Source organism: Trachypithecus francoisi, unplaced genomic scaffold (genome assembly GCF_009764315.1).
Source record: "Trachypithecus francoisi isolate TF-2019V2 unplaced genomic scaffold, Tfra_2.0 Contig01451, whole genome shotgun sequence".
In the NCBI taxonomy this organism is placed as follows: domain Eukaryota; kingdom Metazoa; phylum Chordata; class Mammalia; order Primates; family Cercopithecidae; genus Trachypithecus; species Trachypithecus francoisi.
Genome location: NW_022681432.1, coordinates 3,545,628 through 3,617,716, shown reverse-complemented (window position 1 = coordinate 3,617,716; position 72,089 = coordinate 3,545,628). Strand labels below are relative to the sequence as shown.

The following is a 72,089-nucleotide window of genomic DNA, read 5'->3' as shown; positions in this document are numbered from 1 at the left end:
TAACAGCAAACATTCTGGAAAGAAAGTAATCCCATTTACAATAGCTATACAAAAAAGTAATACCTAGGAAATTACTAAAAGAAAAGTGAAAGATTTCTATAATGAAAACTATAAAACATTGATGAAAGAAATTGAAGAGGACACAACAGAACTGATAGCCCATGCTAATGAATTAGAGGAATCAATATTTTTAAGGTGTCTATACCATGTAAAGCAATCTATAGATTCAATTCAATCCCTATCAAAATACAATGACAGTCTTCACAGAAACAGAAAAAAAAATGTAAAATCTATATGGAACCATAAAATAACCAGAATATCCAAAGCTATTCTGAGCAAAAAGATCAAAACTGGAGAAATCACATTACCTGACTTCAAATTATGCTACAAACCTGTAGTAACCAAAATAGCATGATACTGGCATAAGAACATACACATAGACAAATGAAACAGAATAGAGAACCCAGAAAAAAATCCATACACCTACAGTGAACTCATGATTGACAATATTGTCAAGAGCATACATGGGAAAAGGACAGCCTCTTCAACAAATGGTGCTAGGAAAACTGGAAATTCATATGGAGAAGAATGAAACTAGACCCCTATCTATCACCATAAAATTTTTTTTTTTTTTTAAATGTATTGAAGATGGCCGAATAGGAACAGCTCCAGTCTCCAACTCCCAGCACGAGCGAAACAGAAGACCGGTGATTTCTGCATTTTCAACTGAGGTACTGGGGTCATCTCTCTAGGGAGTGCCGGACAATCGGTGCTGGTCAGCTGCTGCAGCCTGAGCAGCAAGAGCTGAAGAGGGCGAGGCATCGCCTCACCTGGAAGCGCAAGGGGGAAGGAAATCCCTTTTCCTAGCCAGGGGAACTGAGACACACAACACCTGGAAAATCGGGTAACTCCCACCCCAATACTGCGCTTTAAGGAAACAGGCACACCAGGAGAATATATCCCACACCTGGCCGGGAGGGTCCCACGCCCACGGAGCCTCCCTCACTGCTAACACAGCCCTCTGCGGCGATCTATCCGCAAGGCAGCAGCAAGGCTGGGGGAGGGGCGCCCGCCATTGCTGAGGCTTAAGTAGGTAAACAAAGCCGCTGGGAAGCTCGAACTGGGTGGAGCTCACAGCAGCTCAAGGAAGCCTGCCTGTCTCTGTAGACTCTACCTCTGCGGACAGCGCACAGCTGCAGTCCAACAGGGGAAAGAGCCGGGGCCGGTGCAGACGCGAACGACTCTGTCTGACAGCTTGGGGAGAGCCGTGGATCTCCTAACGCGGAGGTTGAGATCTGAGAACGGACAGACTGCCTGCTCAGGTGGGTCCCTGACCCCTGAGTAGCCTAGCTGGGAGACATCCCCCACTAGGGGCAGTCTGACACCCACACCTCACAGGGTGGCGTCACCCCTGAGAGCAAATTCCAAACAAAGAATCAGACAGGTATACTCGCTGTTCAGCAATATTCTATCTTCGGCAAACTCTGCTGCTGATACCCAGGCAAACAGGGTCTGGAGTGGACCTCAAGCAATCTCCAACAGACCAACAGACAGTCCTTCTGACTGTCAGATGGAAAACTATCAAACAGGAAGGAAACCTATACCAAAACACCATCAGTACGTCACCATCATCAAAGTCCAGAGACAGATAAATCCACAAAGATGGGGAAGAAGCAGGGCAGAAAAGCTGGAAATTCAAAAAATAAGAGTGCATCTCCCCCTGCAAAGGAGCGCAGCCCATCACCAGCAACGGATCAAAGCTGGTCAGAGAATGACTTTGACGAGATGAGAGAAGAAGGCTTCAGTCCACCAAACCTCTCAGAGCTAAAGGAGGAATTACGTACCCAGCGCAAAGAAACTAAAAGTCGTGAAAAAAAAGTGGAAGAATTGACAGCTAGACTAATTAATGCAGAGAAGATCATAAACGAAATGACAGAGATGAAAACCATGACACGAGAAATACGTGACAAATGCACAAGCTTCAGTAACCGACTCGATCAACTGGAAGAAAGAGTATCAGCGATTGAGGATCAAATGAATGAAATGAAGCGAGAAGAGAAACCAAAAGAAAAAAGAAGAAAAAGAAATGAACAAAGCCTGCAAGAAGTATGGGATTATGTAAAAAGACCAAATCTACGTCTGATTGGGGTGCCTGAAAGTGAGGGGGAAAATGGAACCAAGTTGGAAAACACTCTTCAGGATATCATCCAGGAGAACTTCCCCAACCTAGTAGGGCAGGCCAACATTCAAATTCAGGAAATACAGAGAACGCCACAAAGATACTCCTCCAGAAGAGCAACTCCAAGACACATAATTGCCAGATTCACTGAAGCTGAAATGAAGGAAAAAATCTTAAGGGCAGCCAGAGAGAAAGGTCGGGTTACCCACAAAGGGAAGCCCATCAGAATAACAGCAGACCTCTCGGCAGAAACTCTACAAGCCAGAAGAGAGTGGGGGCCAATAATCAACGTTCTTAAAGAAAAGAATTTTCAACCGAGAATTTCATATCCAGCCAAACTAAGCTTCATCAGTGAAGGAGAAATAAAATCCTTTACAGAGAAGCAAATGCTTAGAGATTTTGTCACCACCAGGCCTGCCTTACAAGAGACCCTGAAGGAAGCATTAAACATGGAAAGGAACAACCGGTACCAGCCATTGCAAAAACATGCCAAAATGTAAAGACCATCGAGGCTAGGAAGAAACTGCATCAACTAACGAGCAAAATAACCAGTTACTATCATAATGACAGGATCAAGTTCACACATAACAATATTAACCTTAAATGTCAATGGACTAAATGCTCCAATTAAAAGACACAGACTGGCAAACTGGATAAAGAGTCAAGACCCATCAGTCTGCTGTATTCAGGAGACCCATCTCACATGCAGAGAAATACATAGGCTCAAAATAAAGGGATGGAGGAAGATCTACCAAGCAATGGAGAACAAAAAAAAGCAGGGTTGCAATCCTAGTCTCTGAGAAAACAGACTTTAAACCATCAAAGATCAAAAGAGACAAAGAAGGCCATTACATAATGGTAAAGGGATCAATTCAACAGGAAGAGCTAACTCACCTAAATATATATGCACCCAATACAGGAGCACCCAGATTCATAAAGCAAGTCCTTAGGGACCTACAAAGAGACTTAGACTCCCATACAATAATCATGGGAGATTCAACACTCCACTGTCAACATTAGACAGATCAACGAGACAGAAAGTTAACAAGGATATCCAGGAATTGAACTCATCTCTGCACCAAGCGGACCTAATAGACATCTATAGAACTCTCCACCCCAAATCAACAGAATATACATTCTTCTCAGCACCACATCGCACTTATTCCAAAATTGACCACATAATTGGAAGTAAAGCACTCCTCAGCAAATGTACAAGAACAGAAATTATAACAAACTGTCTCTCAGACCACAGTGCAATCAAACTAGAACTCAGGACTAAGAAACTCAATCAAAACCGCTCAACTACATGGAAACTGAACAACCTGCTCCTGAATGACTACTGGGTACATAACGAAATGAAAGCAGAAATAAAGATGTTCTTTGAAACCAATGAGAACAAAGATACAACATACCAGAATCTCTGGGACACATTTAAAGCAGTGTGTAGAGGGAAATTTATAGCACTAAATGCCAAAAGAAAGCAGGAGAGATCTAAAATTGACACTCTAACATCACAATTAAAAGAACTAGAGAGGCAAGAGCAAACACATTCAAAAGCTAGCAGAAGGTAAGAATAACTAAGATCAGAGGAACTGAAGGAGATAGAGACACAAAAAACCTCCAAAAAATCAATGAATCCAGGAGTTGGTTTTTTGAAAAGATCAACAAAATTGACAGACCGCTAGCTAGACTAATAAGAAGAAAAGAGAGAGGAATCAAATAGACGCAATAAAAAATGATAAAGGGGATATCACCACCGACCCCACAGAAATACAAACAACCATCAGAGAATACTATAAATGCCTCTACGCAAATCAACTAGAAAATCTAGAAGAAATGGATAATTTCCTGGACACTTACACTCTCCCAAGACTAAACCAGGAAGAAGTTGAATCCCTGAATAGACCAATAGCAGGCTCTGAAATTGAGGCAACAATTAATAGCCTACCACGAAAAAAGTCCAGGACCAGATGGATTCACAGCTGAATTCTACCAGAGGTACAAGGAGGAGCTGGTACCATTCGTTCTGAAACTATTCCCATCAATAGAAAAAGAGGGAATCCTCCCTAACTCTTTTTATGAGGCCAACATCATCCTGATACCAAAGCCTGGCAGAGACACAACTAAAAAGAGAATTTTAGACCAATATCCCTGATGAACATCGATGCAAAAATCCTCAATAAAATACTGGCAAACCGGATTCAGCAGCACATCAAAAACCTTATCCACCATGATCAAGTGGGCTTCATCCCTGGGATGCAAGGCTGGTTCAACATTCACAAATCAATAAACGTAATCCAGCATATAAACAGAACCAAAGACAAGAACCACATAATTATCTCAATAGATGCAGAAAAGGCTTTTGACAAAATTCAACAGCCCTTTATGTTAAAAACGCTCAATAAATTTGGTATTGATGGAACGTACCTCAAAATAATAAGAGCTATTTATGACAAACCCACAGCTAATATCATACTGAATGGGCAAAAACTGGAAAAATTCCCTTTGAAAACTGGCACAAGACAGGGATGCCCTCTCTCACCACTCCTATTCAACATAGTGTTGGAAGTTCTGGCTAGGGCAATCAGGCAAGAGAAAGAAATCAAGGGTATCCAGTTAGGAAAAGAAGAAGTCAAATTGTCCCTGTTTGCAGATGACATGATTGTATATTTAGAAAACCCCATTGTCTCAGCCCAAAATCTCCTTAAGCTGATAAGCAACTTCAGCAAAGTCTCAGGATACAAAATTAATGTGCCAAAATCACAAGCATTCTTATACACCAGTAACAGACAAGCAGAGAGCCAAATCAGGAATGAACTTCCATTCACAATTGCTTCAAAGAGAATAAAATACCTAGGAATCCAGCTTACAAGGGATGTAAAGGACCTCTTCAAGGAGAACTACAAACCACTGCTCAGTGAAATCAAAGAGGACAAAACAAATGGAAGAACATACCATGCTCATGGATAGGAAGAATCAATATCGTGAAAATGGCCATACTGCCCAAGGTGATTTATAGATTCAATGCCATCCCCATCAAGCTACCAATGACTTTCTTCACAGAATTGGAAAAAACGGCTTTAAAGTTCATATGGAACCAAAAAAGAGCCCGCATTGCCAAGACAATCCTAAGTCAAAAGGACAAAGCTGGAGGTGTCACGCTACCTGACTTCAAACTATTCTACAAGGCTACAGTAACCAAAACAGCATGGTATTGGTACCACAACAGAGATATAGACCAATGGAACAGAACAGAGTCCTCACAAATAATACCACACATCTACAGCCATCTGATCTTTGACAAACCTGAGAGAAACAAGAAATGGGGAAAGGATTCCCTATTTAATAAATGGTGCTGGGAAAATTGGCTAGCCATAAGTAGAAAGCTGAAACTGGATCCTTCCCTTACCCCTTTTACGAAAATTAATTCAAGATGGATTAGAGACTTAAATGTTGGACCTAATACCATAAAAACCCTAGAAGAAAATCTAGGTAGTACCATTCAGGACATAGGCATGGGCAAGGATCATGTCTAAAACACCAAAAGCAACGGCAGCAAAAGCAAAAATTGACACATGGGATCTAATTAAACTAAAGAGCTTTTGCACAGCTAAAGAAACTACCATCAGAGTGAACAGGCAACCTACAGAATGGGAAAAAATGTTTGCAACCTACTCATCTGACAAAGGGCTAATATCCAGAATCTACAAAGAACTCAAACAAATATACAAGAAAAAAACAAACAACCTCATCAAAAAGTGGGCAAACGATATGAACAGACATTTCTCAAAAGAAGACATCCATACAGCCAACAGACACATGAAAAAATGCTCATGAACACTCGCCATCAGAGAAATGCAAATCAAAACCACAATGAGATACCATCTCACACCAGTTAGAATGGCAATCATTAAGAAGTCAGGAAACAACAGGTGTTGGAGAGGATGTGGAGAAATAGGAACACTTTTACACTGTTGGTGGGATTGTAACTAGTTCAACCATTATGGAAAACAGTATGGCGATTCCTCAAGGATCTAGAACTAGATGTACCATATGACCCAGCCATCCCACTACTGGGTATATACCCAAAGGATTATAAATTACTCTACTACAAAGACACATGCACACGTATGTTTATTGCGGCACTATTCACAATAGCAAAGACTTGGAATCAACCCAAATGTCCATCTGTGACAGACTGGATTAAGAAAATGTGGCACATATACACCATGGAATACTATGCAGCCATCAAAAAGGATGAGTTTGCGTCCTTTGTAGGGACATGGATGCAGCTGGAAACCATCATTCTTAGCAAACTATCACAAGAAGAGAAAACCAAACACCGCATGTTCTCACTCATAGGTGGGAACTGAACAATGAGATCACTTGGACTCGGGAAGGGGAACATCACACACTGGGGCCTATCATGGGCGGGGGGAGGAGGGAGGGATTGCCTGGGGAGTTATACATGATATAAACGTCATGCACATGTACCCTAGAACTTAAAGTATAATTAAAAAAAAAAATTATGGTGAGTACTACTAAATATCTGTTCATTATAGTTAAAACAAAAATTATCACTCTTAAGGAACTTAAAATCTACCAGAAATGCTTATAAAATTAAAAAAAAATTTTATAATGAACAAAATATGTAAATGTTTAAGCTCTAAATTACACAATGGGAGTAGAAACAGATCTTAAGTCTTCATTTCTTTTTCTATTTGAATCAACTGGATTTCTTATTCAAAGAGTAATCCATGCTCATTTTAGAAAAGAAAATGGACATATATATTCGCAGACCAGGTGTAATCTCAGCTGATTTTTGAAGGAAGATGAGACTTTATCAAGTTGGTTCTGGGTTAGAGAACAGAGAGACAATTATTGGTCTTATTTATGGTTTACATTAAATTTGTTATAACTGAGCAATACAACATTTAAGTCGTTTCATAATAATATGCAGATTATATGCTACAACCCTAGCATATAGGAAAATAGACCTCACATTCATGGCTTGTGCCTTCTGGTTGTTTACAAACTGATAGTACTCATTTGAGTTAAAGTTATGTGAGGGATAGCTTACAGAAAATATAGTATTGGAAGCCAAAATATACATACATAGGTGTTCCACACACACACACACACACACACACACACACGGTCTATTAAAGTTATCATTTTATTTGACCCAGACCTTCAACTATGGCTTCGATAAAGAAGACATAACTAAAAATAAGCTGATTCTGAAATTATAAACTTAGAAGCAACGTAATATTCTACAGCTGGTATTGTACCTGATAGCATACATCTTTTTAATTTCACTCCTTTTTCCATGGTAAGCTTCTTGAGGGAGCGAACCATATAGGATTGATATCGTTACTCTCTACATAGTATTTGCATAATGCCTTACATGTAAAGTCCATCAAACAAATATTTCATAAATAATTTTATGCTAAAAATAGAAAATATGCTTCCAGAGAAATATAAAGCAGAAAAGATCATCTTTATTGTTTAATTTGCTTGAATAATGCAATAAAAATATGTGAAACCACAAAAAAAAAATGTATTAAAAACAAATCTAAGACCAGAAACTATGAAATTACTAGAAGAAAACTTTGGCAAAAATCTCCAGGACACTGTACTTGACAAAGATTTCTTGAGCAATACTTCACAAGCACAGGAAACCAAAGTAAAAATGGACAAATGGGATCACATCAAGTTAAAAAGCTTCTGCACAGTAAAGGAAACAATCAACAAAGTGAAGAGACAACACACAGAATGGGAGAAAAATACCTAAAACTACCTGTCTGACAAAGGATTAATCATCAGAATATATAAGGAGCTCAAACAACTCTACAGGAAAAAAATCTAACAATATGATTTAGTAATGGGCAAAACACCTGAATAGACATTTCTCAAAATACGACACACAAATTGCCAACAGGTATATGGAAAGGTTCTCCACAACATTAATCTTCAGACAATTGCAAATCAAAACTAAAATGAGATATCATCTCACCCCAGTTAAAATGGTTTTTATCCAAAAGACAGGAAATAACAAATTCTGGTGAAGATGTAGAGAAAAGGGAATCTTCATAAACTGCTGGTGGGAATACAAATTAGTACACACACTATGGAGAACAGTTGGCGGTTCCTCAGTAAACTAAAAATAGAGCTACCATAAAATCCAGCAATAAAGGTATCAGTATTTATCAAAAATAAAGGAAATCAGTAAATTGAAGAGATATCTGCACTCCCATGTTTATTGTAGCACTATTCACAATAGCCAAGATTTAGAAACAACCTGAGTGTCCACCAACAGGTGAATAAATAAAGAAAATATGGTATGTATACACAATGGAGAACTACTCAGTCATAAATAACAATGAGATTCTGTCATTTGCAACAACAGGGATGGGATTGGAGGTCATTATGTTAAGACAAATAAGCCAGGCACTGAAAGACAAACATCATGTATTCTCACTTATTTGCAGGAGCTAAAATTTAAAACAACTGAACTCATGGAGATAAAGAGTAAAGAGATGATTACCAGAGGCTGGAAAGGGTAGTGTATTTTTTACAATCAAAGCTCAATAAGCCAAAACACCAATGTGGTAAATAAGTATTGGGCTGTTCTTTTGATACTAAAGAAAACAAAACCCAGTAAAGGAGTAGTCAGAACATTTATCATCATAATTGAGTGATATTGTTCTATTAATTAAAATTTTAAGAAATTTTTTTAAATTAGCATCAAAGAGAGTAATAAACTTAGAAAGAAATTAAGGAAATAGAAATTTTCTCTACTGAGAAGTATATAACATTCTTGAAAGAAATCTGAACAGTTGTAATGAGTGAAAAATCATAACAGAGTCATGGATCAGAAACATAATATGAAGTACTAATGCATGCCATGACATGAATGAACCTTAAAAACATCGTACTAATGGAAAGAAGCCACTCTCAAATGGCCCATATTATATGACTCATTTATATTAAAACGCAGAAAAGATAAATCCATAGAGATAGAAACATTAATGGTTGCTTAGTGACAGGATAGGGGATGCCGTGTGCTAATGCGTATGGGGTTCCTTTTTGAGGTGATTAAATGTTCAAAAATTAGATTGTGGTGCTGCTTGAACAACTCTGTGAATATATTAGAAACCACTCAATTCACACTTTTAATGTGTGAATTTTATATTATGTAATATATGTCTTAATCAAATTATTTAAAAGTGATCCCTGCTAACTCTACCCACTCAACACAGATTACAATTATTTTTTTAAAAACTTGAATATTTTCCTGAGAGTCATTTTGACCAAGCCACTCAATCTTACTGGCTCTCATTTTCCTCAGGCAAAATAGCATTTGTGTTGGTTTAAATGCCTTGATATTTAAAGTTTCTATTGTTATTAAACTTTTGTTTCTTTTTAACAAAAGCACTAAAGTCCACAAGTAATAAAGAAGGTTGGAAGACATTACCAAGGCACTTTTACTAATAGAAATGTATTGTGCTTACAAAGATTTTAAAAGAAGTTCACCAAAGTGCTTTACTTCTATTAATTCCAAAGACCTTCTAAAATCCATGAGAGATGTGAATGCAATTAATTATCAAGCCACAATAATAATTGAAATGATACATGTTATATTTATGGCACCTTTCTTCCAAAGTGCCCCAATATCTTCACAAAGATGATCATTAATAAACTTTAATCACAACAGCACTCTTGTGATAAGCAGGCAGTCTGACATAGAGTTAATATGAAAAGTGAATGGCACTTTGGAGGGAGAACAATATGATTGTAATCTGACTCCGTGAGTGAGGTTAGCCTGGAGAGTTTTTGAAATGGAACTTGATTGTTCATAGTATCTTCCTATAGTCACATCCTGCTGGTTTCCTTAGTACCACTTCAACCCTTAATATTATATTCCCAAGAGGCTCCTAAAGAGAGCTGATTTTAAATTCTTAGTATCCTTTAGGATTTCTTTAATTTGTACTCAATTTTCTAAATAGCTTAGTAGTATACTATCCTCCAGAAATAGTATCTCAGCTTGAAGATAAGTGTTGTAACACAGAAAAGAGGCAACTATCTCTGCTGTATACTTTCAGGGTGAGAAACCCAAGAGAATTGTTTGTTTTCTTACAGTTTCATAGCAAGAATGTTGACAAAATGGAGAACTACAAACCACTGCTCAAGGAAATAAGACAGGACACAAATAAACGAAAAAACATTCCATGCTCATGGATAGGAAGAATCAATATTGTGAAAATGGCCATACTGCCCAAAGTAATTTATAGATTCAATGCTATCCCCATCAAGCTACTATCCACTTTATTCACAGAATTAGAAAAAAACTACTTTAAATGTCATAAGAAACCAAAAAAGAGCCTTCATAGCCAAGACAATCCTAAGCAAAAAGAACAAGGCTGGAGGCATCACACTATCTGACTTCAAACTACACTAAAAGGCTACAATAACAAAAACAACATGGTACTGGTACTAAAACAGATATATAGACCAATGGAACAGAACAGAGGCCTCAGAAATAACACCTCACATCTACAACCATCTGATCTTCGACAAACCTGACAAAAACAAGCAAAGGGGAATGCATTCCCTATTTAATAAATGGTACTGGGAAAACTGGCTAGCCATATGTAGAAAACTGAAATTGAACTCCTTCCTTACACCTTATACAAAAATTAACTCAAGATGGATTAAAGACTTAAATGTAAGACCTAAAACCGTAAAAATCCTAGAACAAAACCTAGGCAATACCATTCAGGACATAGGCATGGGCAAAGACTTCATGACTAAAACACCAAAAGCAAGGGGAACAAAAGCCAAAATTGACAAATGTGATCTAATTAAACTAAAGAGCTTCTGCACAGCAAAAGAAACTATCATCAGAGTGAACAGGCAACCTACAGTATGGGAGAAAATTTTTGCAATCTATTCATCTGACAAAGGGCTAATATCCAGAATCTACAAAGAACTTAAACATATTTACAAGAAAAATAAAATCTCATCAAAAAGTGGGCAAAGGATATGACCATGCACTTCTCAAAAGAAGACATTTATGCAGCCAACAAACATATGAAAAAATGCTCATCATCACTGGTCATTGGAGAAATGCAAATCAAAACCACAATGAGATACTATCTCATGCCAGTTAGAATGGTGATCATTAAAAAGTCAGGAAACAACAGATGCTAGAGAGGATGTGGAGAAATAGGAATGCTTTTATACTGTTGCTGGGATTGTAAATTAGTTCAACCATTGTGGAAGTCAGTGTGGCGAATCCTCAAGGATCTAGAACCAGAAATATCATTTGACCCAGCAATCCCATTACTGGGTATATACCCAAAGGATTATAAATCATTCTACTATAAAGACACATGCACATGTATATTTATTGCAGCATTATTCACAATAGCTAAGACTTGGAACCAACCCAAATTTCCATCAATGATAGAATGGATAAAGAAAATGTAGCACATATACACCATGGAATACTATGCAGCCATAAAAAAGGATTAGTTCATGTCCTTTGCAGGAGCATGGGTGAAGCTGGAAACCATCATTCTCAGCAAACTAACACAACAACAACAAAAAAACAAACATTGCGTGTTCTCACTCTTATGTGGGAGGTGTACAATGAGAACACATGGACACAGGGAGGGGAACATCTCACACTGGGACCCATTGAGGGGTGGGGGGGCTAGAGGAGGGATAGCATTAGGAGAAATACCTAATGTAGATGATGGGTTGGTGGGTGAAGCAAAGCACCATGGCAAGTGTATACCTGTGTAACAAACCTGCACATTCTGCACATGTACCCCAGAACTTAAAGTATAATAATAATAATAATGATAATAGAAAGTTGACAAAATGACCACGGATTCTATTCTAAGTTCTGATCCACGAGTGTTGGTGATAGAGCTTCAGCAACACCTTGGAGGCTAAAACTCCATGGATTCCACTTCTCCATGCTGCCTTGATTTTCAAATATTAACTAACTGAACAAAGAGTTAAGGTTAAATGATTCCCCAGGGCTTCTCCACCATATTCTCTCAAGTCAGGTTGGCTTACACAGGTCTGATATAGTATAACAATGGGCTTTTAATGGTTGTAATGAAGGTGATAGTTTACTGCCTGTCTTCTTTCAGCCAGTAATACATGTTATTTATTTCTCAAATAACTCCTGATAATTGTGGTCTGTGCAAAATTTTACTTGAAATGGAACGTAAATGAGACATAGACTAGCAGAGTTTCATTAACTTTCCAACTATTAGTTCATATGTATAAGAAGTTTATGTGCCAGGAAAGGTACAAAGAGCCTTGGATAGATTTTTTTTTTTTTTCATTTCCTGTCACCAGATTCCTGTGAAGTAGGAATTAGTAACCACATTATACAAATAAAGAAACTGTTATACAAGAGGATAAGCCACTGGCTATACTATACCTTCTTATCTGTTCACAAGCAGAAAATGGCAGAGCTTGAATTTGAATCCAGGTCTGTCCGTGCTCTAAGCTTATACTCTAAATTGTTATGTCAGGTTGCCTTTCTTTTAAGAAGATTACCATTCATACAACAGTTGCTAAATTTTGTTGCAATAAATAAAATAAAAGCAGGTTATTTTATTTTAAAAAATTGTTTCTTCAAAAGCACTGTCAGAAAAAAGTAGAGTATGTAAAGGTAAAATCACAGGTTAAATTATCCTTTAGGGAGTGGTGGATTTAAAAAAAATTTAAAATTAAACCTTGCATTCTCAGACCTCCCAGTAAGTCAAATACACTTGAAATAATTATGCTGTATGGTAAAGTAGAAAATACAATAAATAATACATTTCTGAGTTGGAATTCTGATTTTGTCGTTTACTAGCTATGGAATCCTAGGCAAGCAATTGAAATATGGATAAAATGCCTATCTGTCCAGATCATCATGACGATTAAATGAATTTAGTTATATAAAGTGACCAAAGGTACCAGCACATGGTCAGCCCTCAACAAATGGTAAGTGTTATTGTTATTACTATTATTAAGAACAACACTGAAGGGGTAAAGAAGTGCAAAAGAGTAGGTGGATGAAGGAGGGATGTGTAGAGGATAATGATGGTATGATTCAATGTTACTCTAAGCATGCTTCTTTAAAGAACAAGCACACAAAAATGAGTCAGTTATCAATAAAGAATGACTATTAATGATGATGATGGAGTTCTTGTGTTATGACCAGTTGATAGAGGGATACTTCCTATACTGTGTTATTGCTTTTCATTTTCAAGCAGAGAGCTGTAAGATGGAGGGAGCTAAAAGAAGATGGTTCCTTAAACTGGTTCAGAACAGCCTGGAAGCATCTTAAATCCAGACAAATCTTAAGTATTGTGGTTGAAAAGATAGGAAGTGCTAGGCTGGGCCCAGTGGCTTACGCCTGCAATCCCAGCATTTTGGGAGGCCGAGGTGGACGGATAACCTGATGTCAGGAGTTCAAAACCAGTATTGGATATTGGACCAGTATCCAATCTCTAATAAAAATACAAAAATTGGGGGGGCGGAGCAAGATGGCCAAATAGGAACAGCTCCGGTCTCCAACTCCCAGCGCGAGCGACACAGAAGACCGGTGATTTCTGCATTTTCAACTGAGGTACTGGGGTCATCTCACTAGGGAGTGCCAGACAATCGGTGCTGGTCAGCTGCTGCAGCCAGACCAGCGAGAGCTGAAGCAGGGCGAGGCATCGCCTCACCTGGAAAGCGCAAGGGGGAAGGAAATCCCATTTCCTAGCCAGGGGAACTGAGACACACAACACCTGGAAAATCGGGTAACTCCCACCCCAATACTGCGCTTTAAGAAAACGGGCACACCAGGAGAATATATCCCACACCTGGCCAGGAGGGTCCCACACCCACGGAGCCTCCCTCATTGCTAACACAGAGGTTTGCGATCTAATCGCAAGGCAGCAGCGAGGCTGGGGGAGGGGCGCCCGCCATTGCTGAGGCTTAAGTAGGTAAACAAAGCTGCTGGGAAGCTCGAACTGGGTGGAGCTCACAACAGCTCAAGGAAACATGCCTGTCTCTGTAGACTCCACCTCTGGGGACAGGGCACAGACAAAAAACAACAACAAAAAAGGAGCAGAACCTCTGTAGATGCAAACGACTCTGTCTGACAGCTTTGAAGAGAGCAGTGGATCTCCCAACACGGAGGTCGAGATCTGAGAAGGGACAGACTGCCTACTCAAGCGGGTCCCTGACCACTGAGTAGCCTAACTGGGAGACATCCCCCACCAGGGGCAGTCTGACACCCCACACCTCACAGGGTGGAGTACACCCTTGAGAGGAGGCTTTCAAAGTAAGAATCAGACAGGTACAGTCGCTGTTCAGCAATATTCTATCTTCGGCAAACTCTGCTGCTGATACCCAGGCAAAGGGGTCTGGAGTGGACCTCAAGCAATCTCCAACAGACCTACAGCTGAGGGTCCTGACTGTCAGAAAGAAAGCTATCAAACAGGAAGGACACCTATACCAAAACCCCATCAGTACGTCACCATCATCAAAGACCAAAGACAAATAATACCACAAAGATGGGGAAAAAGCAGGGGGCAGAAAAGCTGGAAATTCAAAAAATAAGAGCACATCTCCCCCTACAAAGGAATGCAGCCCATCGCCAGCAACGGATCAAAGCTGGTCAGAGAATGACTTTGACGAGATGAGAGAAGAAGGCTTCAGTCCATCAAACTTCTCAGAGCTAAAGGAGGAATTACGTACCCAGCGCAAAGAAACTAAAAATCTTGAAAAAGAGTGGAAGAATTGACAGCTAGACTAATTAATGCAGAGATCATAAACGAATGACAGAGATGAAAACCATGACATGAGAAATACGTGACAAATGCACAAGCTTCAGTAACCGACTCGATCAACTGGAAGAAAGAGTATCAGCGATTGAGGATCAAATGAATGAAATGAAGCGAGAAGAGAAACCAAAAGAAAAAAAAGAAAAAGAAATGAACACAAGCCTGCAAGAAGTATGGGATTATGTAAAAAGACCAAATCTACGTCTGATTGGGGTGCCTGAAAGTGAGGGGGAAAATGGAACCAAGTTGGAAAACACTCTTCAGGATATCATCCAGGAGAACTTCCCCAACCTAGTAGGGCAGGCCAACATTCAAATTCAGGAAATACAGAGGACGCCACAAGATACACCTCCAGAAGAGCAACTACAAGACACATAATTGCCAGATTCACCAAAGTTGAATGAAGGAAAAATCGTAAGGGTAGCCAGAGAGAAAGGTCGGGGTACCACAAAGGGAAGCCCATCAGACTAACAGCAGATCTCTCGGCAGAAACTCTACAAGCCAGAAGAGAGTGGGGGCCAATATTCAATGTTCTTAAGAAAGAATTTTCAACCGAGAATTTCATATCCAGCCAAACTAGTTTCATCAGTGAAGGAGAAATAAAATCCTTTACAGAGAAGCAAATGCTTAGAGATTTTGTCACCACCAGGCCTGTCTTACAAGAGACCCTGAAGGAAGCATTAACATGGAAAGGAACAACCGGTACCAGCCATTGCAAAAACATGGCAAAATGTAAAGACCATCGAGGTTAGGAAGAAACTACATCAACTAACGAGCAAATACCCAGTTAATATTATAATGGCAGGATCAAGCTCACACATACAATATTAACCTTAAATGTAAATGGACTAAATGCTCCAATAAAAGACACAGACTGGCAAACTGGATAAAGAGTCAAGACCCATCAGCTGCTGTATTCAGGAGACCCATCTCACATGCAGAGACATACATAGGCTCAAACTAAAGGGATGGAGGAAGATCTACAAGCAATGGAGAACAAAAAAAAGCAGGGGTTGCAATCCTAGTCTCTGAGAAAACAGACTTTAAACCATCAAAGATCAAAAGAGAAAGAAGGCCATTACATAATGGTAAAGGGATCAATTCAACAGGAAGAGCTAACTATCCTAAATATATATGCACCCAATACAGGAGCACCCAGATTCATAAAGAAGTCCTTAGAGACTTACAAAGAGACTTAGATTCCCACACAATAATCATGGGAGACTTCAACACTCCACTCCACATTAGACAGATCAACGAGACAGAAAGTTAACAAGGATATCAAAATTGAACTCATCTCTGCACCAAGTGACCTAATAGACATCTATAGAACTCTCCCCCCAAATGAACAGAATATACATTCTTCTCAGCACCACATCGCACTTATTCCAAAATTGACCACATGATTGGAAGTAAAGCACTCCTCAGCAATATAAAAGAACAGAATTATAACAAACTGTCTCTCAGACCACAGTGCAATCAACTAGAAATCAGGACTAAGAAACTCAATCAAAACCGCTCAACTACATGGAAACTGAACAATCACCTCCTGAATGACTACTGGGTACATAACGAAATGAAGGCAGAAATAAAGATGTTCTTTGAAACCAATGATAACAAAGATACAACATACCAGAATCTCTGGGACACATTTAAAGCAGTGTGTAGAGGGAAATTTATAGCACTAAATGCGACAAGAGAAAGCAGGAAAGATCTAAAATTGACACTCTAACATCACAATTAAAAGAACTAGAGAGGCAAGAGCAAACACATTCAAAAGCTAGCACAAGGCAAGAAATAACTAAGATCAGAGCAGAACTGAAGGAGATAGAGACACAAAAATCCCTCCAATGAATCAATGAATCCAGGAGTTGTTTTTGAAAAGATCAACAAAATTGACAGACCGCGAGCAAGACTAAAAAGAAGAAAAGAGAGAGGAATCAAATAGACACAAAAAAAATGATTAAGGGGATATCACCACCGACCCCACAGACATACAGACTACCATCAGAGAATACTATAAAACCTCTATGCAAATCAACTAGAACATCTAGAAGAAATGGATAATTCTGGACACTTACACTCTCCCATGACTAAACCAGGAAGAAGTTGAATCCCTGAATAGACCAATAGCAGGCTCTGAAATTGAGGCAATAATTAATAGCCTACCAACCAAAAAAAGTCCAGGACCAGATGGATTCACAGCTGAATTCTACCAGAGGTAAAAGGAGGAGCTGGTACCATTTCTTCTGAAACTATTTCAATCAATAGAAAAAGAGGGAATCCTCCCAAACTCATTTTATGAGGCCAACATCATCTTGATACCAAAGTCTGGCAGAGACACAAGAAAAAAAGAGAATTTTAGACCAATATCCCTGATGAACATCGATGCAAAAATCCTCAATAAAATACTGGCAAACCGGATTCAGCAGCACATCAAAAAGCTTATCCACCATGATCATGTGGGCTTCATCCCTGGGATGCAAGGCTGGTTCAACATTCGCAAATCAATAAACATAATCCAGCATATAAACAGAACCAAAGACAAGAACCACATGATTCTCTCAATAGATGCAGGAAAAGCTTTTGACAAAATTCAACAGCCCTTCATCCTAAAAACACTCAAGAAATTAGGTATTGATGGAACGTACCTCAAAATAATAAGAGCTATTTATGACAAACCCACAGCTAATATCATACTGAATGGGCAAAAACTGGAAAAATTCCCTTTGAAAACTGGCACAAGACAGGGATGCCCTCTCTCACCACTCCTATTCAACATAGTCTTGGAAGTTCTGGCTAGGGCAATCAGGCAAGATAAAGAAATCAAGGGTATTCAGTTAGGAAAGAAGTCAAATTGTCCCTGTTTGCAGATGACATGATTGTATATTTAGAAAACCCCATTGTCTCAGCCCAAAATCTCCTTAAGCTGATAAGCAACTTCAGCAAAGTCTCAGGATACAAAATTAATGTGTAAAAATCACAAGCATTCTTATACACCAGTACAGACAAAAAGAGAGCCAAATCATGAATGAACTTCCATTCTCATTGCTTCAAATAGAATAAAATACCTAGGCATCAACTTACAAGGGATGTAAAGGACCTCTTCAAGGAGAACTACAAACCACTGCTCAGTGAAATCAAAGAGGACACAAACAAATGGAAGAACATACCATGCTGATAGGTAGGAAGAATCAATATCGTGAAAATGGCCATACTGCCCAAGGTGATTTATAGATTCAATGCCATCCCCATCAAGCTACCAATGACTTTCTTCACAGAATTGGAAAAAACGGCTTTAAAGTTCATATGGAACAAAAAAGAGCTGCATTGCCAAGACAATCCTAAGTCAAAAGGACAAAGCTGGAGGCGTCACGCTACCTGACTTCAAACTTACTACAAGGCTACAGTAACCAAAACAGCAAGGTACTGGTACCAAAACAGAGATATAGACCAATGGAACAGAACAGAGTCCTCACAAATAATACCACACATCTACAACCATCTGATCTTTGACAAACCTGAGAGAAACAAGAAATGGGAAAGGATTCCCTTTAATAAATGGTGCTGGGAAAATGGGCTAGCCATAAGTAGAAAGCTGAAACTGGATCCTTTCCTTACTCCTTATACGAGGATTAATTCAAGATGGATTAGAGACTTAAATGTTAGACCTAATACCATAAAAACCCTAGAAGAAAATCTAGGTAGTACCACTCAGGACATAGGCATGGGCATGGACTTCATGTCTAAAACACCAAAAGCAACAGCAGCAAAAACCAAAATTGATAAATGGGATCTAATTAAACTAAAGAGCTTCTGCACAGCAAAAGAAACTACCATCAGAGTGAACAGGCAATCTACAGAATGGGAGAAAATTTTTGCAATCTACTCATCTGACAAAGGGCTAATATTCAGAATCTACAAAGAACTCAAACAAATATACAAGAAAAAAACAAACAACCTCATCAAAAAGTGGGCAAAGGATATGAACAGACATTTCTCAAAAGAAGACATTCATACAGCCAACAGACACATGAAAAAATGCTCGCCATCACTCGCCGTCAGAGAAATGCAAATCAAAACCACAATGAGATACCATCTCACACCAGTTAGAATGGCAATCATTAAAAATTCAGGAAACAACAGGTGCTGGAGAGGATGTGGAGAAATAGGAAACTTTTACACTGTTGGTGGGATTGTAAACTAGTTCAACCATTATGGAAAACAGTATGGCAATTCCTCAAGGATCTAGAACTAGATGTACCATATGACCCAGCCATCCCACTACTGGGTATATACCCAAAGGATTATAAATTATTCTACTACAAAGACACATGCACACATATGTTTATTGCGGCACTATTCACATAGCAAGGCTTGGAATCAACCCAAATGTCCATCTGTGACAGACTGGATTAAGAAAATGTGGCACATATACACCATGGATATATGCAGCCATAAAAAGGATGAGTTTGGTCCTTTGTAGGGACATGGATGCAGCTGGAAACCATCATTCTTAGCAAACTGTCACAAGAACTGAAAACCAAACACCGCATGTTCTCACTCATAGGTGGGAATTGAACAATGAGATCACTTGGACTCGGGAAGGGGAACATCACACACTGGGGCCCATCATGGGGAGGAGGGAGGAGGGAGGGATTGCATTGGGAGTTATACATGATATAAATAATGAATTGATGGGTGCTGATGAGTTGATGGGTGCAGCACACCAACATGGCACAAGTATACATATGTAGCAAACCTGCATGTTATGCACATGTACCCTAGAACTTAAATTATAATAATAAAAAAAAATACAAAAATTAGCTGGGCGTGGTGGCACACGCCTGTAGTCCCAGCTACTTGGGAGGTTGAGGCAGGAGAATTGCTTGAACCGGGGAGCAGGGGTTGCAGTGAGCCAAGATCACATCACTGCACTCCAGCCTGGGTAACAGAGTGAGACTCCGTCTAAAAAAAAAAAAAAAAAGGAAAGGACAGAGAAGAAGTTCTAGCCAGTAGTAAGGAAAAATGACAACCATTCAAGCTCTGCTATTCAAATTCTCTAAAGCAGATTTTTCAGAGGGAATTATCTATAGGTTAAGAGATGTCTGAGGTAGGCTTATACATCACTGTTAATGCGATTATTTGAAGCATACCTGAACAATTGAATATATGAAACAGTAAATAAATAACAACTATTTTGCACATAGGTCTAAAATTGCAATAATTCTTACTCTGAATATGTCTTTTCCCTATAAACATTTTAAATGACTATTTGACTACTGTCTCACTTAATGTTTTAATAAAGCATTTACATTTATAAAAAGCAGTTGGCTGAGTTACCATAGCCTCTGACTTCTCAGCCATCAGCACCTAAAGAAATGATTGACTTGCCTGGGTATGTACCAGGGAAGCCACCACTCATCTAGTGACAGCTCCCCAAAATGCAACTGAAAACCATTATAGGAATAATCTATTTTCAAGAGCATGAGCCTAACCAATTTAACCCTATTTTAGCAGTGGGAAGTTCCATACTACCCATTAAGCTCCCATTCCTGAACAAAATCATTTTAAATGTCAGGCAAAAACTGTCATATCATAAAAATGACTACATTCCTGAAAAAAAGACCTCATCATTTAAAAACATGAGAAACAGAGCACAAGATTCTTCAAGGAGTTATCCCCAAACCACCACTTTGAAGTAAAAATCTCACATTACTTCAATATATGAGTTAAGTGATCCAGGTCCCAAATCTAGCTGTATACAAACACAGTTTTTAAAACCTTTATAAAATAAATTTACACATTACCTGGTAATTGTTTTGGTTTTGTGATAATCTCAATTGGTTGATGATGCAAAATGAGGAGAAAAATTACTCCGTAATGGATTTGTATTACTGTACATTGTACTAGATGCTGTATGTAATGAGGTCCGTGGTGTCAAATGGTAGTTTCTGTTTTGATACAGTACACTGTCTGACATATCTCTAATATTCACCATTTGTGAATTTGGCATATTTCTTCCTGGTCCAGGCAAGGTTGTACTTTGGTTCTCAGCTCGAAGGGAACTGCCACTTTCATAAAATCTCGAATAGCTTGGTATCTGTGCTCTCATCGATGCCAGCTCTTCCTCTCTGGCATATTCATCCTCAGCATCTCCAGTCTCCATTGCAATGGACAAACAATTTCCTTCTGCTGAGCTAGGCTTCTGTGGGGCATTTCCTCCCAGAATTCTCTGGGGATAATCGCTAACTGCCAATGAAAACACTTCACGGATTTCCAAGTTTTGTGTTCTACAGTAAGGGTCTCTAATAGTTGGCTTTTGCCCACATAAGTTATGTAATGCTGGACCTGTGTGTTCAGGCTTATATGACCTTTGAATCCCAACTGGTTCAATTTTACAAGGTCGGTGGCACACAGAAGATTTTTGAGGTACTGTCATTTCAGAAGCTTGTACTGAAGAGTTTCCATAGTTTTTCTTTGTGTGATTGAATACTGAGTTTCCAGCATTTAGCACACTTGTCTGTCTTGACAAAATAATTGTTTTTTCACCTAGGAGTAGGGAAGCATTTTTACAGTGTGCTACTTGTCTTTGAACAGGAATGTGCAACTGAAACTCAGTATCATTTTTAGTGGCTGTTTTCTGCATAGGGATTTTATGTGCTTCTGTAATTTGTGTGTCTGTATGTTTGTTTGTTCCTTGCCTACTTGATGAACTGGCTGGACTGTATATACCAGTCACAATGACATCATTATTGGCAGATGTCCAAGAAGACTGCTGGCTTGAGGGTCGAGTAATATTAACCACATTTCTGACTGTAATGTCTGGAGCTGACAAAGAGGTTCCTGTTGTTGCTGTTCCAGATTCAGAGTTCTTACTACTCATCTTTCTTCTCTTATTGCCAACCCACGTCTGGAAGGATAAAACATGGTATTATAAAAAAAAAAATATTTAAAACAAACTAAGAAAAAACAAATTTTACATGATGCATTATATTTTCATTTGTCTTGGAACCAAGGTGTACATAAAGGTAAAAGAAAAAGATAAAATAACAGAAAAGCTAACTAAAGTATAAAGACAAAGATGATCAGGGACTCATACTTAATAAATACCTTCAAATATGAGAACAGAGTGTATTATTGTTTCTCTCCTCATAACACATCCAACTAATATGTATCAAGAAACTTAAAAATGTTTTATACACTTTGACATAGTAAATATATTTATGGTAATTTATCCTAAAAATAACCTACAAATGTAGATAAAGTTTATATGCAATGATGTTCATCATATATTTATTTATAATACTGAAAAGTTAAGAACATACTAAAGGTAGGCTATTTAATGGCATTAAGAAATGCTCATAGTATTGTTAAACAAATACACAATTGCAATCTTTAGGCTCATCAACTTCCATTTTATAAATATATCATAACTTGCTTAATTTCATACTATCAGATATTTATAGTTTTTGAAATATTCTTTATTATAAATCATATTGCCATATACCTCATTGTAGATGCAACTTTGTACTGCTGCTCCATTAGAATGTAATACTAAAAGAAAAATTGCTAGGCTCTAACATTTTCAAAGTGCCCTCCAATGTAAGAGTTCTGGTTTCCTCACACCCTCACCAAGAGTTTACATTATCTTTTTATAGTCTTTACTAGTCCAGGAGTAAATAAAAAGTGTATAATTGCTGCTTTGATATGAATTTCTATGGTTACAATATTACTTTCATAGAATTCCCTATCCATTACCTTTACCTATTTTTATATTGAGCTGTTTACCTTTTTAAATTGATTTGTAAGAGTAATTTTCTACTAAAGATAGTAATAATTATTTGTTATAAGTTGCAAATTTTGTTTTCAGTTTGTCATTAATTTATGGTAGTTATTGTCTTCTTTACATTTTTCTCTACTTACGAAATTTCGTACAATAAAGAGATATTTTCTAAACAGAATAAGATTATTAATAAAAATACTAGTGGTTGACGTTTAGGATTTAATTACAAAATACATATTTTAATGTAAGTAATTTATTATAATTACCTTAGCATTATTTTTCTGAGTCACGGATCTAAAATTATACAATAAGAAATATATTCTATAATGTGATTATTAAACTTTATAATGATTCCAAAATGCATACCATATTATAAACACCAAAGCACATTAATCTATTAAGAATTAAACAGGCCAGGCCAGTGGCCCATGCCTGTAACCCCAGCACTTTGGGAAGCCAAGGCAGGAGGATCTCTTGAGGCCAACATTTTGAGACCAGCCTGGGCAATATAGTGGGACTCAGTCTCCACCAAAAATTTTCCTAAAAAAGGATTAAAAGAAATGAATAAATGAAAACATGAAATGAACTAGCCTTGAACAAACATGGTCAGAGTATATTTGTTTAACTTTTATATGGATGTGTTTTTGAAGATCACATAAACTGTCAAATTTTCAATGTTTACTGTACATCTTATACAATTTAAAATTATATACAACATTAGTGTTGCTGTAATACTGTAAATAAAAGCTAATATGTATTGAATCCCCATTATGTGATCTCTCTATAGATAGATAGATAGATATAGATAGATAGATAGATAGATAGATTGATTTTCATTTGCCTTGGAACCAAGGTGTACATACAGGTAAAAGAAAAAAATAAAATAAAAAAACTAAAGTATAAAGAATCTATAATAATCTATAAAGGATCTATAATAAAGGATCTATAATAGATCTATCTATATAGAGTGTTATATATATACATATGTATAAAAAACCTCCTTTGGTAGGTGTTATTTTTCTAATTGTGCAAATGAAGAAACTGAGGTTCAGAAATAATAAATAACTTATGGAAGGATATTCTAGGGGCAAGTGAGAGAGCAAAGATTCCGTCAATTCTACCTTGCCTGAAAGCACATTAAGCCTTCCACTACCCTACATGTAGTGGTTAGAAACTCCTGAAAATAGTCATCTCTATTGGCCATTTTATTTTTATAATTATTGTTTCTCCCATAAATAAAATGTTCCACAAAGTAAAGTAGTGTTCCACTTTACTTCACATGAGGCAGTGGGAATTTTAAACTCACTCTGACTTTCATGAAACAGCAGGAGTGCGAATGATAAGCAGAAAGATGTACAAATATAAATGTCACAGGAGACAGGGGAGAAAAACTAAAAGGTTTTAAATTGCATACTAGAGAAATATTTAAAACTAAAATGTTAAAAGTTGAATTTTACAAATATTCAAAATAAGTTGCCACATTATGGCTTTTTAAGTAAAAATAATCTGTGAGAAGCATAACGTATTTGTACATAATCTTTACAAAAATATAAAAGCATTACATTAAAAAATTTAATGGGAAAGCACAGTAAAATTATAAAATTTGAATTCAAGAACTATGACATCTGGAGGGCAGCTCTGGGCCACTTAAAAAAAGAAAAACACACGCACACAACATAACCTACTGTGTTCTCTTCACGCAATGTCTACCTTAACTCAGGAAGTTTAAGAGTGATTTTAGTGCATTGCAAATTTATGGCTTACTTATAAAGTTGTATAGTTTATACATACATATGAATATTATATACAGTTTCTTATGTAGCTTAATAGATATTTATATAATGTACCCGTCAAAAAGTAAAATGCAGTAGAATAATATCCATATACATAAGAAATAGCTATTTAGAAACCTAGCAACCTCCCTTGTCCAGAACACAACCAACATAGATGTCACGAGATCCATGTACTTCACTACAACACCTAACCTTAAAACCAACTGTCAACAACAAATTAGAAATTGCAAAATAGAAGGGATATTAGTGATAGATGTTGCTGTTGACGGGCACCCCGAGAGTACCAACACTAAAATTGTTCACTAAACGTTGCTCACTAAAGGGAAAAGAAAAGGAACACAAAACAGAAGCAATGTGAGAAATCACTAAATAGCAGTCTGGCGTCCTTTAATTTAAGGAAAAAAATAACTCCATATGCCTTACCAAGTTGTGAGTATTATTATTTTGTGACACAGTATAATAATTAATTTCCATAGTGAAAACCCTGAGTCAAAAAGTAAGGGTTCAATTATTTTCCACATTCTCAGTTGAAAAAAGTAGGAAAGTGTATAAATAGGAAGGTATATAAGAAATATTTCCTTTTAAAACGAAAATAAAGAAAATACATTGCCTGAGGTTTCCCAAAAGCTGAATTAAATTTTACTAAAATTTGTTCAGTTATCAATTATTATCAAAATATACCAAAGCTTATAAGATGTAAATGATTCTCATTTATGTTACGTCTTAAAAGATGTGTCAGACAAAATTGATATGATGAGAATTTGGGTTTAGGAACTAATAAAGTGATATTACACAGGAAAAAAAAGAAAGAAAAGTCATTCGGTCATTAATCTTTAGTGTCCATAAATTTATGTTTCAGTTCTCTCTTTGAAATTCACTGTCTCTAAACTTCTTTCCCTTTTTTTTATATCTCTTTCTTTGTTTTCTTGTTTTTTTACCCCAGTATATTTATTTTTGCTTGATGTTTTAACTTTTTAAGTTTTCTTTACATTGAGATCAAGTTCTTAATACAGTGGGACTTAAGGATATTTTAAAAGAAAAATGCAATGAATACTTTATTAATAATAATAAAGATCTCTTTCAAGTAGAACATATAACCCTAGCAAAGTATCTGGGGAAGGGGGTGGGGTGTAGAGTGATGAGTCTACAAAAAAATTCCTTTTGCCCTTTAACTGGAAAAGCCATCAAAATTGTGTTGGGATTTAGATTAGGAAGATTGAATTTCTGTAAAATTTATATTGGAATGGAGGGAATGAATCCATTTTTTTACACTTTTTTGTAACATGTTAACATTTTACTGATAATCTAGATTCTAAGAAATTATATATTTCATTCCCATTGTTTGTTTTATATTTTCACACCATTTTGAGCATAAATATAAATCTCTGTATTTCAACACTCTCAATATTCAATCACAATAAAGTAAGTTATGAGGGGAAGATTGCAATAACACATTGGAAATATGAAAGATTTCACAATATGAAAGATTTTCACAATGCAGCTGCCTGGCAAGAGTTTTCACTTTAAGGTAATGACAAGATAAAAGAAAAAAAAAGCAGAGGAAATTGCTGCAGGATAAAGAAAGTAGCACTTGTTAACTGCAATCTCATCAACTTAAAATATAATACATTTTTATGTTATATTTTCTAATACAGTTAGACATTTTGCTCTGTGGCTTAGTAAAGATATTTCAAATAAGCCATTTAGAGCTGTTAATAGGAGATATTTCCGGTTCTTAAACAAATCTGAGTATGATGACTGGTCTCAGAAAATAAGAAACAGATATCCTGGACCAGGCGCGGTGGCTCACCCTGTGATCCCAGCACTTTGGGAAGCCGAGGCAGGCGGTTCATCTGAGGTCAGGAGTTCAAGACCAACCTGTCCAACATGGCGAAACCCCGTCTTTACTAAAACTACAAAGAATTAGCCAGGCGTGGCAGCGGGCACCTGTAATTTCAGCTACTCGGGAGGCTGAGGCAGGAGAATCACTTGAACCCAGGAGGTGTAGGCTGCAGAGAGCTGAGATCGCTCCACTGCACTCCAGCCTGGGCGACAAGAGCGAAACTCCGTTTCAAAAAAAAAAGAAAAAAAAGAAACAGATATCCTGGATATTTTTGTTTAGAATTGGTGGCATAATTCCCTATTTGAAGGCGAATAAATATTGTAGTCTTTAAGAAACACATATTCTGAATAATTATTAAGATATATTTATCTTTAGGGTCTTTGAAGGTACATCGAAAGCAAAATAAACTTAAGAACAGACATCCTTTCTCTTTCCTAAATTAGCCTAATGAATGCCAAGTAGGAGAAAGTTGCTAATCTTTCAATCACTAAGGTTTCACACCAAGAGGATTTGTAACATTTTCAAACAGACATAAAAGTTCCTATGCATTCAATAAAATCCGTGACCAGTTCTGTTAGATTTATCTCTTGCCTCCTCTCAATCACCTTCTCATTACCTTTCAAGAATGTAGCAGCTCTGACTTTTACAGCTGAATAACTATGATTGTGATAAAGAAAAATTTATTCCCTTAGGATTCCTTGTCCTTACTTGCCTACCCATCAAAATGCATGCATTTTACTTAGAAAGTATTTATAAAGCAGACAAAATGCCTGATGAAAAATTCAAATACAATGAAAAATAAGTCACCTAGAGTATTCTCTTGATAAATGCCTGTTTTACTGATATCATTTTTGGGGATTACATCTACATTAATTGGGGTTTAAAGAGCATAAGATCAACAATGAATCTTAAATGTATGTATTAGTTTAAAAAGTTAATATTTTAAAAAGATATTTACACTGCAAGGGTTTCTGTGTTTTCAAGGTATTTATAGAAGCAAATACAAACTGAAAGATTAGTCCTATTTATTTTTAAAACAGTATTGTTATCCCAGGGAAGTGAAGCCATTTATAAAATTAGTGACTTCATACCCTGAGTATTTTTCTCATATTAAGCAAATATCACTTGTAATAAGAAGCTTTAAATTTGAGTGTAAGACCTCAATACTTACCCTGACTACACTGAAGTCCAGCTTAGTCTCCTGTGCACACTGTAATATGAGCTGAAAGCAATTTTTACTTTGATTTGTCATTCCATTTTCATAATAACGCTGTAAAATCCTTTGTTGTTCTACAGTAAATACAGAACGTAGATTCATCTAAAAATAAAAGAAGATACTCTGAAAATTGGAATAAAAATTTCGTATGTGTAGAATTTGTACTCCTATGTTTTTTTATACAGTTTCAGTGCTTCCAAGCTGTAAGACTTCTGCAAGTGAATTAATCTCCAGTAGTGGGCAATAATTTGTGTGCTAAAGGGAGACAGCTTCTCAATTAAAAATATGCATAGTGCAAACACTTATTGAATTTGTTCAGATAATGTACCAACTTTAAAGAAAAAAAAACACAAAACAAAAAAGAGGAAAGTCTTTATCTGGTTAGTGTTAATACATGGAGAAAAAAAGGTAATTTCACTGAAATAAATATTTATGGCTAGTAAAGTCAGAGATGGTGGTAGCCATACGTGATCAATTATCAACAGGGACACTCACTGTTCTTTGTCAAACAAGGCATCTGGCATATATCTTATAGCCAGAAGCTCTGCTCTGGAACAAAAGGGTGCTTTTATTTTTCCTCTTGGATAAAGGGATTCTTCTTATATATTAAAGCAAAACCTCTCTTTAGAGCTTAAATATAAAAAAGAAGGTTTAGTGACTGTGAACATTTCTGTGCTTTAGGGAATACTAACCAAAATAATTATTTTAATAAACATAGAATATACATAAAAATTTTAAATTATGTACATTTTACTAAAAATAACCATGTCAAAACTATGTACCTTTTAATTAAATTGACATCATCACAATTTGACAAGATAAGTTAGAAAAATGTTTTATCTTTCCTGCCAATAGATAAAATGTTTAATATTAAAGGTATACAACTCTGTGAATTTAAAGAATAAAAGTCAGGTCAAACTCTTCTTTAAAAATGATAAATTCTAGTAGTGCATTTAATAAAGAATCCTTGTGATTAGATTAAGTCAATTTTGGGTTCTTGTTAAAAGCTGTCACACTAAACTTGTTAATCCCAAAAGTTGACAGAAAAATACCACATCTTTTCCAAGAAAAGTGTCTCCTCAAAATTAAGAAAACAGCAACATTAGTTGGGCATGGTGGTGTGAGCCTGTGGTCCCAGCTACTTGAGAGGCTGAAGTAGGAGGATTGCTTGAGCCCCGGATGTGGAGGTTGCAGTGAGCTGAAATCACACCACTGTACTCCAGCCTGGGTGACAGAAACAGTCTCAAAAAAGAAAAAAGATGAAAGAAAAGAAAGGAAGGAAGGAAGGAAGGAAGGAAAGAAGGAAGGAAGGAAGGAAGGAAGGAAGGAAGGAAGGAAGGCAGGCAGGCAGGCAGGAAGGAAAGGGAGACGAAGAAAAGAAAAAAGAAAGAAAAGAAAAGAAAAAAGAAAAGAGCAACAACAAAGCTCTTCAAGCCAAACTATACAGAAATTTTTCTAGCATACTGTGTATGGAAATAACCAAGTACATTGACATGGAAATAACATCTTTCTCTGAATGCTTTGAACAATAAAGCTCTCTAATAAGGAAAGTAAGCAGTCACCCAGTCATCCAGTGCAGTCGGTACACCTGACTTTCTTTCTTGCCCACACAAGCATCTATCTTACTTATCTCCTATCTAATGTTAAGAGATCTGATGAGAGAAAATCAGATGTAGGCAAGCACCAGGAAACATGAGAGTAAAGTTTCTCTCTGAAACGTCAGAAGCAAAGACTTCTACTGACTTTCTGAAGGGGATCTCATTCAATGCACTAATGTGTAAGCCTAAACCGAACGAAATTTTCAAGGATGCATATACAAGTGAGCAGGAGCAATATCCATTAAAGCATTTTTTTTTTTTTTAACTATCATGGCTGCCAGATTTCAGAGCAATTTGGGGTTTCTTTTCCTAAATGATTCAGCTGCAGTCAGGAGAAGAGTCAGAAGACAGAGGTCAAATACCTGAAATATTTCTGGTATTAGAAGCTGGTATGGATTTAGAAGCAAGGTACTTTGAAATGGGTTCTGAGGACAATGGTGAACTTCAAATCATTAATGTACAATCAGAACTCTGATCCTGCTCTGCAGGGCTGTATCTACTGCAAAAAGTCTAAAGTACAAGATGTAAGTGATCAACAAGTATGATAAAATCTGCCCCATGTTTTCCCATTAGCTGGCTGCAACTCTTACATTTATCTAAGTGTGATATCAACCTACAAAACCCACCAGGTCCTTCCCCATTGCTACCAATAGACAAATAAAGATGACTGAGTACTAAACAGATTTCTGGATACTGCAACTCTGACAATAGACAATGCAGGGACCTTTTAGTTTTCCCTTTAAATTCAGAAACAACAGCAGCAAGGCCACTTTGCTCAAAAGATCTATATTATAGGAAGTTAATTCTTTACAACAACTAGATGACCCCATTTGAGCAAGATAATTTATCATTACCTTCATCCACCCTAGTTATCTTGGCCTCTGAAGTGGCAAGATATTGAATGACTGCACAGCCAAGTTTCTTAATCATTTGCAACAAAATAATAAAAATAAACAGAGTTTTAAAAATAATATCTTTTAAAGTTGAGTTTTTATTTATGTGGAAGATAAAATGACAAAGCATCGGCTCCCTGGAAATTGAAGTCTGTTGGGTTGTGGTGGGGTTGGTGACTGAATTAAGGAATTGAGTGCTAAAGTAACAGTTCATTTAGTTTTACCCCCCAATATTCTATATTGTGCTACCCATTCAGCACATGCCCACCCATAGGAATAAGACAACCTTGGTTTTATGCTCAGCTTCATTGCTGATAATTGGTAAATCATTTAATTTCCATGAATACCCATTACCAAGTCTGTAAAATGCTGGATTGTACAAGTCATCTTGTCTATCACTCTGGTTGCTATAAATACTTTATGATATATGAACTCGTTTGTCTTAAGTTGTAAAGCATGTTATAGTTGTAATATACCTATATTTTTAGTGTAACTAGGCTCTTAAGTTTACATATCATATCAGATATGGAATTTTTCAGGTTCTACTCAGGTTAAGATTCAGTATTTTGATGAAGATTCTAAGACATTGAGAAAATATTAAATCATGCTTAGCATGTTCTATTTAAACAAGCTGAACAATGAGTATAATTTTTTAGATTTGTTGCTTTGGAAGTACCTGAAACATACAGCTTCTAAGAATGACTGTTTCCTTAGGTATTTCAGATAGCTAAAGCTATAATTTCACATGGAAACATTTGAGATAAATTCCTATATGATGTAACACTGTTCTTACAGATTCGATGCCATACTTAAAACCAGCTCAATGCCTTACTAATGTCCCCGCTAATTAAAACATTTGAAAAGTACTAAAAATGTTACTTATAATTATTCATTACTAGAAAACAAGATATTCTAAATAGGATGACACATTTGGAGGCTGAGGCAGGAGGATCTTTTGAGACCAGGAGTTTGAAACCAGCCTGGGCAGCATGGTGAGACCCCCACCTCTACAATTTTTATTTTTTTAATTTTAATTAATGCAGCATGGTGGCACGTGCCAGTAGACCTAGCTACTCAGGAGGTTCAGGTGGTAGGGTCTCTTGAACCCAGGAGTTTGAGGTTACAGTGAGCTATGATTGCATCACTGCACTCCAGCCTGGGTGACAGAACAAAACCCTGTCTCTAAATAAATAAGCAAATAAATAAAAATAGGACAAGTCCATAAATCATCACCAAATCATCATCAATTCAAATATAACACATTCTTTCCAATATTAAAAATGTGCATTTTGGATAAGCCATTGATGTTTTTGTTTACAAAGTGTTGAGCCAAGTTAAACATAACACATTGAATATCTTATTTTGGTCAACATGTCTATATTAATATTGTACTTTTTATCCATTCTTATTATTCACTTCTAAACTTACATAGAGTAAAATTCACTCTTTTTCATGTACAGCTTTATGAGTTAAGAGAGATGTATATAGTCATCAAACCATCACCAAAATCAAGACACAGAATAGTTTTTTCACTCCCAAAAGTTTCCCTATGCTGCTTCATTAGCAAGCCCTCCAGCCACCCCAGCTCCTGGCAACCACTGTTTCTATAATTTTGACTTCTGTAGACTACCATATAAATGGAATCAACATGTAGACTTTTCAGCCAGCTTCTTTTATTTAGCATAGAGCATTTGAGATAAATATGTGTTGCTGTGTGTCATCAGTAGTTTGTCCCTTTTTCTTTTAAAGTCGTACTTCATCATATTAATGTATCACAGTTAATTCATCCACTGAAGGACACTGAATCTGTTTTGAGTTCTTGGCTGTTATGAATAAATTTGTTAAGAACATTTGTACACAGGTTTCTGTGTGCAAGTAAGTTTTCATTTCTCTTGAGTAAATACCTAGGAATGAAATTTCTGGATGGTAAGGTAAGTGTATGCTTAACTTCATAAGTTGTTAACCTGTTTTCAAAATCGGCTGTACAAATTTGTATTCTCAAATGCACTGAAAAACATTCAGTGAAAGATTAATTTCTTTCACTTCCTCATCAACATTTATTACAGTCATTTTTTTAAAAATTAGCCATTACCCAGGTGTGTAATTGAATATTATTGTTGTGGTTTTAATTTGCATTTCTCTAGTAACAAATGTTGTTGAACATCTTTTTGTATACTTATCCATCAATTCTTTGTGGAAGTGTTTTACTCAAATATTTCCCATAATTTTTAATTGTGTTGTTTGTTTACTTATTATTGATTATTGAGGGTTCATTATATATTCTGGATACAAACCCTTCATCAGAAATATGATTTCCAATGTTTCTCCACCTGTGGCTTATCTTTTGCTAATTATTTATATCTTGTTTGATTTCTTTTACTAGAGATTTATAGTTTTCAGAAAACAGATCCAGCACATACTCTGTTAAATAAACACCTAAATATTTTCTGTTTTTTTGGGGGGGAGTAGGTATTACTGTAAATTGTTTTTTTTTTTTTAACATTTCCAATTGTTCAGTGCTACTTTATTAACGTACAATTGATTTTGGTATATTGAAGTTGTATTCTGCAACTTTGCTAAACTAACTTACTACTTCCAGGGGATTCAGTTGATTGTTTGGTACTTTCTACACAATCATGTCCACAAACAGGGACAAGTTTATTTCTTTTTTTCTGATATGCATTCCTTTCATTTTCTATCTTGGCCTAAATGAACTGGCTAGGACATAAAGCATGATGTTTTAATAAGAGCTACGAGTGCAGACATTCTTGCCTTATTCTCAAGTTTGGAGGGAAAGCGTTAAATCTTTCTCCATTAAGTATGATGTTCTCTACAGGTTTTTCATACATGCCTCTCACCAGGGTAAAGAAGTTTCCTTTTATGTTTATTAAACTGAATTTTTATTATTACTATTATTATTGTTACCACTAATGGATATTGAATTTTATTAAATGTTTTTTCTTGCATCTATTGAATGATTGTATAGTTTTTATTCCTTAATCTTTTGAAATGGTAAATTATGCTGATTGATTTTCAAATGTTAACCAGCCTTCTCTTCCTGGAGGAAACCTCACTTGGTAGTGATGTATTATTATGTTTATATATAATTTGATTACATTTTTAAATATTTGGTTAAGAATGTTTTAGTCTATTTTTGTGAGGGATATTTGTATGTGGTTTTCTTTTCTTGCACTGTACTTGGTTTTAGTACCAGGGTAATAAGGTAGTAAGTATTTACTTCGTTATGTATTCTAGAAGAAATCACATGGAATTGCTAATAATTTTATTTAAATCTTTCTTAGAATCACTAGCGAACCATCTGAACATGGAGTTTTCTTTGTGGGAATGTTTTGAAGTACAAATTACATTTCAATATTATTCATATAATCTATTTATTATCGAGTGAGTTTTGATACTTTGTGTCTTTCAAGGAATTGCTCCATTTCATCTAAGTTGTTGAATTCAAAGGTATAAAGTTGTTTATTAATAGTTTATTGTTTATTATTATTGTTTTACTGTCTGTGGGGTCCGGGGTGATGTACCTTTTTTCTTCTTGGTATTGGTAAATTGTTCTTCTTTATTTAGCATTTATTTACTGATCTTTTAAAAGATCGCTGTTATTGGTCATTTAAAAGAACTAGCTTTTAGTTTCATTAGTTTTGTCTATTGTTTTTCTGTCTTCATTTTCACTGATTTCTACCCTCTATTTTTTGTTCAACAAGTATTTATTGAGTGCCTTCAATGTGCCAGATACAATGTACAAGGGACACAATATTTATCACAGGAGATATGGTGGATCCATTGCTCATTGTTAGTCTTTTGATGTCACAGATTCCACATCACTGAGAGGTTATTTGGTTTGATTTTGTCCACTATTCTATTTACCGGACATATTTATTTTCCTACAACACTCTGCAACCCTCGTTTTCTGCCTTCTGTCATTTTATTAACAAATTGGCATCTGTTTTCCCTCTCTACAGGTGACTTTTCTCACCTTTTTAAGTGCTTGTACAATTTTTTTCTTAATTCTTAAATTTCAGTGACCACTAAATTTAATCTCAACCTTTTATTTTTATTTATCTTTTTACTTTTAGATTCAGGAGGTATATATGAAGGTTCTGACTTGGGTATATTGGATGATGCTGGGGTTTGCACTTCTAGTGAACCCATCACCCATATAGTGAACATAGTACCCAATAGGTAGTTTTCCAAATCTTGACTGCCTCCCTCCCTCCCCACTTTTGGAGTAATCATTGTCTATTGTTTCCATCTTTATGTCCACATGTACCTATTGTTTAGCTTCCACTTATTAATGAAAACATGTGTTATTTGACTTTCTGTTTTCGTGTTAATTCACTTGGGATAATGGCCTCCATTATCCCATCCATGTTGTTGCAAAGAATATGTTGTTGCATCCATGTTGTTGCAAAGAATATGATTTCATTCTTATTTATGGCTATGGAGTATTTCCTGTTGTATATGTACCACATCTTCGTTGTCTAATCCACTGTTGATAGATACTTAGATTGATTCCATGTCTTTGTTATTATAAATAGAGCTGAAATATATATATGAGTCAAGATATCTTTTAGATAAAACAATTTTTTTTTCTTTGGGTAGATACCCAGTGGTGATATTACTGGGTCAAATAATAGTTCTAGTTTTAGTTTTTTGAGAAATCTCCATACTGCTTTTCACAGGGGTTGTATTAGTCCATTCTCATACTGCTATAAAGAACTTTTCAAGACTGGGTAACTTAAAGAGGAAAGAGGTTTAATTGACTAATAGTTCTGCATGGCTGGGGAGGCTTCAGGAAACTTACAATCATGGCAGAAGGGAAAGTAAACATGTTCATCTTCACATGGTGGCAGGAAAGAGAATAATGATAGCCAAGAAAATTGGAAGCCCCTTATAAAACCATAACATCTCATGAGAACTTACTCATTATCATAAGAATAGCATGGGAGAAACTACCACCATGAGTCATTGTCTCCCATTGGTCCCTTCCACAACATGTGGGAATTCTGGGAGGTATATTTCAAGTTGGGATTTTGGTGGGGACACAGCCAAACCATATCATTCCATCTCTGGTCCCTCCCAAATCTCATGTCCTCACATTTCAAAACACAATCATACCCTTCCAAAAATCCCCCAAAGTCTTAACTCATTCCAGCATTAACCCAAAAGTCCAAGTCAAAAGTCTCATCTGAGACAAGGCAAGTCACTTCCACCTATGAGCTTGTAACATCAAAAGCAAGTTAGTTACTTCCTAGATATAGTGGGAGTACAGGCATTGGGTAAATACACCATTCTAAATGGGAGAAATTGGCCAAAATAAATGGGCTATAGGCCCCATGCAAGTTCAAAATACAACAGGGTAGTCATTAAAACTTAAAGTTCCAAAATGATCTCCTTTGACTCCATGTCCCAAATTCAGTTTATGCTGATGCAAGGGATGGGCTTCAAGGGGCTTGGGCAGCTCCAATCTTGTGGCTTTGCAGGATACAGCCCCTATCCCAGCTGATTTCACAGACTGGTGCTAAGTGTACATGTCTTTTCCTGGCTCATGGTGCAAAGTGTCGGTTAATCGGCCATTCTTTTGTCGAGGACAGTGGTCCTCTTCCCACAGCTCTACTCTCTGTGTGGGGGCTCCAACCCCACATGTCCCTTCCACATTGCCCTAGCAGAGGTTCTCCATGAGGGCTCCACCCATGAAGCAAATGTCTGCAGTGACATCCAGGCATTTTCATACATCCTCTGAAATCTAGGTGGAGGTTCCCAAACCTCAATTCTTGACTTACGTGCACCTGCAGGACCAACAACATGTGTAAGTCACCAAGGTTTAGGTGGCTTTGCACCCCCTGAAGCAATGGCCTGAGCTGTATGTTGGCTTTTTAGCCATGGCTGGAATGCAGAGCACCAAGTCCAGACTGCACAAAGTAGCAAGGCCCAGGGTCTGACCCATGAAACCATTTTTTCTTTGTAGGCCCCTGCACCTCTGATGGGTGGGCTGCCGTGAAGACCTCTGAAATGTCCTGGAGACGTTTTCTCCATTGTCTTGGTGATTAGCATTTGGCTCCTCATTACTTATGCCAATGTCTGCAGCTGGCTTGAATTTCTCACCAGAAAATGTAATTTTCTTTTTCACTGCATCATCAGGCTGTACATTTTCCAAACTTTTATGCTCTGCTTCCTCTTGAACGCTTTGTCACTTAGAAATGTCTTGCAGCGTATACCCTAAATCATCTCTCTCAAGTTCAAAGTTTCACAGATCTTTAGGTAAGGGGTAAAATACCACCAGTCTTTTTGTATAGCAAGAGCGACCTTTACCCCCGTTTCCAACAAGTTTCTCATCTTCATCTGAGACCACCTCAGCCTGGACTTCATTGTCCATATCACTATCAGCATTTTGGTCAAAGCCATTTGACAAGTCTCTAGGAAGTTCCAAACTTCCCTACATCTTTCTGTCTTCTGAGCCCTCCAAGTCTCTAGGAAGTTACAAATTTTCTCACATTTTCTCGTCTTCTTCGAGCCATGCAAACTGTTCCAACCTCTGCTTGTTACTCAGTTCTAAAGTTGCTTCCACATTTTTGGGTATCCTTATAGCAGTGCCCCACTTGCAGTACCAATTTACTGTATTAGTCTGTTCTCACGCTGCTATAAAGAATTGCTTGAGACTGGGTAATTTATTAATGAAAGAGTTTTAAGTGACTCGTAATTCCACATGACTGGGGAGGCCTCAAAACTTACAGTCATGACAGAAGGGGAAGCAAATATGTCCTTCTTCACATGATGGCAAGAAAGAAAAGAATGAGAACCACGTGAAAGGGAAGTTCCTTAGAAGACCATCAGATCTTGTGAGAGTTTGCTCACTATCATGAAAATAGCATGGGGGACACCACCCCATGATTCAATTACCTCCCACAGGATCCCTCCCACAACACATGGGGATTATGGGAACTGTAATTCAAGATGAGATTTTCATGGGGACACAGCCAAACTATATCAGAGGTTGAACTAATTTACTTGCATTCCTACCAATAGCATGTAAGTGTCTCATCTTCTCCACATTCTCACCAATATCTGTTACTTTTTGAATTTTTAAAAATAGCCATTTTGACTGGCGTGAAATGGTATCTCACTGCAATTTTATTTGTATTTCTCTGATGATCAGTGAAGCTGATCTGATCTTATATTTACTAGTCTCTTCATTTGGCTTTGTTTGGATTTAATTTACGTTTATTTTCCTAGTTGCTTGAGATGGAAGCTTATACTGTTTATCTGAGACCTTTCTTCTTTTCTAAATACAAGCAATTAATGTTAAATTTACTTCTAAGTATTGCTTTGGTTACATTCTAAAAATTTTGATAAAGTATATTTTAATTATCATTCAGTTCAAAATATTTTCCAATTTCTCTTGTTTATTGTTTAATTAAAATATTTAGGGCATTTCCAGGTATCTTTCTGTTATTAATTTTTAGTGTAATTTCATTATGATTAGAGAACATACTTTTTATCATGTCAATTCTTTAAAATTTTTTTAAATTGTGTTTTATGTCTCAGAAAATGATTTCTCTTGGTGACTGTTCCATGAACACTTGAAAGGAATGTATATTCTGCTGTTGGGTGGTCATTTCTAAAAACGTCAATTAGGTCATGTTGTTTGATAGTATTTTCCAGGTTTTCCACATCCTTACTGACTTCCTCACAACTTTTTCTATCAATTACTAAAAGAGAAATGGTGTAATCTCCATCTATAACTGTGGATTTGTCTATTTTTATTTTCAGTTCTGGAAGTTTTTGCTTTAAGTGTTTGTTTGTTTGTTTGTTTGAAACATAGTCTCACTCCATCACGCAGGCTGGAGTGCAGTGGCATAAACTTGGCTCTCTGCAACTTCCATTTCCTGGGTTCAAGCAATTCTCATGCCTCCTGAGTAGCTGGGATTATAGGCATGCATCAACACACCTAGCTAATTTTCGTATTTTTAGTAGAGACAGGGTTTCACCATGTTGGCCAAGCTGGTCTTGAGCTCCTGGCCTCAAGTGATCTGCCCTCCTTGGCCTCCCAAAGTGCTAGGATTACTGGTGTTAGCCACCAGCCCGCCAACGTATTGCTTTATGTATTTTGAAGATCTGTTGTTAGGCACATATACATGTAGTATTGTTACATCTTTTTGGCAAATTGACCCTTTATTCTTTAGTTATGTAATGCTTCTCTTTATTCCTGGTACTAGTCCTTGCTCTGCATTCTACTTTGCCAGACACCAATATATATACTCCAGCTTTGTTTTGATTGCTGTACCATAGTATATCACTTTCTATATTGTATTTTACCCTATGTCTTTATATATAAAATGTATTTCTTTTATAAAACATATAGTTTGGTTATTTAATCCAATATGACAATGTCTTTTAATTAGGTTCTTTATACTGCTACATTTAATGTAATTACTGATAAGGTAGGATATAGGTATACCATTTTATTTGTTGTTTTCTGTTTGTCCCTCTGACATTGATCTCTTTTTCCAACTTCTTTTGGATTCTCTGAATACTTTTTGGTATTCTGTTTTAATTTTTTTTTTTTTTTTGCTAATTTTTTTGCATATATTAAGTGATTGTTTTAAGGATTACAATGTATATTTCCATTTTTTCTTTTTACACAGTTAATATTTTACAACCTCAATGACAACTATCTAGGTCCCTTTTCCCTACCCTCTTTGTGTTTTAGTCATCATACAAAGTACATCTCTATGTATTAGAAACCCTGATAGACAATGTTATCGTCTTTACTTTTAACTGTCATACATATTTCAAGGAACTTAAGAACACAAAAATAGAACAATATTTACCCAGAATTTACCATTTAATTTGGTCCTTTTTTTGCTCCTGAAACTCAAATTTTCTCCTGCTATCATTTCCATTCAACCTGAAGAACTTACTTTAACATTTTTAAGAATAGATCTGTTTGTGAAAATTTTTCTTAGGATTTTTAAATCTGAGAATGTCTTTATGTCATCATTTCTGATACATATTTTCATGGACTATAGGAATCTGGGTTGACTTTTTTTTTTTTTTCATTTAAAGATGCTTTTCCACTGTTTTACATCTCCATGATTTTTCATGAGAAAAATTCAGTCATTCATATCCTTGTTTTCCTATGTATATGCTGTTTTTCTATGGCTATTTTCAATATTTTTTGTTACCTCTGGCTTTCAGCAGTTGGATTACAAAGTGCCTAGGCATAATTTTATTTGATTTTATATTATTCCAAGCTCCTTGATCTTGAATCTGTAAATTTTCATCTTTTGTAAAATTTGGGAAGTTTTCAGCCATTATTTCTTCAAATATTTTTTTCTACAACAATCTCTCTCCTGTCCTTCTGGGATTTTGGTGAAATGAATACTATTTTTACATCATCCCATAGGACTTGAGGTTCTGTTCACGTTTCTACATATTTTTTTCCTCTCTGTTCATCAGATTAAATAATTTGTGTTGATTTATCTTAATGTTCACTGTTTCCACTGTCTTCACCATTCTGCTACTGAGCACAGAGGGTGCCTTTAAAAAATTTCAGATAATGAATTTTCAACTCTATAATTTCCATTTAGTATTATTTTTAGGCTCTAGTTCTGCTGAGAACTTCTCACAGCTTACTCTTTTTCAAGATGTTTATTTTCATCTAAGGGAGCATAGTTATAGTAGCTGTTTTAACACCGTTTGATACAATTCCAATATCTGGGTCATTAGAGGTGTTGTCAACTCCTGTTGAGTATGTTTAAACTCTATTTTGGGTATTCTGAATATTATTTGTTGGCATCCTCTTGAGAATATTGATTTGGCAGAATACAGTTAGCAGGCAATCAACTATGTCAGATTCAACTGCAAATCCTTTTTTTTTTTTTTTTTAACTTCTGTCAGCAAGTCATTTCAGTTTTGAAATCCTTTGCTGTGTTATTTTGGGTCTGTCCTCACACTAGTACCATTTCGGTGGTGGTTTCAATGTCAATTCTATTTCCAAAGCCTTTGCTAACTATTTTGAATCTGTCCCACTCATGAGCAACTCAAGGATGAGCTTAAGCTTTCTACAGGTTGATGCCCAGTGTTAAAGGATCCCCTTCCTCAACTCTTTCCTCTCCATGATTCTCCACTCATTGTACAGCCTGCAAGGGTCACTTTTCCTGGTCCTCTAGCCAGAAATATAGGGTTTCCGTTAGAGTTTATTTTAGTTGTTCTATTGTCACTGCAGCATAGCTCTGCAACTGGAGCCACCATTGACAGAAAAGTGGAAGTGAGAGACAGAGACTGAAACTGACTCAGGATTTACTCTTACACTGTTGGGATTGCCGGCTGTTATTGCAGTTTTAGCCTGCAATGTACCACTCCATAGTTCCATGAGATGGATCCAGCCTTGGGTCAAAGTCTTAAGAGAAATGGAGGAAGACTGGGAAACTCACCCATATATGGTCACTTCAAATTCTGACTGCCATCCTCAATCTGCCTGCTTTTGTTTACTTTTAGGAGTTCTGAGGGAGTTTCTTTTAAAATTTTGTCCAGTGATTGTAGCTGTAATAATCAGGAGAGAAGGTTATAGTGGGCTTACTTCATCTTGGTCAGAATTGGAAGTCTAGCACTGCATTTTTAAAATTTACATCAAACTAAACTTTAAGGAACTTTAAGTCAAATTAAAGCTATATTTTAAAATTAAAGCTGTATTTATTGCTGAAGAGCAATACTTTTGGGTTGATATTACTGGTTTAAAATCTAAAACACACATACACACACACATATACACACACACACAACCAGTTTTCCTCAGAAGCTTTTATATATGAAAATACAAATAACTACATTTTTGAATAAATTAAATATTAGAAATGTTTTGAAGTAAATAAAAGACAATAGCAATAATATATTTCTAGGCATTTTTTCTTGGCATTTAAATTTTCTTGGCCATAAAAATAAATTCTTAATCTTTAATTGTATAGTCCCTAGTTGTTCTGCATAATTTGGTATGAAGACATATGAAGATTCCCCAGTTGCCACTATACTTTCACTTCTAAGATATTTTGGGAAATCAGTCATTCTGGAAAGCTAAAGTGTATACCCTTTTGAGCAATAAAACTTTACTTTTCATAAGTTTTCATCTTAGATGAAAATATTTCTGAACTACCATATTCACTCTCTTCAGTTTTTAAACAGAGAGTAGAGAAATAAAGTCGTTTTATTATAAGACTGGATCATCATTATAAACATAATTTAATGAATTGTGTTCTAATAATTGTGATACGGTGTCTGTCTCTTCATTAAAATACATTAAACTCCTGCATATCCTTTTTATAGTTTCTCTTTTACTCTCCTTGTCTGTCATCGTTTGTCATGCTGTCCTTGGGCTTCTCTTTAGCAATTCCCTCTCACCCCTAATTTGCCGGGTTTTGTTGTTTTTCATTAGTTTGTTTTTTCTAGTCTGGTAGAAGACCAGAATTTTCTGGACAGGCCTAAGAGGTTCACTCATGACTCTATCATTTGGACCGTACCTTGTAGATTTTGTGACACTTATTTTCTTGAATTTGCTGGATGAGTGATATATATGAAGGATTACTACTGTGCCCTTTTACTCTAGTGATAATCTATAGTAGTTAAAATGGCTATTTTATTTCACATATTATGAACTGAGCAGTAGTGGAATAGAAAGTTGGATTAAAATCAAGCCCCCTGACCATGTGGATATATGGTTGCTGTGAAGTACAATTTATGGCACTAATTATTTAGTAAACAAAACAACTGCCATATTTTGCTTAATACTTAGTAAATAAGGCAAATAAAAACATTAGATGAGATATTAATTATTCTTAACAACACAGAGCAAGTGGGACTTCCGTTAGAAGAAGGAAAGAGTTGTTGTAGAGATTGGGGACTCTTGGATCAAACAAACTTTGGTATTCCACTCCCAGGTCAATATGTCAATTTTTGTGTACCCATGATAGACAAAGGGAAACCAGTGGGCCAAGTTCACCTCTGCTGATGTTACAGAGAAAGAGTTTTATCCTCAACTGTCTATACAATGCACGATAATCTGCTTTGCTCTGCCTTAACCAATCAGGCAGACCTAAGAGTATGGCAGAGGGAGAGAGTTCCTTCTCTTTGCCTCACATACTGTAAGCTTCTGTATTACAGGAAGCAAACTTTCATCTTTTTTATTAACCAGCTTCCAAAACATGCCTTTGACATAGTAAGTGTTCAAATGAGTTGCAAAGTATTATCTCCACTTCTATTTCCTAAAAAACTTTTGTGTAGATTTGATATTACTTCTTTCTTAAATGCTTTGTAGCATTAATGAGTAAAGCAACTTGGGTCTGAAGATTTCTTTAAAGGAAGATTTTAATTAAAAATTCAATTTCTCTTATTAAATATAAAATATTAAGTTACTGTTTTTCTTTCACAATTAATTTTAGTAATTTCCAACTTTTAAGAAATTGATCAATTTCCTTTAAGTTATGGAATGTATAGTCATATAGGTTAACTTTGTGAGTATACTGTTTAAAGTCTGTACAGTCTATCGTGATACATTCTCCCTCATTATGATATTGGCAATTTGTGTCCTCTCGCCTTTTTTCTTTTTCTCTAAGATGTAACATTTGGTTTCATTGCCTTTGTTCATTGCTTTTCTGTTTTCTATATCAATTATTTATGCTCTTAGCATTATCATTTCTTCTTTATCCTTGTTTTGAGCTTAATTTGCTCTTCTACTAGTATTTTGTTAAAGTAACCCTCAAGTAATAGATTTCAAGTTTTCTATGTATCCACTAAATTATCCTTTTATTTCTCCTCTACTGGCCTTTGTGCTATTATTGCTACATATTTTGCTTTTACAAATGCTACTAAATCCCAAATAAGTTGTTATTGTAAAAATTAGACAGTTATTGCTTAAAATGTTTTTTTTAATTAAAAGATCTTTCATTTATCCCCACGTATTTACTATTTCCAGTACTCTCCTTTCCATTATGCACGTTAAAATTTCAATTTGGTATTATTTTTCTTCTGTGTGATGATTTCCTTTAACAGTTTTGATAGTGTATATCTGCTAGTGATGTATTTTATACTTTGGTATGAGTGGATGAACTTTTATATTGCTTTTTTAGTATATAAAATTCTAAGTTAACTCATTTTTTTCTTTCAGCACATTAAGAATATTGCCCCATTGTTTTTTGTGTTGCATTGTTTCCATGAGATATATCCTACCATTGTCATATTTGTTCTCCTATACTTAAAGGGCAGTTATTTTCTCTGGCTGCATTTAAGATTTTCTCTTTTCTATGAATTTCAATTATTAGATTATGAAATACCTTGGTGCCATTTTCTTCATCGTTCTTATTCATGGGATTTGTTGAGCTTCTTGGGTATGTAGGTTCATAGATTTCATCAAATTTGTAAAATTTTCAACTGTTCGTTTTTAGATAATTTTCTTCTACTTCCCACCTTCTGTGACTCACAAAATATGGACGGTAGGTTGAATGACTTTGGCTCACAATTCACTGTTGCTCCATTCATTTATTTCTCCTATTTTTCTCTCTACTTTTCATTTTGAATACTTTTTATTTGTGTGTATTAAGGTTCACTATTTTTTTTTCTTCTGCAGTAGCTAATCTGCTGTTAAAATTATCCAGTGCATTTGACATTTCATATACTATATTTTGTCTCTAGAATTTCAATCAATGTGGATCTTTTTAAAAACTCTATTTGTTCTCATCTTGGTTGTGCTTTCTTCTACCTAATTGAACATATGGAATGCAGAAATAATAGCTGTTTTTTTTTTAAACATTCTTCTCTACTAATTTGCACCCTTTTTTCATTCTGTTTTTCTTAGTGCTTTCTCACTGGAATATGGGTTGTATATTTTCCGATTTCTTTGCATGCTTGGGGATTTTTCCTTTAACATCAGATATTATGAATCTTGTCGTTGGGTACTGTCTGTTTTTGTAGTATTTGAATATGTTTGCCTTTGTTTGGGGATATATTTAAGTTACTAGGAATTGGTTTGGTTCTTTTGAGGTTTGCTCTTGTCAGGCAAATCTAGAATTACCTTTTTTCTAGATCTAATTTGCTCCATTACTCAGGCAATACCCTTGTGAGGACCTTCTTAAATGCCTCTTGAAATATGATGTTTTCCAATCTAGCTAGTGGGAACATAACTATTCTTGGTCCTGCGTGAGTTCTGAGGATTGATTTGCCTGTTCCTTTATTGTGGTTCTTTCTCTGTCCTCATCAGTTTCATCACACACTTGAACTGATCGTTATTCAGAAATTTGAAGGGTCCCTCTACAGAAGCTCTCTCCATATGCAGTTTTCTCCTTCACTGTGCAATGTTCTCTCCAGTACACTGTTCCTCAATTGTAGGCACCTTTGTACTTTCTGAACTCTGAACTATGTCTTCTCAACTCAGAGAGACCTCTAGCCTTTCGGGGCTCCTTTCACCTGAGCTATTGTCTGGAAACTTTCCCAAGGCAGTAAGTTGGGACATTCATAAGGCTCATCTTGTCTCCTTTCTCTCGAGAATCATGGTCCTGTGCTGCCTTTTGTCAAAGGTCTAAAATTCATTATTTTCTATTTTTTTCTGTTTTTTGTTTGTTTGTTTGTGTTTAAATAGTTAAGATAAAAGAGGAAATCCTGTTACTGTTACTTCATCATTGCTATAAGCAGAAATTCAGGTGACCTTTTGGAGTGGTGGAGTGGGAAGGCTTTAGGAGTCTGGATACCTCCATCCTATTAAGCTCTTAAGCTTCATAACTTGCCAGTCTTTTGACTTTAGCAGAGATAATTGACCTCTGGAACCTCAGTTCCTTCATCTGGAAAATGGGACTATAAAACTTGTCCTATTCTTCTTCAAATGATGTGTCATCTTCTTTAAAATACTTAATAAATTGCAATGTGCCACGTCAAGTCTATTTTTGTTAATAGTTAACATATCATCAACTGGCCATCAGTACTGGGAATAACTCTTTTAACGTACATCAATCCACTCCTACACAACTTATATATGAACCTCAAACGAAGGATATGTACATTATATTATGATGGCAAAAGGAAGACTGATTCTGTGACCCCTGTCTATGAAATAGGAGTTTAATCTTTCAAAACGTTTAAGAATGTGAAAGTTAAGCACAACAAATAGCATGGTGTCCACATATGCATGGAAGCCACTCCAGAATTTTTTAGTGTAAATTTAATATTACAAAAAGCTTTTTTTTTTTTCTTTTTTCTGAGATGGAGCTTCACTCTTGTTGCCCAGGCTGAAGTGCAATGGCACGATCTCAGTTCACTGCAGCCTCCACGTCCTGGGTTCAAGCAATTCTCCTGCCTTAGCCTCCAAGTAGCTAAGATTACGGGCACTGGCCACCACGACTGGCTAATTTTTGTATTTTAGTAGAGATGGGGTTTCAGCTCTCTATTTACTTTATTTTATAATCATCTTGCCAAAGTTTTTAGATATTGCAAAAAATAAATTCCAACATTTTCAAAACACAAAGTCTAGTGACAGACATCTGTTTATTCTAATACTATGAAAGTATATTGTCTGTTTATTAAGCTATAATTTACTGAAATGTATTGTACACATCTCTTATCTTTCTTTTTAGAGATAAAATTGACCTATATTGCTTAGGTGAAAATAGAAACAAAAGGAATTTTAATAAAAACTTATCATACGACTTCCTCAGGGCACAAAGAAATTATTCACTGACCTCACTTTAAGACACACCTAAAATTATGCAATTAATATTTGGTTTTGTCAGCTACATAAAACATATTCATAGTGACATGAACACAAATTGCAAGAAAATTTTATGTACACATACTCCACATAAATATATGAAAGTACAAAGGGACATATATGTCTATAGCTACATCCCTAATGACTAAATTCTAAAGAGAGCTTCTACCAAACAAATGCATTAGCAAGTAAATATACTGGATTTCAGAATGTTTAATCAATGATAAAAATGTATTAGCCTTTAATAACACTTGCTTTATTCACATGGTAATGTGTTCAAATAATATACACCTAAAACTATAAATACCTAATCATACCTTCAGATATCAGAAATAATAAATACCTAGTATTTGATAGCACAATGGGGTGACTATAGTCAAAATAATTTAATGATATATTTTAAAATAACTAAAAGAATATAACTGAATTGTTTGTTACACAAAGAATAAACGCTTAAGGGAATAGATAGGCCATTTTCCATGATGTGATTATTATGCACTGCATGCTTGCATCAAAATATCTCATGTACCCCATAAATGTGTACACCTACTATGTACCCACAAAAGTTAAAAATAAAAAAATTAAAAATACTAAAAAAAAAAGTAAAAAGATCAGTTTCAAATAGATAAACAAGCTGAATGACCGAAACAGAAATAGGGACTCAACTGAATGACTGATTTCCTTTAGCTCTGTTTTTATGCAATCCCACATGCATCCATCCATACAGAATATATGACAGTGATATATAGCACTAATGACCAGTGATATATAGTGTCTCCTAATGAGCTAAGTAATACCTGCATTCATTCATATTCATCGAGTAAATTTTGTTTCAATAAATTGTTTTTCTTTGTACATTTCTAGCCCTAAAAAAAATGTGCAAGTAAATCACTTCTACCTTTCACTAGAGAGTGTTTGTACTGCCACAACCATTGACGACTAACATTTCACAATCTTGCAAATCACAGTCTGTTAATACCTTTAAAATGTAGGTTGTATTTTAACTTACTAATGAGGGAAGTACACAAATAATAGACTATTAGTTATCTTATAACTCTCATTCCTGATTTTGCATCAACTGCAGAAATTTAGGGGAAAAGATTTAGGCACACATTAGAGTTTAGGGGGATATCCCTCAAAGTACACCATCAAGTGGTAAGTAAGTAACATTATATAAACACACACATATATAGTGTAGAAACAATATACAAACACACATGTATTTAGATAATGAAAATGTGAAAGTATAAATTTATCCCCACCAAGAAAAGAAAACTCTTGTACCATTTTGGTGGGGATTTAAATTAGTATAGTAATTATAAAAACAGTATGGAGGTCCCTAAAAAATTAAAAATAGAATTCCTACCATATATGATCCAGCTATCCCACTTCTCAATATATAGCCAAAGGAAATAAAATCAGTGTCTTGAAGACATATCTGCACTCCCATATTCACTCACTGCAGTCTTACTCACAATAGCCAAGATATGGAGTCAACCTAAGTGTCTATCAACAGATGAATGGATTAAGAAAATGTGGCATATATAAAAAATGGAATACCATTCAGCTTTGACAAAGAAAAAATAATGTTGTCATTTGCAACTACATGGGTGAACCTTGAGGACTTTATGTTAAGTGAAATAAGCCAGGCACAGAAAGACAAATACTGCATAATCTCACATATGTGGAATCTAAAAAAAGTCAAATTCATAGAAGCAGAGAGTAGAAAGGTAGTTATCAAGGCTGGGGAACAGTGGGGGATTGGGTAGATGTTGATCAAGGAATACAAAATTTTAGTTAGACAGGAAGAATAAGTTCAAGAGATCTATTGTACAACATGGTGACTACAGTTAATAACCATGTATTGGATACTTGAAAATTGCTAAGAGAGTGGATTTTACATGTTTTCACCACAAAGTAAGTATGTGAGGTAACTGATATGTTATTAGCTTGATTTAGCTATTCCACAATGTGTACATATATCCAATTATCATGTTACACACTATAAACATATACATTTTTGTCAATCAAATAATGAAGGATTATCCCCACAAATACTTTAAAGAGTAACAAAATGCATAGTGTAATCATGCTCAAGACTTCTTGGCAAAAAAATAAAGAAATTGCATAATGACTTAAAAGTGTCATAGAGTAGAACCCCAAATCTGATAGCCACAAGTAAAACTCCTCCTTTATTCTTCAAATGAAAAAAAATAAAACAAAAACAAGAGATACTTAAGGCAGAATATCTCAAACAGAGACCCAAAGATAGATTTTGTCAGTGTAGGAAAAATTTTGCTTTTGTTTTTGTGGTAGCCTCTAAAAGTTGGAAAAGCCAAGGAAACAAAACCTTCTCTAGAGGTGCTAAAAGGAAAGTACTGCTGACACATTTATTTTAACCCAATGAGACCCATTCAGACTTGTGCCTTCCGGAACCATAAGATAATAAATTTGGGTTGTTCTAGGGCAATAATTTTGTCGTGATATGTTATGGAAGCAAAGAGACAACATACCATTCCCTTGAGGATGTTGGTGACAGTGAACCCAATACAACTGTATTCTTCTGTAACACTCCGTTGAAAAGTCAAGTAAATAGGATAAACATCATTTCAATGGTAAAGTCGTTGCTATCACCAATGTAAGTGGATATACTCAGAGGCTTATCGATTTTACCTATGACATTTGTATAGTTTTTTTCTCTTAATGATGCAATGTATACTTCAGAATGGAACAAAGCTGATCTGTATTCATCATACAATATATAATGGAGAATGCTTAGATTGCATATTTCTTTAGAAATGTGAAAACAGACTAAAGAAAATTCAGGTTTTTGTTTCTATGATCACCAGCTCTTAAAAGTCTCTTTTGTACAGGACGTCAGATTTCACTTTACTTCAGTGCTTCTCAGACATTAATACACATATTAGTAACTGGTGGGGGGGGTCTTGTTAAAATGCAGATTCCGATTCTGCATATCTAGCTTGGGGCCAGAGATTTTGCAGTGTCTAAGCTTCTCTCAGGTGATGTTCATGCTATCACTCTATGGAACACACTTTGAATAGCAAGGGAGGGATTCACAAATCCCTGCCTGAGGCTCCATATCACAAACAATACTGAATTCAAACAGTTTCTCTCTACATTCAGTATTACTAGGTGGGAAAAGAAAAATAATCTCAAACTAACTTCCAACATCTTTTAACCATTTATTAGTGATGAAAGTGAGCCTAATTAAAATGTCTGACTCATTACTTTAATAACTAACATATATATTCAAAAATAAATTCATGTGGCTATACTTTTGTCTTAGAATAATGAGGAGGAGTCAAGACTGAGCATTCTAATACCTAAGGTAATACTTCCCACTAATACAGAATATATTTCTTCTTCCACATTTTACAATGCCTGGATCTCTTCCAGTTGTTGCTTTGTTGAGGGGTGATATGGTTTGACTCTGTGTCCCCACCCAAGTCTGATCTAGAATTGTAATCCTCATATGTGGAGGGAGTAACCTGGTGGAAGATGACTGGATCGTGGGAGCGATTTCCCCCATTATGTTCTCATGCTCATGAGTGAGATGGTGTAAAAGTGTTTCGCAGTTTCCACCTCACTCTTTCTCTCTCCTGCTGCCATGTAAGACGTGCCTTGCATTTCTTTCAACTTCCACCATGATTGTAAGTTTCCTGAGGCCTTCCCAGCCATTTGGAACTGTGAGTCAATTAAATGTCTTTTCTTTATAAATTACCCATTCTGGAGAAGTTCTTTATAGCAGTGTAGAAACAGATTAATACAAGGGGATTTCAACACAACAAATTTTCGGTCTATGAAAGGGCAAAGCTATTTTGAAAATGTGTCTCAGATGATTACTTTCTTAAATAACACAGCTATTCCATCCATAAAACATACAATAGGTATACTAATCTAACCAAATAAGAAAATATTGAATCACTAAATTAGCGTATTAGAAAAGTTATATAATAATACAATCTACTTTTTTAATAAAATCCACTCATGAAGTGCTTTCAACATTGGTTGGTTTGACAGTAACAAAGAATATGGGTCTATGTGCCTTCTGCCAGTGAAGCCATTGGAAGTCAGCACAATGAACCCTTTCCCCTAAACTTCAGACTTCATTTATTTAAAGAATGTCATCTCCACTGAGAAAAAAAAAGGGAAATATTACTCAGAAGGAGTATATTATTATACTAGAGGCTCAGAAGGAGAAAAGAAACTAGGAGCTTAGAAGGAGAAAAGAAACTAGGAGGAAAATATACATGTCGTATGTGTGTGTGTGTGTGTGTGTGTGAATTTATGTATACACATGTGTGTATGTGTGTGTGTGTATATATATATGAATACATAAATTTTTTGAAAACAATGAAGACAGGCCTCACTCTAGCTCCTTAACCTATACCTAGTAGCTCAACAGGTGAGCATGCAGTGTCTAGAATAACACCTGCTCTCAAATCCGGCTTTGCCACTTAGTAGTATATGACTCTGAATGAGCACCATACACTAATACTTGCCTAATTACAAAAGTGCTTAGTGGGAATATATAAGCCACATGTTTGCATTACTGTTTTTAGAAGCTTGAAAGAAACTGTCCCTAACTCCAAGGGAAAAGGGGTTAAGGAGATAGTTTGCTAAATTTTGCCACCCTGACAAATAATAGGCTTAAAGATTCTAAGGATCAACCCAAACGCACATATGTCTGCTTGCGAAACAACAGGATAATTTTTTGTGAAACAAAAGGTAAGACAGATATTGTTCTAGATTTCTTTACAGATGGAAGATGTAAGGTGAAGCATTTAATTGACTGACAGTATAATTTCATGTATCCAGTTGCTTTATACCTAGATCTCTGGTTTAACCCAGGCAATTTTGCTATTAGTTGGCACAAGAATGACCCCATTTGGACAGACAGGTTTCAACTTATTTCCTTAAAATTTCATGCAGACTAGAAAGGTATTACGATATCAGTGACAGCTTCTGAATATGCCAGCATCTCGAGTTCCCTTCTTATGCATAATATATCTCTAGAATTATCAATATTTGCTTCTAAACTAGTGTACCTAGATATAGTGTACTCAATGCAAGTGTATTAAGAAACCACCAATTTCAGTTTTAGCTCACTGACTCCACAATAAAATAAAAATCAACAATTCAAATTTTATTTATTCTGTTGGAGATTGCACTATAAAAATGTAATTCCCTCTGGAAGTATGATACAATTTTAAAAGCAGAAGGCAATAAATGTTTTTAAAATGCATTTTATGCAAAGTTTCATGCGATATTTTTTCAATCAAGACTGAGAGAGTGTGTTTTAATAAAATATCTAAAACAAATGTAAGTATACACCATTTATTTGGGTAATCTTACAAATCTCTAACTTCGTAGAAGTAATATGGTGTTTATGAAATGCACGTGCACACACACACACACACACACACACATGTCTCAGATTCCAGAGATTTAGATCCTACCTAAAGCTCTGCCAAAAGTTCATTGTATTGACCTTAGTCAAGCACAACTTGGTGATTACAAGTCAAACCCATGATTGAGTCTTGACTGTGACATGCAATAGCTGTATGGACCTGGGCAAATCAACTTCTTTGAAATATGTTTTCTCATTTGTAAAATGGGAAATAATACTATACACTCTTTCATATCGATTTTGTGATGTTTAAATGCAATAAGATATATAAAGTTTTTAGCACAATGTCTGGCACTAAGTGCTTAATAAATATTAGTGTTTATTAATGCTAGTAAAGTACCTCACTTCTTTGGCCTTCAGATTCTTTACTTGTAAAATAAGGGGATTGGCTTATCATTATAAAATCTCCCCCAACTCAAACTCTACAACTTAAATGAGAAAACCCAATGTCATCCTCCCAGATAGAAATTGTAAAACAAGCTTTAAAAATATATGTCACACTCATTTTTTTTTCATATTTTATTTTGAGCTCTCTAAACTTAACAGCATATTTCTAAGCACCACATTCTATCCAGAGTTGCTTAAGTTTGATCAGTTTTCTCTATTGATCTATATGTAAATGTCTAGGAAAGTCTCAATTACTATGAAAGCTGGCTACAAGTTAAAACAGCTTTGAGGAGTTTCATATAATGTAGGTAATCAGAGAAACGGTCAAAGAATTTTCCCTTATAATAAATAACTTTCATGGTTCACTTGCAATTATCTACAATAATGATGTTCTAATTTACAGGTTACAACACCCTTCTGACTGCTTTTAATCCATGTTTCTACATCAAAAAATTTTATGTCATATTGAGATGGTACCTCAAATTGAGGCAGGAGCCAAAGTGAAATATGTGAAAAACCTTTGTATTAAACCATAATCACACTGTCATTCAAGTAAAACTTGAGCTCTGCAAAACAGTGCAATTTGAAGCCTAAGGGATAGAAAGTGACAACCAATATATAATAGCAATTATAACAATCATCACAATGGTCATCTCTGATTCAACAGATGTACACATGAAAACTACCAGGAATAGTCAATATAAGATAGCAATTGTAGATAAAATGTAATAAAAAAAGAGGAATTTGTATATTTTTAAAGATACATGATACGATGTCACCAAAGAGAAGTATAGAACAATGGAATATCTCTTATTTAGTATTTTTCAAACTGAGAAAATTACAGACAGAACCGCTTCTGGAATAGTGTTCCCTCCCTTGATCTTGTTTATGAGGACATGATATATTTGAAGGCCACCCAGTAAATAGAAATCTCTGTAATTCCTTTCCTCTGACTTACATTCAGGTTTATTTAGTCATTGGAGGGTCTCTTGCCTGACCAACGATGAATAAGCTTTCACATGTGTACAGTTCTCTCTATAAAAATACTGCTTCATTTCCAAGGAAATTGTTTTCTGGGGAAAAAAGAACATAAACAGCTACAGCTATTTTGATTATTCAGTTAGGTGCTACGGACAGATAATAAAGAAATAGATGGCATGGTCCCAACCCTTAAGGAAGGGTTTAAAATCCGGTTGAGGATTCCAGTCTAACACACACACACACACACACCACCACCACCACCAACAACAACAACAACAACAAAAGAGACAATACAAAGCAACCCACAAGCAAGTGACAAAGACAAGAATTAATGTGGGAATTCCAGGAAAAGTGAGGTCAGTAACATTTGGGTTAGATTAATTTGGAAGGCACTTGTGGAGGGGTGCAATTTGAGTTGAGTTTCCAAAGCGAGTAAGATGTGAATTATGTAGAAGAGAGGGCATCCTAGGTGAAGGGAATAGTAATAGTATAAGGAGAAAAGTTATACAGGTAGATTGTTCTCCCTAACTGAACATTAAAGAAAGTTGAGCACTGAAGAATAAAGGAAAATAAGACTCCTGTATTACAGTGAGGTCAGATTATGAAGTTCTTTGAAATTTGAGTGGAATTAGGCTTGAAACAACAGAAAATAAGGAACCAAGAATATGTTGGTTAAAGAAAGTGATTTGTTGAAAGAAGTGTTCACAGACCACTAAGGATGTGGGGCACAGGTGAAGACTGCCTAGAAAGCTCCTCCAGTGACTAGATGAGTGGTGATGAGAATTTAGATTGTAAAGGAGGAATGGTGTGCGAAGTCTTTCAAAGGAAAATTTACCAGTACTTGATAATCCTTTAACTATGAGAAATAGAGAAAAATCCAGATTCCTCTGTAAAATTGTCAAGAGTCTATGATCAGACTGTGAAGGGCAATTAATAACAATACTGTACAATCTATTCATCAAGAATAGACAGGCAGGTTGTTCTTCACTGTTCCTCACAACTGCTGAGTAATAAAAGCCTTAATATAAGTAATGTAACAGCGTTCCCAATGAAGGAGTGAAGGAAAGGGTCTCTCAAAATAATGTTTGACTTCAGTAATTCTAGCAGAGACACAGAGGAAGAAGATGGACTTAGCACCAAACTTGAAATGGAGACTAAAGATTTATAAGAGATTGTCCCAAGAAGAGAAAAAGACCAGAAAGGAAAATTTCTTACTCTGGGCCTCCACAATGGACTTCATTCTGAGTCTTTCCAAAGAATTTAGGATTCAAAATCATTGTCACCCCAATCAGAGCTCCTTTAAGATTAAAATTTAGATTCATTTGAATAATTAGTGTTTATTTTTCCAAACAGTTTCTTATCTGATAACTTCTATTCCACAATTCTTCTAGAATTCATTCTGTTATTCAACATCTAATACCTGGAAATTTAGAATTTGCCTTCGCAAATTTATAAGGCTCATTTTGAAGCTGGATTTACTCAGTAGGCCAGTTTAAACTAAATGGTAGATCCCTCCCCATCAACTGGTGCTTGAAACATCACAAGGTCTGGAATGTTCCCTGGGTCTTTACTTTCCAAATTCAGCCCAGAAATGGCTCAGCCCCACCTCTTCCAGTGAAACCGAAACAGCGCCTGTGCAAACTCCACGCCTATTCTCCTCACAGTGACCCACCCCGCCCCCACCAAGGTGCTAATGCGCAGGCGCAGCGCTCTCAGTGCCTTTGAGTAGGGCTGTGAGAAATCTACTGTCCAGTGAAATCTAGAAGTGATAGAATTCAATCCTTCCTTTCTTCGGAGGCAGAGGCGCCACTTCCTTCTACTACCCGTCCAGAAGTGCGTCCCAAACGTCGCCCTCTCTCGGAGCAATTTCTTTCGCAATCCCCATTGTATCCCTATCCGCAGCTCGTTTCTAATCTCACTCAGCCGCCAGCCTTCGCTAGGAGGATAGGGGCACTTCGCTCCCTAGGATCCGCACCAGTTTTTTGGCTGCCTGTTTAGGCCACGGAACCTATGGACCCCCACCCCACCCCCAACCTCGCCCCAAACTAGGAAAAGCATTATCCCGGTGCTTTGCCCGCCCTCCTTCGCCCTTCACACCCACTCAGTGTTGAGTGCTTACCTCGGGTGTGGTGCGGTTACGAAAGCAATCAGTGGAACCCAGATCAGTCCACTGCTGGGGCAGGAGGATTCAGCGAGATTTTTCCTGGGTCTCCACTGCCGCTTCAGACAATGAAATCAGCGTGTCCGATCATCAATTCTCATCATGATCGTGACGTCACAAAAGACAGCGGCCAATAGGAGCCTGCGATCAGCTCAGGACAGTCCCTGGCCTCAGCCCAGAACCCAAGAGTTGGGAGGGGGGAAGAGAGATGGCTGCCTGCAACTGGGCTGCCTTTTCCTCGCACAAATCAGTTACATCCACGGCCAGGGCTCTCTATACCTTCCTGAATAGCTGTGAACACCGAGCATCCCTGTGACTATAGTAGTTACATGCCAGCCATTTGAGCAGGTGCTGCCTGGCCTTCCAACTTGAAATTGGGTTTTAACAAAATTGTTACATGCTGCCAAAACCAAATGATAGCATAAAGAAATACAGTCCTTTGTGGTCGGTGTTTGATTGACAGGTAAATACTCAAGTTTTACTAAAATCAATAAGATGTCCATCGAGACTTTAAAATTTTACAGTAAAAGCAAGTGTACTGTTATACGTGACTGGTTGGCTCTGATGACTGCGGAAAGAAACTATAGTTTTTATGCATCCAACCTCAATTCCCAGTCTGCCAGAAGCTACTTGGGTGATCACCATTATACCATTACACAAAAAAAGTCAAGCCACATGTTACATCATTTAACAGTTACTTGATATACTTCCCAGATTTGCTGGATGCCATGAGAAATATAGAATTCATTGATTCTCTGCCATCATAGAACTTGCAACATCATTTGGAAGACAAGATTAGCACACAGTAAATATTCACAACAATAAAATAAAGTACATGATCATGTACTCAGTCATTAATTACAAGCAAGAGCTACATTATTTAATGATTGGAGATATCAGTGAAGTGGAAAGTCAGGGAAGCATTTTATGTAATTAAAACTTGAGATGGTTCTTGAATGGTGAGTAAGAAAGGATGGAAGGCACCATCTTAGAGGGGAAAGATAAGCAAAGGTAGAGACGCATGAATTCATATGATGTGAGGAAGCACATGATGAAATCATCTTGTCAAATAGAGGGCATATGCTAAGGACTAGTGGTAGATGGAATTGGCTAATAATAAAAGTCTTTGAAAATAGGCAGATAACTTTTATTTGATTAAACGTCACCAAAAGCCATAAAGCATGTGACCTCAATCCTCTATAGTCAATTAGCTACAGAGGAGTTGATGTGATTTTTTAAAACAAAAGTCAGATTATGCCCAACTTCAGATTGTCCAATGGTTTCCTTTCACATATACAATAAAATGCAAATTTCTTACCATGTCCTCAAAGCCCTAAATGATCTGGCCTTCACCATCTTTCTGACCTCACCTCCTGTCACTCAGCCACTAATTCACAAATACATTAATATTCTATTTCTCAAACAAGTCAAGCTAATGTTCATGGCAGTTGACCTTGTACTGTTGCACTCTCTGATCTTTGTATGACTTACTCCATCACTTGACTGAAATCTTTGCTCAAATGAAACCTCTTTAAAGAGGTTTTCCTATTTAAAATTGTGACCTCCTTAACACTCTCTATACTCTTTTTTCTGTTTCATTTTTCTTCATAGTATTTATTATTAAATATATTTTATATATTTAGTTATTGCAAATGTAAGCTCTATCAAGGCAGGGTTTTTTGTTCGTTTTGTTTATTATTATATCCCTCACATCTAGAAAGGCCCTAGATACAAAGCAGACAAATAAGTAAGTACTTATTGAATGAATGACTGAAAGCACATTTTTCAAGTCATTAATTTGCATTTTCAGTTACATTGGGATAGGCTGGAGTGAGAGAGACCAGTTAGACAGTTGTAATGCTAACCCAGCTTCTAGGTGACATAGCCCTAGATTAGGGTGTCAAAAATGATGAAATATGAGACTTTCAAAGAAGGGATTATAAGGGTAAAGTGGAGGATTCAGAAACAGCTTATTGATAATTGATTAACATATTCATAAAGTACTACATACCTGAAACTGAGGTGATATGAGAAAAAACATCAGAGTCCCTACTCTTGAAGGGTTTATAATGCAAAGACACAAGAAGACATATTTGAAACCATGGTACAAAAAGAGGCAATTAAATTAATCCAATTGTTCCTTCCTCTTTTTCCCTTTCACCCTGCATCTAAGCCGCTAGTACGTTTGAAGACTGTACCTTCAAAATATGCCCCAAATCTGAATACTCCGTACCTCCTCTACCACCATTACACCAAAGTCACTATAACTTTTAGTTTGAAATACTGCAAAAGCATCTTACATGGTTTACTTTCTTCCACTCTTGTCCTTCTTCAAAAGTTTATCTTAACATCAGTCGAAATATTCTTTATAAAGTTTGAATCAGATCATATCACTACCTGATTTAAAACCCTCCAAATGTGTCTCATTACATTAACAATAAAGTCCCAAGTCCTTGCTATGGTGTATTTCCTACCATTTGTTCCTGCCCTGGCTCACTATGCTGTAGCTACTCTGGTCTTTTGGTTATCTTTTTTCTCTCTGGAATGCCTATTTCCTCTTCAGAGACTTTGTATTTGCTATGATTTCTTGGGAAACTCTTTCCCTAGATCTTCACATAGCATACTTCACATAATTCAGACTGTCTGCTAAAATGTTACCTTCTCAGATAGGACTTCATGGACCAATCAATTTAAAACAGCATTGCCCCACCACCACCATCGCCATTATCTATCTCCTGTATCTTCTTGTAGTGCTTAATTTTTCTCATATCTCTATGGAAAAATACATTATTAGTTTTGTTGATTAGTTATTTTGCCTTTCCCCAACAGAATGAAATGTTCAAGGGGGTAGGAACTTACCTCTCTTATTACTGTTATACCTCCAGTACTTAGAGTTGTAGTAATACCTAGCATGAAGTAGGTACTCAACGGATCTTTGTTGAATGAATAGATAGGGGAGAGCACATATTGTGTAGTGCAGTAATAGGTATTCAGGGAGGAGAGATGTTTTCAATACATGCCTAAGATATCAGTACCTGTCCTGTTCACAATATATCAATTAAAAGCATGTTTATTGAACTTGTAAGTAAAAAGCATCTAAGTAGAATAATTAAATCATGGATATTAACCAAGATTTCAAAGATCTCAAAAGACTCAACAAACAAATGCAATAAAATGAAGTTTGACAGGGATAAACAGTAAGTCTTGCTTTTAGGTTTACAAAAATCAGTTGCCTAAGTACTGGAGGGGCAATTAACACCTAAGCTGGGAAGTGTATCTAAAAATTCTATAAATTCAGTATGAACTGGTATAACAAAGCTGTTAAACAAGATAATTCACGCTTAAACTATATTAATAAAAAGTTATTATCTGAATCAAGAGAGTTAAGAGCTCTACTAGTCCCTATCGTAGTCAGACCACACTTGGTCTCTTCTACTGATTATCCTTATTTTAAAATAAACATTCACAAATAGCTGCATTTAGAGAAGAAAAACCAGGATTATGAGGCATCTAAAAATTATATGATTTGAGGCAAGTCTCCAGGAACTGAGGATGCTTAACTTAAAGAGGAGAAGACCTCAAGTATATAGAATATATAACTATCTTCAAATATTTGAAAGACTGCTGGGCAAAGACAAATGTGACTTATGTTGTGGTTTTCCAGAGGGCAGTACCAAGGCCAAAATGGATAACTGATGGGGAAAAAAGCCTCAGCTTAAAATTCAAGTGTTCAAAAATGATAGAGACTGTTTTGTAAAGTCAAAAGGCCTCAATCACTGGGAATGTTTCAGTGACCATCAGTCAGCAGTGTTGAAGGATTATCTATATTGAGTGACTGCTAAAGTTTATTTCAACACAGATTTACAGATTTTGGATTATGTCAGATGGAAGTTAGTCAGGAAAAGACCTTAAAGAAAAACAGTGAGTTTGGTCTTTTAAGATTTGATTTAGTCTGGCAGAGCTGAATCTAGGTTGGGGTACCACTAATAAAAGACACCAATTACTGCTCTCCATTCTTCATTGGGGGGAAAAACATGTTCACAGTGCATTTTGGGTGAACATAAAAATGCATACACCAAAGAAAATTCTGCCAACTTTAATTTTTTCTTATTTTTTTCATTAATAAGGATTTATTTGTAAGTTCATTTTAACCAACACAATCATTTATTGATATATGTGAGACCTGCCTAAATGAGCCCAGAACATAGCTCTAACCATTGGATTGCTAGGTTTAAAAAACTAACTTTCAATCTACTTAAAGTTACATTAATTTTTCTAGTACAGCTGATTTTTGTTAATCAGAGTCTCTATGCTTTGTTTGTAGGTTATTGAGACTTTTTAAATCACTTCTATTTTTCTTTTCTTTTTTTTTAATTTTTAGAGACAGAGTGTTGCTCTGTCACTGAGGCTGGAGTGCAGTGGTGTGATCATAGCTCACTACAGCCTCAAACTCATGGTCTCAAGTGATCCTCCCACCTTGCCCTCCTAAAGCATTCATTGTGATTACAGGCCTGAGCCATTGCACCTGGCCTATTATTTTGCCCACCTTTCAGGCCTTTGACAGCTTATTGACATCTCCATTCAAAGTTGTCCACCAAAAAATGATGAGAGAGCTGAAATCAAGTGTTGTCCTTTTAAATACTTCTGATTTGGAGGAGAAGAAAGTAATTTTTAAATAAAATGTTAAAACTTACGGTTTCTCCGTGGATTTCAATTATCCATTGTAGCCATGTTATTAGTATTTTAGTGGAGATGCCATTTGAAGGAACTTTTCTACTCTTACTGTGTCCAGGTAAAGCAAAACTCTATGATAGAAAACCCTTCTGAATCATTAGTATACACTGTCCTACTCTAATTATTCCATAAATAGCCTCTACAGAACACTAAATTTCTATTTAGTATTTCACTTATTAAGGTACCTTATTTTATAGACAATGTATACATGATTTGTTCACCTAGAAAATTTCTGAAATAAGACCAATTCTTGAGTGGCACTGTGGTTTTTCAGAAGTAATATATTACTAATATTCTGAGTTATTTTTCTACTTTAACTAAGCCAGTAGTTATCAGCATGTTTTCCCTGGACCAGCAGCATCAAAATCACTTGAGAACTCTTTGGAAACGTAAAATCTTGATCCCTACCTACAGATTCAAAAACTGTGAAAGGAGGGCCAAGAAGTTTGTGTTTTAACAAGCTCTCCAGGAAATTCAGATGTATGATAAAGGTTGAGAACAACTGTATTTAGTTATAACTGTGGAGGCGGGGAGAATAGAGGCAATTTCATTCTACAATATTTATTTAGCTTGCATTATGTGCAAGCTACATAGAATTTATGAAAACATGATTTTGGTGTTCAAAACATGCGTAGTCTAGTAGAACAGCCAGACTTAAAAATGTAAAATAATATGATAGCCCTTAAATGTGGGGCGGGAATCTGAGTTGAGTGGACCTAGGAAAATTATAGCTATGAATATGAATGACTAGTTTTGCATAGTAGGGTTTTATTTCTGACATATCTACTGTTATATTTCTGATATGGCTCGAAATGTTTCCCCCCAGTCATGTTATTGATGTTAGGATAAAGCGAGAGACCAGAGAATCAAGTATTGTAATTTAGCAATTTTGCTATAACACACTTCCCCTCCCTCAAAAAAAAAAAAAAAAAAAAAAAATTGTATACATCCAGAAAGAATTCCACTTATGTATTTCTCTCTTGATTGAATGGTGAAATTTATTCATGTTTCTCTAATTTCATACTGAAATTTATTTTAGCATGCTATCAGATATATAGGGGATGTATATATTTATATTGATTGACTTCTCAAAGCAGCTGGAATCCTATTGGTATCAGAAAGGAAGTTTACTTTTTGGAAAGTTTAAATTGTTTGTATTTAAATTTTAAAGTGGTTCTCAATCATTTGGGAGATTGAGGATACTTTAGATAATACAACAAAGCCATGAATCCTTTATCCAGAATCATACACACATACAGATTTCATAATATTTATTACTGGGGGTGAATCCCATGGATTTTCTGTAGATTATCTGTTAACTTGCTGGAGTGGATAGATCCTAGGTAAATAGCTCTCCTGAAAAAATGATTTAAGATGATGTACAAAGTGAATTATAAGAGTGCTACTAGTCTAGATAACTTGTCTAGAATGTGGTTAGTTACCCATTTAGCTCTATGAAGTGTGGGCTAGACCCAAATGCTTCAAATCAGTATCCTCTCTAATACATACAAATATATCAACCAAGCACTCATATGAACTTATAGTTCATTTATCCCTAGGGTAATTAAAACATCTGAGGACTTGAGAAGGACAGTAGTCTTCAGTTTAAATCAAAGAGATACTTTGAGAATACCTGGCCAAAACAAGCAAAATATTTCTAAAGAAGCACCTAAATACATGCTTTATCATCCATGTGGTTATTTAAAAGACAGCAAAAAAGCTAATTATTATGCTATACCATGACTTGAGGTGCAGGATGGGTTGAGGAAGGAAAGGAAAAATTGGCTCCTAAAAATCTAGAATCATTTGCACAGCTTTTGGAAAACCATTCTGCATTAAAAATTGAAAGGATTGAAAAGGCTATTTTTGAAGTAAATTGAACAAGAAAAAAGCCTATCTCATTTTTACACCATTTTGCCTTCACTTTTTATTTTATTGTTTTTTAGACAGAGTCTTATTCAGTTACCCAGGCTGGAGTGCAGTGGCACTGGTGAAATCTCAGCTCACTGCCACCTCTGCCTCACATGTTCAAGTGATTCCCATGCCTCGGCCTCCTGAGTAGCTGGAATTACAGGTGTGCACCACCATGACCAGCTAATTTTTGTATTTTTAGTAGAGACGGAATTTCTTCATGATGGCCAGGCTGGCCCCCAACTCCTGACCTCAAGTGATCCACCCATCTCAGCCTCCCTAAGTGATGAGATTACTGGTATGAGCCACCACATCCAGCCTGCCTTCACTTTTTATGGATAAGGAAAATAAAGTACAAGGAAGAAAAGTGAGTTACTTGAGGTCCATAGATCAGTAATTTACTAGATGATATACTTTTGATCAAACAAAGTTGATGATCATTTGAAAGTAACTATCAACAGCCATGTCATTTTCAGTCCTAGGTAATGGAAGAAAGTTGAAAAGCCAAGATTTGACAAGGCAAGTTAGGGGCTCAAGGACCGGGTCTAAGTAAAGGTGGAGCAAATAATCTGAAAGTATGTGAATAGACCAAAGTAGCTGTATATAGAACTGCCAATAGTCAAAACTGGATAGTGATGCCCAAATTACTGGTAGTGAAAAAAAATGTAAACACATAGCCACGTAGCAAAAGTCAGAGAAGGCAAGATTCTGGATTCAGAGGTCTTCAAACTGGGTAACAGAAATCAAGAACCAGTTAAAAACAATAAGTATCAGAAATCATCAAAAATATTGGGAAAACATTAGGGTCTAAACTGGCAGGCCAAAAATATTGGACAGATGGAAATACAAAGGTCAAGTTAAAGAGGAGGTAGCCAAGGCCCAAACAAAATAAACTCAGGCCAGGTCAATTTATCAAACAAGTAAGTGAGTAGTAAGGAGTCAAGGCAAATCAAGAAACAAGGAAGTCACAGAAGCTTAAAGCACAGAGCATGGGTAAGTTAAATGACACATAGAAATGCCAAGGTGGACCTTGATAATCAGAGAGTTCTTCAGCCTTGGGCTTGAGCTTTAATAATCCTAATGTGGCCAGGCTGGGCCCTTGAGGTGAGAGCAAGTAATTGAGAACAACTCCCTGCCATGAATTTCATGTGGATAAAATAGTACTTTCTGGCAGTCAGATTCCGACAACAAAACCCAGAGGAAAATATGAAGTGTTTGAATATCTTAAGAGTTTTTAAGACAACAGTTTTCTTTCAAACTTAAACGAATATCATGGTTTCCAGTAAAGAAAATTTTCTAAATGCCATAGCAAAATTATTTGGTAATAAAATTTCCATGATTCCTTTTCAGAGCTTTATACCATATTGTACTACTGACTGACATTACACAGAATATGTGAAAATGTTATAATTTTCTAAGCTTGCCTTATAAAAATTATTTTAATTCTATTACTTTTCCTTCAATAAAAATCCCCAATGAACTTTGGAGTATTGATCCGTGTTGTATTATCTATTTTCACATGCCTTTGTTGACCACTGTAATTGAGTTCCATTTCATGCTCACAAATTTAGTTGGTGATACAGTGCATAGGAAGGAAATTATAATGAGATTATTTGTGTTGCGTGGTAATACAATCCATTTTTTACCCCATTGGTGTAATATGTTAGAGCCTTCTACAGGTTCAAAAATCTAAAAATATAAATTGGCAGTGTCAGCAATATGGATTTCTAAGTAGGATTTAGCAATTAGTATGACGAGCCATTTTCTTAACATTTAACATATTCAATTGGCAATATTGCCTATAGTTATACACAGCTGATGCTTATGGTAACTCACATTGGTTTTGTCCTTCATAACCAAGGATGCAGTATTAAGATCTCTTATAGCAATATCAAAAGCACAGTTCTTTGCAGCTTTAATACCTGGAAAATCTGTTACATTGACCTTCCATTTTAATTACTTTAATTTTTTAATATTAGTGTAGAGACTTTATATCCTTCCCTACCTGCAGTCCTTCTTTCTGTTGCCAAAAGCACTATATATAAAGATATTTGATAATTTTAAAAGCAAGCACATCAAATATTAGTCTTCCTTGGAATAAATGGGGGAAGAGAAATAGGAGAATATTGATAGTGGTGTGCTAAAGCCTGTCAGCACTTGCTTGGGAGAGCTAACTGTGCAAATCTCCTCCCAACTCCGCATTCACTGACCTAAAACTAGTGGCTTGAAGCCTGACGTTGTGGGTGTAGTAACAACATGAAAATTAACGAATGGTACAAATCGGGGCTTCCACTTCACCAGAGAGCCAGTTGTTAAGCATTTACTAGCACACTACTGAAGGTATAGGAAAGCAGAATATGAGAACAGAGTATAGAGAAGTACTTTGAAATTAACTAGGAAGGTATGATTAACTTTAATTTGTTTACTACTAAAAGATGAGGTCTAGCTGAAAAAAGGAGTTTGTATTTGAAAGGAGTGAAAAGATTTCACTATGTTTGTGCTGTACAAATTCACTTTTTAAATTTAAATTTACTTAGCTAATATGTTGAATCCAATTCACTCTTGGAATATTGTTATTCGGTAGCTAAGCAATTTGATGATAATAATAATTCACCTTATCCTAAGTTTTACCTTTAACTTTATAAAAAAGAATCAAAAGCATGCTTAAATAATATGCCAGGGCTAGCAGGTGTGTCCTTTAAGAAAGTTTGTTTGTGGTAGGTGATTTGCTTTCTAGGCTCACCAGGAAGCTGATTTGCTTTCCAGGAAGCCGATTTGCTTTCCAGGAAGCCGATTTGCTTTCCAGGAAACCAGGGCGAGTATTAAATGACCAGTGAGTAGGCAAGGCTAGGAGCAAAACTGCACATTTATTTTTGGTCCCCCAGCTTCAGGAAAGAAGGTGTGGGGGAGGGGTGAGGTCCGTCGGTCTCCGGCAGGGGAGGCCGAGGGAGTCACCCGGTGGAGCTCTCCGGCCGGAGCGGAGTTCCTACAGTCCCGACAGGAGTGAGGGCTGAGGAAGTGCGTGCAGCATGCCCACCGGGAGCGGCTTTTATGTCCTGGGCCTGGGAGTGGGAGGGCAGTGGGAGGGACATAGGCCGGTCGGGGGCTGGGTGGTAGGCGTGGCTAGGCGGGTTCCGGTTTTTCTCCATCGGAGGTCGGGTTGTGCCTGCGCAGTCGACCTTTGTCTTTCCCAGGCACAGGAAAGCTGACGGTGAAGAACCCGGAACTGCGCCATCTTGCCTCCGTTCGTCCAAAAAGTAGGTAATGGCAGAGGATGTTGGTCAAGAGAGCTTTAAATATAAGCTAGACCTGGTAAGGACTGCATCAAATAGGTCAGTGTTCTGACTGAAATTTTCAAGCAAGACTTGGAACTAAGTGATCAGTTATGGAAGCAGGATCCATAGAAAAAGAAGGTGCATGCTGAAATGATGTGTGAAATACTGCACAACTGAAAGTAATGCTTGGCAAAATGGGTGTTAATACTGCAACAGAAGTCAGTATACTGAAGAGATATCTGCACTCCCTTGTTTACTGCAGCATATTCACAATAGCCAAGATATGGAATCTACCTAAGTGTCCATGAACAGAAGAATGAAGAAAATTTGGTTCATATACACAATGGTGTACTATTCAGCCATCAAAAAGAATGAGTTCCAGTCATTTGCATCAATATGAATTGAACTGGAAATCATTATATTAAGTGAAACAAGCCAGGCACAGAAAGACAAACATCATATGTTCTCACTTATTTGGGGGATCTGAAAATCAAAACAATTGAACTCATGGGCACGGAGAGCAGAAGGATGGTACAAGAGGCTGAGAAGGGTAAAGGAAAGTTGAGGTGGAGGTGGGGATGGTTAATGGGTACAAACTTATGAAGAGTGAATAAGACTTACTATTTGATAGGACAGTGGGGTGACTATAGTCAATAAGAACTTAATAGTATATTTTAGAATAAATTATGTAATTGGATTGTTTATAACTCAAAGCATAAAACTTCAAAGGATGGATACCCCATTTTACATGATGTGTTTATTTCGCATTGCATGTCTGTATCAAAATATCTCATATATGCCATAAATATATACACCTACTATGTACCCACAAAATATTTTAAATAACAAAAAAGAAAAAAAAAGAAATTGTGGGCTACATATACAAAATGGCATATTATTCAGTCATAAAAAATAAAATTCTGTCATTTGCAACAACATAGATGGAACTAGAGGATATTATGCTAAATTAAATAAGCCAGGCACAGAAAGATAAATATCACATATTCTCACTCATATATGGAAGCTAAAAAATTGACCTCATGGAGATACAGTATAGTGATGGTTACCAGAGACTTAGAAGAGTAGTAGCGCAGAGGAGGGGAAGGGAGTTTGGTTAATGAGTGCAAAAATACAGTTAGATAATAGGAATAAGATTGAGTATTCAGTAACACAATAGGACAACTGTAGTTAAGGGTAACTATAGTTAACAACTTTATTTTATATCTCAAAATTACTAGAGGAGTAGATTTGGAACATCCCAACACAAAAATGATAAATGTTTGAGGTAATGAATATCCCAATCACCTTGTTTTGATCTTTATCCATTGTATGCTTGTATCAAAATATCATATGTACTTCATAAATATTTACAACTATTATGTATCCATTAAAATTAAAAACAGAAATAAAGCATAATTTAAAAACTGAAAAAAAAAGATTGCAACAGATCATACAAACTTCATTTTAAAGACTCATGGATTAGACCTATTTTTACATCAGTGCCTTCTTTTAGTGAATTACTCTGGATGTTCTGAACAAATTTACCTGGAAACAATGGCCAATAGCCTCAAATATTAAAGACAACCTCTATTTTATCTGGACAAAGGTCAGTAATGACATTCTAAAACTGAGAGAAAAAGTATTCTATGTAACTTAGAATTTTAGGGCTGCCAGAGACCACAAGAATTCATCTAGTCAACTTTCCTCTTTCTAAATAAACTTGTTCCTAAGTAACATCTTCTGTAATATTTGTAATCTGTGTATGTCATGAGCAATAAACTGTGAAGTCTCAGCATACATGAATAATTTAATGCTGTAATCAAATAAAACTTACAAAGTCAGAAATTTATAAACTCAGATCTAATCTACATTTACTAAGCTTCCATAATATTGAACAATGTAGTGGATATATTTACATATGGCATCTCATTTAATCTTCACAACCCAGATAGAAGGGCGTAAATTCTGTTATACAGGTAAGAATACTGAATATGAATAATCATGACAATAAAGCAGAAATTTATAAACATTCATGTAAATGACCTTAATTAGCGTGAGTTTTGTATAACCAAACAAATGTTTTAGAAATGTTTCCATAGCTAGTACTATGAAAAGGAAAACCCACGTTTTCCAGATTTAAAGTATATTCTGTTACCTTTTTCTCATACCACACCTATAATGGTAATATTTGTTATTTTATTGAATGATAACTTTATGCCAGATACTATAATAAATTATTTACATATATTCTCTCATTTAAGCTCTACAACAACGCTATGAGAGATTATTTTCTCCATTTTCAGAGGAGGAGGAGACAGATCTTAAAGAGGTTTGTATGTGGAAGAACCAGGATTCAAACTTAGTTGTACTTAACTTCAAAGCCCGTTATTCTTAAACACTTTGCTATACTGCTTTCTGTGGTATTTACATTCTTTTCTCAAAAAAGGTCTTATCAGGAAAATTTGATTACAGACTATGTAGTAGATGGTACCAAGAAATCATTTTCATTTTGGTAAGTATAATATTAGCACTATGATTGTGTAAGAAAATGTTCGTTTTAAAGATATACATACAAAAATATGTACAGATGATATCCAGGTTTCACTTTGAAATATTCAACTAAATAAGGATTTAGATAAAACAAAAGTGGCAAAATGTTGACAATTTTCAATCTGAATTATGGATGTATGGGGTTTTATCACTTTTCTCTTTTTACTTTTGTGTATATTTAAAGTTTATGTAACTTTTTTTTTTTATTATACTTTAAGTTCTAGGGTACATGTGCATGACGTTTATATCATGTATAACTCCCCAATGCAATCCTCCCTCCTCCCCCCTCCCCATGATAGGCCCCAGTGTGTGATGTTCCCCTTCCCGAGTCCAAGTGATCTCATTGTTCAGTTCCCACCTATGAGTGAGAACATGCGGTGTTTGGTTTTCTCTTCTTATGATAGTTTGCTAAGAATGATGGTTTCCAGCTGCATCCATGTCCCTACAAAGGACGCAAACTCATCCTTTTTTATGGCTGCATAGTATTCCATGGTGTATATGTGCCACATTTTCTTAATCCAGTCTGTCACAGATGGACATTTGGGTTGATTCCAAGTCTTTGCTATTGTGAATAGTGCCGCAATAAACATACGTGTGCGTGTGTCTTTGTAGTAGAGTAATTTATAATCCTTTGGGTATATACCCAGTAGTGGGATGGCTGGGTCATATGGTACATCTAGTTCTAGATCCTTGAGGAATCGCCATACTGTTTTCCATAATGGTTGAACTAGTTTACAATCCCACCAACAGTGTAAAAGTGTTCCTATTTCTCCACATCCTCTCCAACACTGTTGTTCCTGACTTCTTAATGATTGCCATTCTAACTGGTGTGAGATGGTATCTCATTGTGGTTTTGATTTGCATTTCTCTGATGGCGAGTGTTCATGAGCATTTTTTCATGTGTCTCTTGGCTGTATGGATGTCTTCTTTTGAGAAAGTCTGTTCATATCCTTTCCCCACTTTTTGATGGGGTTGTTTGTTTTTTCTTGTATATTTGTTTGAGTTCTTTGTAGATTCTGGATATTAGCCCTTTGTCAGATGAGTAGGTTGCAAAATTTTTTCCCTTCTGTAGGTTGCCTGTTCACTCTGATGGTAGTTCTTTAGCTGTGCAAAAGCTCTTTAGTTTAATTAGATCCCATGTGTCAATTTTTGCTTTTGCTGCTGTTGCTTTTGGTGTTTTAGACATGAAGTCCTTGCCCATGCCTATGTCCTGAATGGTACTACCTAGATTTTCTTCTAGGGTTTATGGTATTAGGTCTAACATTTAAGTCTCTAATCCATCTTGAATTAATTTTGTATAAGGGGTAAGGAAAGGATCCAGTTTCAGCTTTCTACTTATGGCTAGCCATTTTCCCAGCACCATTTATTAAATAGGGAATCCTTTCCCATTTCTTGTTTCTCAGGTTGTCAAAGATCAGATGGCTGTAGATGTGTGGTATTATTTGTGGGACTCTGTTCTGTTCCATTGGTCTATTTCTCGTTGTGGTACCAGTACCATGCTGTTTTGGTTACTGTAGCCTTGTAGTATAGTTTGAAGTCAGGTAGCGTGACGCCTCCAGCTTTGTCCTTTTGACTTAGGATTGTCTTGGCAATGCGGGCTCTTTTTGGTTCCATATGAACTTTAAAGCCGTTTTTCCAATTCTGTGAAGAAAGTCATTGGTAGCTTGATGGGGATGGCATTGAATCTATAAATCACCTTGGGCAGTATGGCCATTTTCACGATATTGATTCTTCCTATCCATGAGCATGGTATGTTCTTCCATTTGTTTGTGTCCTCTTTGATTTCACTGAGCAGTGGTTTGTAGTTCTCCTTGAAGAGGTCCTTTACATTTGAGACAGAGTCTCGCTCTGTCGCTCGGGCCGGAGTGCAGTGGCCGGTTCTCAGCTCACTGCAAGCTCCGCCCCCCGGGGTTAGCCATTCTCCTGCCTCAGCCTCCGAGTAGCTGGGACTACAGGCGCCCGCCACTCGCCCCCGGCTAGTTTTTGTATTTTTTTTTTTTTTTAGTAGAGACGGGGTTTCACGTGTTAGCCAAGATGGTCTCGATCTCCTGACTCGTGATCCGCCCGTCTCGGCCTCCCAAAGTGCTGGGATTACAGGCTTGAGCCACGGTGCCCGGCCTATGTAACTATTATTTTTAAAGAAGTCATGAGACTAACATCCAGCACACCCTCTGAGGACCTGCTTTTTCTTAGCTCTACCTCAATGGCCAAGGGGACTGCTTTCCATCTTTCCATATTCTTACCCACACCGTGCCTTCTATCTAAAGGGCCATGCGCAGCAGAACCAACTGGTTCATATTCCGTATTTTCCTACCATGAATGAACTGCTTGTGTATGGATACCAAAAAGCCTTGAAGGTAATAGAAATTCATAGCTACAGGAAGTTATAGTATGGTCATTATGCCTTGATCATCCTACAAAAAAAAAAAAAAAAAGACACACTCTCTTCGACACACATACCCAGCCTTATATTTTTTCTTCTACAAATTATCGCGATATGACATGATTAATATATGTTTATTTGTTAATTGTCTTCTTCTTTCCTTCATAGATGGTAAGTTACACGAGGGAAGGAATCTTGTCTGTGTTTTTAATTTTTAACTTTTATTCTGTATGTTACGGGGGAACAGATGGTGTTTGGTTATATGAGTAAGTTCTTTAGCGGTGACTTGTGAGATTTTGGTGCACCCATCGCTCAAGCAGTACACACTGCACTCAATTTGTAGTCTTTTATCCCTCACCCCATTCCCACCCTTTCCCCTTGAGTACCCGAAGTCCATTATGTTATTCTCATGCTTTGCATCCTCATAGTTTAGCTCCCATTTATGAGTGAGAACATACGATGTTTCGTTTTCCATTCCTGAGTTACTCCACTTCAAATAATAGTATCCAATCTCATCCAGATTGCTGCAAATGTCATTAACTCATTCCTTTTATGGCTGAGTAGTATTCCATCATATATATACATATATATGTATATATATGAGTAGTATTCCATCATATATGTATACATATATCACAGTTTCTTTATCTACTCATTGACTGATGGACATTTGGGTTGGTTCCATATTTTTCAATTACAAATTGTGCTGCCATAAACATGTGTGTGCAAATATCTTTTTTTTTTTTTTTATAATGGCTTCATTTCCTCTGGGTAGATACCCAGTAGTGGGATTGCTGGATTAAATGGTAGATGTACTTTTAGTTCTTTAAGGAATTTCCACACTGTTTTCCATAGTGGTTGTACTAGTTTACATTCCCACAAGCAGTGTAGAAGTGTTCCCACATCTTCACCACATCCACGCCAACATATATTCTTTTTTTATTATGGCCGTTCTTGTGGCAGTAAGGTGGTACTGCATTGTGGTTTTGATGTGCATTTCCATGATCATTAGTGATGTTGGGTATTTATTTATACGTTTGTTGGCCATCTGTATATCTTCTTTGAGAATTGCCTATTCATGTCCTTAGGCCACGTTTTAATGGGATTATTTGCTTTTTTCTTGCTAATTTGTTTTATTTCATTGTAGATTCTGGATAACAGTCTTTGTCAGATGCATAGCTTGTGAAGATTTTCTCCAACTCTGTGGGTTGTCTGTTTACTCCACTGACTCTTCTTTTTGCCATGTAAAAGCTCTTTAGTTTAATTAAGACCCAGCAATTTATTTTTGTTTTTGTTGTATTTGCTTTTGGGTTCTTGGTCACTAAATCTTTGTGAATCTATTGTGAATCTGATAGGTACTAGTTTACATTCCCACCAGCAGTGTAGAAGTGCTCCCTGTGAAACTTCCTGTGAATCTGATAGGTTTTCTTTTATAGATTACCTGATGCTTTTGCCTAACAGCTGAAAGATACTTTCTTTCATCTTAATTTTAGATAATCTGATGACAATGTGCCTAGGCAATAATATTTTTGTGATGAATTTCCCAGGTGTTCTTTGAGCTTCTTGCATTTGGATGTCTAGGTCTCTAGCAAGGCCAGGGAAATTTTCCTCATTGTTTCCCCAAATATATTTTCCAAACTTTTACATTTCTCTTCTTCCTCAGGAACTCTGATTATTTTCAGGTTTGATCATTTAACATAATTCTAGACTTTTTGGAGGCTTTGCTAATATTTTTTATTCTTTTTACTTTGTCTTTGTTGGATTGGGTTAATTCAAAAACTTTATCTTCAAGCTCTGAAATTCTTTCTTCTGCCATTTGATTTTACTGCTGAGACTTTCCAGAGCATTTTGCATTTCTTTAAGTGTGTTCACTGTTTCCTGAAGTTTTGTTTTTTATTGACGCTATCTTTTTCACTGAAGATTTCTCTCCTCATTCTTTTATCATTTTTAAAATTTCCTTAAATTTGACTTTACCTTTCTTTGGTGCTTCCTTGATTAGCTCAATAACTTACTTTATGAATTTTTTCTCAGATAAATCAGGGATTTCTTCTTGGTTTGGATCATTGCTGGTGAGCTAGTGTGATTTTGGGGGGTTATTAAATAACTTTGTTTTGTCATATTATCAGAGTTCGTTTTCTGGTTTCTTCTCAGTTGAATAGGCTCTGTCAGAGGGAAGGTCTAGGGCTCAAGACTATTGTTCAGATTGTTTTGTACTACTGTGTGTTCCCTTGATGTAGTACTGTCCCCCTTTTCCTAGGGATGTGGCTTCCTGATAGCCTAGCTGTAGTGATTGTTATGTCTTTTTTGGACCTAGGCACTCAGCAAGTCTACCAGACTTTGGACTAGTACTGAAGGTT

The 72,089-nt window shown here is 36.2% G+C and overlaps 1 protein-coding gene across 2 annotated transcripts; it reads right to left on the bottom strand.

The window, feature by feature from the left end:
- Positions 1–20,840: 20,840 nt before the first annotated feature.
- On the bottom strand, positions 20,841–54,975 carry LOC117096270 (highly divergent homeobox). 2 transcript variants are annotated; one of them, XM_033233486.1, is made up of 3 exons: positions 54,838–54,966; positions 27,618–27,764; positions 20,841–21,937 (listed from the first exon to the last, which is right to left on the bottom strand). In XM_033233486.1, exons 2-3 carry the CDS (start codon positions 27,762–27,764, stop codon positions 20,864–20,866), a joined length of 1,221 nt encoding a protein of 406 aa, XP_033089377.1. In that variant the 5' UTR covers positions 54,838–54,966; the 3' UTR covers positions 20,841–20,863. The 2 variants fall into 2 exon arrangements, with proteins under 2 accessions (XP_033089377.1, XP_033089387.1); XM_033233496.1 differs by lacking the exon at positions 27,618–27,764 and having other exon boundaries at positions 54,838–54,975.
- Positions 54,976–72,089: the final 17,114 nt, after the last annotated feature.

Coding starts and splice junctions, on each gene's coding strand:
- LOC117096270 (XM_033233486.1), bottom strand. CDS start 27,764: ATGAATCTACGTTCTGTATTTACTGTAGAACAACAAAGGATTTTACAG. Junction 21,938..27,617: donor TGGACTTCAGTGTAGTCAGG/GTAAGTATTGAG, acceptor TTATCCTTCCAG/ACGTGGGTTGGCAATAAGAG.